The following is a 72089-nucleotide window of genomic DNA, read 5'->3' as shown; positions in this document are numbered from 1 at the left end:
ATCTCTTATTTAATTAATGCATCTATATACTTGGTAAAGGGTGGAAGGCTCGGCCTTATGCTTGGTGTTTTGTTCCACTCTTGCCGCCCTAGTTTCCGTCATATCGGTGTTATGTTCCCGGATTTTGCGTTCCTTACGCGGTTGGGTAATAATGGGAACCCCTTGATAGTTCGCCTTGAATAAAACTCTTCCAGCAATGCCCAACATTGGTTTTACCATTCGCCACCTAGACTTTTCTTTTCCCTTGGGGGTCGCGCGCCCAAGGGTCATCTTTATTTTAAACCCCCGGGCCAGTGCTCCTCTGAGTGTTGGTCCAACCTGTCAGCTGCCGGTGGCCACCAGGGGCAACTCTAGGCTGGCCTACCCGTACCTAAGACAATCTGAGTGTGCCCTGAGAAAGAGATATGTACAGTTCCTATCGGGATTTGTCGGCACATTCATGCGGTGTTGCTGGTTTAGTTTTACCTTGTCGAAATGTCTTGTAACCGGGATTCCGAGTCTGATCGGGTCTTCCCGCTAGAAGGAATATCCTTCGTTGACCGTGAGAGCTTGTCATGGGCTAAGTTGGGACCCCCTGCAGGGATTTGAACTTTCGAAAGCCGTGCCCGCAGTTATGGGCAGATGGGAATTTGTTAACGTCCGGTTGTAGAAAACCTGAAGTTGACCTTAATTAAAATACATCAACCACGTGTGTAACCGTGATGGTCTCTGAGGGAGTCCTGGATTTGGGGGTGTTCGGGTAGCCGGACTATACCTTCAGCCGGACTCCTGGACTATGAAGATACAAGATTGAAGACTTCGTCCCGTGTCCGGATGGGAATTTCCTTGGCGTGGAAGGAAAGCTTGGCGATGCGGATATTCAAGATCTCCTACCATTGTAACCGAATTTATGTAACCCTAACCCTATCCGGTGTCTATATAAACCGGAGGGTTGTAGTCCGTAGGCAATCAACTCCATATACAACAATCATACCATAGGCTAGCTTCTAGGGTTTAGCCTCCTTGATATCGTGGTAGATCTACTCTTGTACTACCCATATCATCAATATTAATCAAGCAGGAGTAGGGTATTACCTCCATCGAGAGGGCCCGAACCTGGGTAAAACAAAGTGTTCCCTGCCTCCTGTTACCATCCGGCCTAGACGCACAGTTCGGGACTCCCTACCCGAGATCCGCCGGTTTTGACACCGACATTGGTGCTTTCATTGAGAGTTCCTCTGTGTCGTCGCCTTTAGGCCCGATGGCTCCTTTGATCATCAACGACGATACGGTCCAGGGTGAGACTTTTCTCCCCGGACAGATCTTCGTCTTCGGCGGCTTCGCTCTGCGGGCCAATTCGCTCGGCCACCTGGAGCAGATCGAAAGCTACGCCCCTGGCCATCAAGTCAGGTTTGGAAGCTTAAACTACACGGCCGACATCCGCGGAGACTTGATCTTTGACGGGCTCGAGCGACGGCCAAGCGCGCCGCACTATCTCGAGGGGCATGATCTAGCTCTGCCCCCGGACAGTGTCCTGGAGGCCGCACACGCATCGGTTCCGACCCCTAACTCAGAGCCTATTGCGCCAACTAAGGATGAGCGGTTGGACGTCACCTTGGGGCCTGCGATCCCGAAAGCGATCGAGCCGAACGCTAGCCCCGCACTCTGCATGACCCGTGACTCCAAGGATCCGGACTCCTCCCCGGACTCTGAACCACCCGCGCCCCTGCCAATCAAATCCAATTGGGCGCCGATAATGGAGTTCACCGCCGCAGACATCTTTCAGCACTCGCCCTGTGGCGATGTCCTGAACTCTCTCAAGTCTCTCTCCTTATCAGAAGAGCCCTGGCCGAACTACGGTCAGCGAGGAGGGGATACGGACGATGAAGAAATTCAAAGCCCACCCACCACCCACTTGGTAGCCACTGTCGACAATTTAAACGACATGCTCAACTTCGACTCCGGAGACATCGACAGCATGGATGACGATGCAGGAGATACCGACGAACCAACGCCCATAGGGCATTGGACAGCTACCTCATCTCACGATGTGTACATGGTGGATACCCCTAAAGGAAGCGACCATGAGGAAAAAGGGGATTGGACGGGATATCGACCCCCCGAAAAGCAATCAAAGCGTCGGCGTAAACGCCGACCCAAGCCCCACCTCAACAAAAACCCAGCCATAGAGCAGGACGAGCCAGTAGACGACGAGCAGGCCTTAGAGCAACCGTCCGAACAAGGAAACACGGATAGAGAAACCGAACATCCCTCCTCCAGCGAAAACGGCGACCTCACGTCGAATAAACCTACGGAGCAGAAGAATCTCCACGAGAGGCTCGTTGCAACTGCACGAAGCCTAAAGAAGCAGAAGCGGAAGCTAAAAACAGGGGAAGACGCACTCTGGATCAGATGGAGTAAAGTAATCAATACCACAGATAAGTACAGCGACAGTCGCCGCACTAAAAGCTATCCGAAAAGAAAGCTACTGCCTGAATTCGACGAAGAGGCCCTAGAGCCCTCGCATTCAAAAAATGAAAAAGCCACACGGTCGGATAGACGACCCCATAAAGCGGCAAGCGGCGCCGCACCTAAATCGGCATGCGACCCACTTAAGGAGTCGCATCACGGCCCAGTCAGGTCCATTTATGGGCCAAGAAAGCAAGCTCTCGTAAGCAACGCTATGAAGCCTTCATCCGGCACACCCAAATACAGGGGCGCCGCACACCCCCTATGTTTCACCAATGAGGTCCTGGACTATAAATTCCCAGAGGGATTCAAACCCGTAAACATAGAGGCATATGATGGAACAATAGACCCTGGAGTCTGGATCAAGGATTATATCCTCCACATACACATGGCTAGAGGAGATGATCTCCACGCCATAAAATATCTACCCCTTAAGCTTAAAGGGCCAGCCCGGCATTGGCTTAAAAGCCTTCCCGAAAACACAATTGGAAGCTGGGAAGAGCTCGAGGATACTTTCCGAGCAAACTTTCAAGGGACCTATGTCCGCCCCCCGGATGCAGACGATCTTAGTCACATAACTCAACAACCCGGAGAATCAGCTTAGCAGTTCTGGAATAGATTCCTCACTAAAAAGAATCAGATAGTCGACTGTCCGGACGCCGAAGCCTTAGCAGCTTTCAGGCATAACGTCCGAGACGAATGGCTCGCCAGACACCTCGGCCAAGAAAAGCCAAGAACAATGGCCGCACTAACAAGCCTCATGACCCGCTATTGTACAGGGGAGGACAGCTAGTTGGCAAGGTGCAGCCCCAGCGACCCAAGTACATCCAAAACTAGGGATGGAAACGGAAAACCGCGACGCAACAAGGACCGTCGCTGGACTAAGGACAAAAGTCCAAAGAGCATGGCAGTCAATGCCGGATTCAAAGGCTCACGACAAAAACAGGAAAAATCGCCCCCCAGGATAACAGGGACGATCCATCCAACCTAAATAAAATCCTGGACAGGATATGTCAGATACACAGTACTCCCGGGAAGCCTGCTAACCATACCCACAGAGACTGTTGGGTTTTCAAACAATCCGGCAGACTAAATGCCGAACACAAGGGGCTCGACACACCAAGCGAAGACAAGGACGAACCCCAAAAGCAGAGCACCAGGAAACAAAAGAGCTTCCCACAAGAAGTAAAAACAGTGAACTTACTTCACATAACAAAACGTGCGGCGCCCGTAAAGGTACGCACCACATGGCCCATCCCCAAAGGGTCCCGCCACTGGTTGTCAAAACCGATCATCTCCGATCAGCTAGATTATTCTAGGAATATCAAGAATGTAGGATGGACTGCCTTGATACTTGATCCAATAATTGGCGGACTCCAGTTTTCAAATGTCCTTATGGACGGCGGCAGTGGACTAAACCTGATATATCAGGATACAATCCAGCACATGGGGATAAACCCAGCAAGAATCCGCCGCAGCAAAACCTCCTTTCAAGGGGTAATACCTGGTCCGGACACCCATTGTATGGGTTTTCTCCGGCTCGAAGTCATATTCGGCTCGGCCGATAACCTCCGCCGCGAAAATTTGATCTTCCATATCGTCCCGTTCTCAAGTCGCTATCAAGCACTACTGGGACGCGAAGCTTTCGCTCGCTTTAACGCAATACCGCATTATGCATCTCTTACGCTTAAGATGCCCGGTCCACGAGGCATCATCTCTTTGAAGGGGAAGCACTAAAGTGCGCCTCCCCAAGTGGAGGACTGTGCGGCCGCTTTGACAGCCCCACAGCAAAACGGCCTCACCGGCCAGAAAACTTCGAAATAGGTCATTGAAGACCACGAACGCTGATAGACGAGTTCGGTGCAAAATCATCATTGATGCAGGCCTAGAAGCCATATACCCCCGCACTAGGGGCTCCACCCATATACAATAAGAGACAATAAAGCTCAATATATCTTACTTTATACTTTGTTTATTTTAAACTTTTTTCGGCACGACCCATTTTCAACTCAGTTCCTCTCTTTTACAGATGAACATCGTGCGGCGCCCGTCCAGGATACGGCACAACGGAGACACAGGCGCAGACGTGCAGTAGGGACCCGTCCTAAAGGATTCTTTTTAGATTAAGACCCTGCGTAAACCTTTTTTACTGTCTCTTGTTGCTACACATCCCCTGGTTTTCTCTTTCTGATATAACCAAGGAGGAGGCTGGCGTCTTGGCATGTGGCCACGTCAAAATTTTTGCACGTACCTGGACACTAGGGGCTTTTTTAATAAAGAGTGTCGTTTCGCCCGCACTCATAAAGACCGAACACCTTAGGGAGTGTTCGGCGTCGTGAGTTTTGGCATTATATGCATCAGCTCCGAATCATGTCTTTGGTCAAATGTTGGGTTGCCCGGCTCCTGAGTTCGGCTACCTTACGCTCCGCTCTATCAGCTAAGGTAGCACCAGGAGAACTACTGCGATTGTGCCCCCAGTTCGGCCGGGCGAGCACCTTAGTAGAGAAAGCCGAAAACTGGCTGTCATGATGTAGCGTGAGACTGGTCAGGCACTCGATGACCTATCGGAATCTATCGGATTCCTCCGCTTTAATGAAGGGCCGCTTCCCGGTCAGGCACACACGCGCCCCGAATTTGGACGAGCGCAGTTGCCACCAAGGAGCTACCTAAAGAGTCTCATTGTCAAACACCTATGGCTAAGTGAAAGTGTTAAAGCATTATAGTCCGGTTGCCTGGCCCGCTGCGCTATCACCTCCTTTGTAGGACCAAGACGTTGGGTTAAGTGTGAAAATGCGTCTTCTGCGAGCACCCCCGCACTATGTGCGTGGGGGCTGAAGCCAATGACTGCCATCTTTCAGATTCTATATATATATATATATATATATATATATATATATCTTAAAACGGCCGCATAGGAGGTGTTCCCAATACTTGGAGGCACAAGTATAAAAAAGGCCACTACAGTTTATCAAAATATTACTCTATAATTACATATGCTATCATAACATAGCATCTTTCGAGCACTGCGTCTCTATTATATGAGCGCCTTCAAGAACTTCCTGAAAATAGTGCTCGGAGGATACTCGGCTTTTGTCCGAATCTCAGGACGCAACAAAGGTGGTCTCCATCTCTGCCCAGTATGTCTTAACACGGGCAAGAGCCATCCTAGCGCCCTCTATGCATGCTGACCTCTTCATTGCATTTATACGCGGCACCGCATCGAGGAATTGCTGCACCAAGCTGAAGTAACTCTTCGGCTCCGATCTCCCCGGCCATAGGTGACCCATGACGTACTTCATGGCGAGTCCAGACAACCTATTCAGTTCGGCCCATTGAGCCAAACGATCATCCACTGCCAGTGGACGCTCTGGATTGTGAAACTGCGACCAGAAAAGCTTTTCCACTTCGCGATCTTTCTGATCTCGAAAGTGTTCGGTCGCATCAGCAGCACTCGCTGCCAAATCCAGATAGGTATCCTCCACACTCCACATCCGGTCCAACGGAGCAAACTTCGGATCACAAAACTTCCTCCGCAGTATAAAGGGCTTTCCAGCCGCAATCTGTTCGGCCTGACGCAGCTCCTCCCTTGCAGCTCTCATCGCAGAGCGAGCATCCTTGGCATCGGCAACGGCCTTCTCTAAGTCCGTCTGTCTCGCCCGGTCTTCTTTCTCAAGAAGTTTGCAACGGTCTGCAGCGCTCTTTAACTTCTCGGCCATCTCGGCCATTTATTCTTTGCTTCGGCAGCGAGCAGCCTGTTCGGCTTTCAGCTCTTCAAGGGCCTTCTCGGCAGCCGCATCGCTTTTTCTGGCTTGCTCCTTAGCTCGGGCAAGTTCTGCCCTAAGATTCTCCACGGCGGCCGTACCATCTGCGTCAAGCATACACATTGTAAGACACTGACATGAAGCTCCTCTTACATGATGCCGCCCGAAGAATTACATACCTTGAGCCTCATCAAGCCGCTTGTTGACAAGCGCGATGTCGGCGTCTGACACGTCCAGTTGCCGCTTTAGTTCGGCCACATCATCAGTTCGGCTTGATTCCGGACACCTCGCCACCTACATTCAAAGGCGACATCTTAGACCTGGGATTATGATGCTCTGCGTGCCGTCATTTCTTGACAACGCGCAGAGTCTCAGGGGCTACTATCTATACAGGGCACATCTTACTTATGCACAACTGACAAAAGTGTACATTATCTAACGTACCTCAAAACCCGTCAGTAAGACTTTGACGGCCTTGTGCAATCCGCTTTCTGTGGATGAAATCCTTTGAATCACCGTGCCCATCAATGCACGGTGCTCCTCTGAGAAGCTCGCCCCAGCAGAATCTTTAGCTCCTCCGGCCGAGCACCAGACGGTGCCGGACTTCTCCTATGGCCTCCTTCGAAGGCCGAACGCGGAGAGCCTTGGGAGGCCACATAGCTATCTTCCGCCCCTGCCGGATTCAGAGAAACCCTCCGCGACGACACCTCAGGGTCGCCCGCCTCGCTAGGCGGTACGGCAGGGGGAGGCGTCCCGCTCTCCACCATCTCCGGAAGAAGATCCCCCGAAGACGAGCTCTGCTGAGAAGGGCTGAGGTCCGAGCTACAAGGTAAAATTTCGGTTAATCTTCTCAGATATAAATCAAGGATTTCTCTCATCCCTCAAAAGGAAAACCTCTCTCTACTTACGGCTCGCTGGAGGGCTGATCCCCTTGAGGGCGTAGTCCGGCTGAGGAACTCCCCGGCGTCGGACCCTCTGAAGAGGATTTTCTCCCCCGTTTCGAGGCCATGGTTTCCGGGTCGTCAGAGGTGGCTCTCTTCTTCCCCTTAGGAGAGGAATTGTCGGTTCCTCCCTTCGGGGCAGCCTCCTTCGAGGAGGCCATAGCTTCCTTGTCCTCCCCCTCCAAAGGCAATATCTCCAGCATCCTGACTAGCACGGGATCCGGCCTGGTTTTAGGAAGGGGAGCCGGACACCTGATCAGCTTTGCCTTCGCTATCCACTCCTGTTTAAAAGGACGGCTCTTTTAGGGGCAAGTTTATGGCAATTATACGGATAGAAGGTCCGGGCACAGGGTTGCTTACTTGAGTATCCGGGCGATTGCAGCTTAGCCCTGCGTCCTCGGTTAAATCCGGACACATCTCTTGTGATCCGAAGAACATTCTATACATCTCCGCGGGCGTTGCGCCCATAAAATTCTGGAGAGCTCGCGGTCCCTCCGGATTAAACTCCCATAGGCGAAGGGGGCGACGTTTACCGGGAAATATTCAGCGAATCAGCATGACCTGCGTCACCTTGACCAAACTGAGGTCTCCTTCCAAGAGATCCTTAATTCGGCCCTGTAACAGGGGCACGTCTTTGGGCAAACCCCAATCTAATCCTTTGTTGACCCATGACGCTAGCCGTGATGGGGGACCCGAGCGAAAGGCAGGAGGCGCCGCCCACTTGGCGCTCCTGGGAGCGGTGATATAGAACCATTCTCGTTGCCACAAGCCGAGCTCCTCTTGAAAGGAGCCCTCGGGCCATGGAGCATCAGCATTCTTACTTATGACAGCGCCTCCGCACTCTACGTGCCATCCCTCGATCATCTTCGGCTCCAATCCAAAAGTCTTGAGCCATAATCTGAAGTGAGGAGTAACACGGAGGAACGCTTCACACACAATGATGAATGAGGAAATGTGGAGGATGGACTCCGGGGCTAAGTCATGAAATTCCAGCCCGTAATAAAACAGCAGCCCCCTCACAAAGGGATCCATCGGGAAGCCTAACCCCCGAAGGAAGTGAGACATGAACACTACGCTCTCACCGGGCTGGGGACTAGGAATAGCCTGCCTTTGAGTAGGAAACCTATGCAGAATTTCGGCGGTCAAGAACTTAGCCTCTCTCAACTTTAGCACGTCCTCCTCCGTGATAGAAGAGGGCATCCATCGGCCTTGAAGGTCGGAACCAGACATTGTCGAAGGTCCGAAGCGCCTGGAATTTGGAGCTTAGGGTGTTGGAACTCGAGGCGACGGGCGAACTTGTTTGAGATTGGAAAAAGGAGTAAGGCCTTGGTCTCTTTATAAGAGGTTGAATACCAGGAGCCCTCCCCGTAACCGTTTGGGACTCGCCTTTAATCGAGAAAACACGCTAACGGGCACGATTGGGTTACCCACGTCCGTATTGATGAGAATCTCGTAAAAGGGGGGCACACGATCTCTGCTTGGACAAGACGTGCCAAGGAAACCGCCTCGCAAAACATGCTGAGGTGGAAAAGTAAAAACGATTCGAGTAAAGAACTTGGCCGTAGTGTGATGACGCACTACGGAATACGTCAGCAGATTTGATTTGTGTTAATATTATTCTCTCTATGGCAATATGTGGAAACTTATTTTGCAGAGCCGGACACTACTATTGGTGTTTACAATATTCTATGAAGGACTTGGAGGAGGAACCCGCCTTGTAATGCCGAAGACAATTTGCGTGCCGGACTCGTCGTCATTGAAGCCTGGTTCAGGGGCTACTGAGGGAGTCCTAGATTAGGGGGTGTTCGGGTAGCCAGACTATACCTTCAGCCGGACTCCTGGACTATGAAGATACAAGATTGAAGACTTTGTCCCGTGTCCGGATTGGACTTTCCTTGGCGTGGAAGGCAAGCTTGGCGATGTAGATATTCAAGATCTCCTACCATTGTAACCAACTTTATGTAACCCTAACCCTATCTGGTGTCTATATAAACCGGAGGGTTGTAGTCCGTAGGCAATCAACTCCATATACAACAATCACACCATAGGCTAGCTTCTAGGGTTTAGCCTCCTTGATCTCATGGTAGATCTACTCTTGTACTACCCATATCATCAATATTAATCAAGCAGGAGTAGGGTATTACCTCCATCGAGAGGGCCCAAACCTGGGTAAAACAAAGTGTTCCCTGCCTCCTGTTACCATCCGGCCTAGACGCACAGTTCGGGACCCCCTACCCGAGATCCGCCGGTTTTGACACCGACAGTCTCTTTCCGGCGGAGTCCGGGAAGTGAACACGGTGTTGGAGTTATGTTTGACGTAGGTTGTTCTAGGATCACTTCTTGATCATAGTTGTTCGATCGTGCTTTGCCTTCTCTTCTCGCTCTCTTTTGCGTATGTTAGCCACCATATATGCTAGTCGCTTGCTGCAGCTCCACCTCATACCTTTTACCTTACCCATAAGCTTAAATAGTCTTGATCGCGAGGGTGCGAGATTGCTGAGTGCCCGTGGCACATAGATACTTTCAAAACTAGTTTGCAGGTGCCGATGTTACCGAGCAGATAGCGCAACCAAGCTCAGGAGGAGCTCGATGAAGATCTTGTCCTTTGTGTTGTTTCGTTCTAATTGATTAGTAGTGGAGCCCAGTTGGGGTCGATCGGGGACCTTGTCGCTTTTGGGGTTCTTCTTTTATTTTGGTTCCGTAGTCGGACCTTGATTGTATTTGGATGTTGTAATGCTTTATTCATGTAATTGTGTGAAGTGGCGATTGTAAGCCAACTATGTATCCTTTCCCTTATGTATTACATGGGTTGTGTGAAGATTACCTCACTTGGGACATTGCTTTCAATGCGGTTATGCCTCTAAGTCGTGCTTCGACACGTGGGAGATATAGCCGCATCGAGGGCGTTACAAGTTGGTAATCAGAGCCTTCCCCGACCTTAGGAGCCCCCATTGCTTGATCGTTTTTAGCAGCCGAATTTGAGTCTAGCAAAAAATGTTTTGAGTCATTTAGGAATTATATATCGGAGAGTTTAGGAATTCTTTTTACTCCCCAGTCCCTTCGTCGCTCTGGTGAGGCATCCTGACGTAGAGTTTTGACTCTTCTCTTCTCAAATTTCACTAAAAAATTTTAGGATCACGCGAGTATCTTGGAATCGTTTCGATGGATTTGTGACGAGAACATTGTTCTTGGTGCCTCCTGTCATTTAGGGGTTGTGGCAGTGTCCCGGGGAGTTGAGCTCCGAGGTGTTGTCGTCACAATTTTATCGTTGCAGTTCTGGAATACCTGAGTTTAGTTTCGCCGACATCGAAAATCTCTTTTATGCAGTTGTTGGTGAGATAACCTCGATGCCACCCAGTACTGGGGCGGGAGTTCGGGAGTATTGCCATAACTTGTATAACGGATGCTTTTCGAAGGTTGAGGTAGATGATTTCCGAAGGTTTCTTGGTTAGGTGTTGAAGGATGGATACAGCTGGATGTAGGATTTGCTAGTTTTGGGTGATATATTATGCTTCCCCTGTATCCCCAACACCTGATTGCATAACCAGAAAGTTTCGGGAGTTTATAAGTGGAAATTCAAGTAGCTCTTAGGATATCTTTCCGACAGATGTATGATATGAAATTGGGGTTCGACGTCTAGTGGTCCGCCTATTCATGGTTGGTTTTACAGTGGTCTCGTTGTGTCTTAAAGAGTCCTTGGCTTTGCCGACTCGGGGACGCTTTGTATGTCATGTGCACTGCCTTGTACATGATGGTGCTGTACGATCGAGCCCGTGTAGGCCCCACCACGAAAACTTCGGGCGAAATCTCTATCATATGTTTGTTCCGGCTTATTCTGCAAGCCAATCCTTTGTTTTGTTTTGAGTTGTGGTATTCGAGTTGCTTCGAAGGCAAATGTTGATTCCATACCTTCCCCAAATGGTGTTCTCATACTCCGATGTGAATACTAATCCTTCTTGATCATTGAGTCTGTCATGTCAATCCTTTTCAACCGGTGTGTCTCTCTTCAAGTGGATCCGATCACTTCAACATTCGCAAGATCAATTATCAGTTCTTTTCAACGGTGTTTGTTTCATCCGTCCCCAAGTTGCCTTTGTTTTCCCGCCCACCCACCCTTTTTCCTCAAGGACTCAGATGTCTTAATCAAGTATCCTTTTATTCATGTGAAGTCTCTCCATTCTTTTCCGTCAATATTCTTACCCGGTGGTTCTCAAGAAGATGTTCTACTAGTTCGTCATTCTTCATTCTTTTCTTCTCTGGTGGAACTAATTCAAGCTTTTTTGATCATATCTTTCCCCTCGTTTCAAATACCCTCTAATGCCGGTGCTCCTCATATTCATTCACTTCTCGTTATTCATTTGTTCCAGACTGCTGAAGATATCTCGAAGATTTGTGTTTTCACTTTGCATCCGTTCAAGCTATTTCGAGGTCCTACCTTATTCAAGCCATTTAATTCAACCGGTGCTTTCGCTCTTTTAAATTGTTCAACGGTGTTTCTTTTGAGTGGGCCCTAACCCATAGGTCTTTTTCCAGGATCTTACCTGACTCTTCTATTTTTCCCGGAGCGATCCTAAATTCTTTTTAAGTTTGACGTAAGTATGAATTATCATCAGTCAAATGCCTTTCTCCAAGATCTTTAAAAATCTTTTCATCATTGGCTCAACCTTTTCCATTCTTCATTCCGGAGTGCCTCAACAATTCTTGGTAGTGTTTCTCATCGTCATTCCCAGATATTGAAGACCGAAGAAGAGTTTCTCCTCAATCTTATCCGTTCTCTCAAAGATTCACGATGCTAGCCTTATGCCATCCTCTCATAATTGTTTTCGATTGTGGAAATTTTTTTCACCTATCCGGAGCAATTCAAGATTCTGTTCAGTTTGATTATCCGGAGGCCATCAATCCAGATTTATTCATTCCAGCTTTCAGCTCTCATACTCTAAATCATACCGGTGTCAAAATCAAGGATTCTCTAATCAGCTCGCGATCTCTTCGTTCTCATGTATCTAAATTCTCTCAAGCATCTACGTTTAAATTGCTAATTCTTCCCGATGTTTCTTCATGTTTTAATCGTTCTTTTTCAATTCTTACGGTGGTACGTTCGAGAGTTCTCTTCTTTGGCGATCATATCAATTCATTCGTTGTTTCAACCCGACCGGTGATTCGTTGAAGACATTCTCAAGTTTATGTTATCTCTCTCTTAATCCTTTCTACGAGAATAAGTAATATGTCAAATCCGTTGATTGTCATCAATTTAATTGGTGAAGGATAAGCATAATGTAATTCTTATTCTTGTTTCATCCAAGTGATTAATTCCTTATTCCGGAGCCTCATCAAAATTCTTGGTTTCAATTGTTTTCATCTTTTCTTTTCCGGAGTTCCAAGCTCTCTCAATTTATTTCATCGCGAAGATCCATCTAAACCATTACAAGGTTTCACCTTGTGTTTCCAACTTCTCTCTCTTTTCGTTTGATCATTCCTTTGTTTACCGGAGTTCTTCATGAAGGTTCTACATGGTGGTTCATCAAGGGTTTAATTCCTTCTCGAAGTGGTCATCGAGATTCTTTTTAGAGGAGTTCAAGCTTTCTTCATCTTGCTATCTGGAGTGCAATTCCTTCTACTGTATCATTTGAGGTGGTGTTATGTCATTCTTGATAATTTGAGTTCATGTCTCATGATTCACATGTTGTTAAGAAGGAGTTATTTAAAATCCATCAATCTCTTCATTGGAGTTATCTTGGGTTATATTTCACCTAAAACTTTCCCTAAGGGTTGTTGCTAATTATGGTGCTTATAATTGACCCAAGTTCTTCATTATCCTCTCGGTGAAATAAGCTTCTCATATCCTTGTTCTTATCAATCCATTTCTTTTCTCGTGAGTGGCAGGTTGTCACCTCATAATTTGAGATGTATTCCATTAGACCATATCAAGCTTATTCTTTTTGTTGTTGGCTTTTCCAACAACTCCGTGCGAACCTTCTCCTTAAAATGCTTTTCAAGCTCATCGGAGGTAGAAGATGTTGTTTTCTTCTCCGTTCTTATGTTCCGACGATCCAACTTCTATTCTTTCATTCCGGAGGCATTGTGATGTTGCTCTTTTCAACCTTTCTTCTTATTTTTGTCAGGACCTTATTCTTTTCATGCCTATCCACTTAACCGGAGTGTTGTGTCACTTTTGCTCAAGCTCTTTCATTTTTCAAGTCATTCATCTCCTTTCAACCGAAATGCTACCCGAATCGGTTGTTTCTTATTCCTCTTTCTTTACGGAGTGCTTTCAACTTTATTCATCTCTGTTGCTTTCTTTCTTTCATTTGTTCAACCTTTCAAGGTTCGTGGTTTCACTCGTTTGTCAATGAAGCAACTTAGTTTTACCTCTCCTCTTTTCTCTTCCGTTGTTCCTCCGGTGCCATTCTAGATCTCGGGACAAGATCCTCTCGTAGTGGTGGAGTGTTGTAACACCCCGTGACCAATGTGCCAGGTGTCATCTAGTTATTCGTTGTTGTTGCCTTGTCATTGCTTGCGTGTCATGCATTGCATATCATGTCATCATGTGCATTTCATTTGCATACATGTTCGTCTCATGCATCCACGCATTTTCCCCGTTGTCCGTTTTGCATTCCGGCGCTCCTATCTCCTCTGGTGGTCCTTTCTACCTTCCTTTCATGTGTGGGGGTTAAACATTTCCGGATAGGACCGAGACTTGCCAAGTGGCCTTGGTTTACTACCGGTAGACCGCCTGTCAAGTTTCGTATCATTTGGACTTCGTTTGATACTCCAACGGTTAACCGAGGGACCAAAAAGGCCTCGTGTGTGTTGCAGCCCATCGCCCCTCCATTTTGGCCCAAAACCCACCTAAACCCCTTCTATCATCTAGAGCGTTCGATCACGATCGTGTGGCCGAAAACCGCACCTCATTTGGACTCTCCTAGCTCCTCCTATGCCTATATATAGACCCCCTCCGAAATTCCCGGATCTCCTCCACCCCTAACCCTAATTTTTCCTCCGCGCCGCGCCGGACATGTCCGACTCCGGCCGGACACATCGCCGCCGCCAACCGCGTGACGCCACATGTCCCGCGCCTCCTTCCACCGCCGCCGGCCCGGGCGAGCCCGGATCGGGCCCCCGAGCCCATCCGCCCGACGCCGCCGCCTGGGAACCCCGCCGCCTCGCGCCCTCGCCGCGCGCCGCCTTGCCGCCGGCGACGCTCCGCCGCGCCGCCGTTGTCTTCCTCCCCGCCGGCCGCCGCGCTACCCCGCCGCCGCAGCAGCTCCGGCGAGCCGCGCTGCCTCCACCCGCGCCGGCGACCGCGCCCGCGCCCCCCTTCCTCGCCGCCTCGTCGCGCCGGCTCCAGATCCAGCGACCCCGTCCTCCTCTCCGGCGAGATCAAGCTTCTCCGGCGAAGATCCAGGCGAACCTCGAACGGCGTGGCCGAAACCCTAGATCCGTTTCGGGAGGTATAATTTTGACTAAGTCCCCGAGATTTCCAGTTTCAAATGCCCATGTTCATGATGTCGTAACTTTGCATCCGTAGCTCCGCTTTGCGCGTTTAGCATATCAAAATGTTCGCCTCAGAGAGCACATCATTTCATCTCATTGCATCATTTTCATTTGAGCTCATCCTGATGCCCGAAATGCTGTTCGAAGAGAGCTATTTGAGATAATTGTCAGATCTGCTGCACCAAATAACTATTTGTCATTTTTCCATGATTAATGTGTGCATGATATGCTCATGAGCTCTACATGTGTTTTGTTATATGCTTTGCCATCTTTACAGAGGTGCCATCCATGTGTTTTTGTGATTTGTGTGGTGACTAGCACAAGCTTGCAAAGTAGTGCATTCGTTAATGCTGATTTCAGGGACTTAGAATTTCACTAAGTCCTTGATCTGTTCTTATCAATATGCCATATGTTCATGTTGTTTCCTAGTGATCCGCGCCTCTTTTGAGGATGATCAGTAAGGATGATTTGTTAATCTTGTAGTGCTCTATCCATCCATGGCTTTGTTTGCAATTATGGAGCACCCTAGCTTGAGTCAATCGAGCTCTACCTTTGCTATTTCGTGAATCTGGGCAGATTGTCTACTTGTTAGCAATTTTGCCGAGGATGTTGTAGTTGATCCGTGCATGCCATGTTGTTGTTCTTGCCATGTATAGCTTGTATAATGTGTATTCTTGATGGGTGTATGCTTAGATTGTCATGACATTCTCTGTAGTGAGTGCATCGAGCTCGTGAACATGCCTACTTGATATCTGATTTGCATGCTCCAGTTTTTCACTAAGTCTGAGATCTGATTATGTTTTTTCCATGTTCACATGCTTGCAATTGTATTTTCTGATCCCTTTTGGCTCAAGGTCACTAAGGGACTTTTGTTAAGCTCTTTGAGTAGCTCCATGCCATGCCTTACTTTGCCATGTTAAGTTCCTATAGCATATAGTTTTCATGCTCCAAAGTGTGCTACCTGATCTGAAATTCCAGACAAGTGTTAATTTCACTAAGCCTGAAATCTGTTTACCAATTGCACTTTTGCCATGCTTGTTTGAACCTGTTAATGAATGAATTGGCCGTAGCTCAGTGTTCATCTTTTGTCAAGCATCATGGGTAGATCCCTGCCATGTATTTTGTTGTCATGTTTGAGTGCTGTAGCATAATTATCTTGATGCATTTGGATGGCTACTTGTTGTTTATCGCAGACCGGTGCCATATTTGTTTCGCTTGCCATTTCCAAACCGTGCATCCGATTCCGACGATGTTTATATCGATTTCAACCGAAATCCCCTCACCATTCCAGTGGCACTCTTGTATTTCCAAGTTGAAGCCAGGTTCATTCATTCCTTTGCAAATCATGCATATGCATCGCATACCGCATCCCGCATATCATACCATGTTCATTTGTTGGTTGTTTACTATGTTGTGTGCTTCTTTCCAGTGTTTGCTTCTTCGGGTTGGTTCCGATAATGTCGTGTTTGTGAGGACCCATTCGTCTACGTCCGTTTATCTTCTTCATGGACTCGCTCTTCTTCCTTGCGGGATTTCAGGCAAGATGACCATACCCTCGAAATCACTTCTATCTTTGCTTGTTAGATGCTCGCTCTTTTGCTATGCCTATGCTGCGATACCCACCACTTGCTTATCATGCCTCCTATATTGTTGAACCAAGCCTCTAACCCACCTGGTCCTAGCAAACCGTTGATTGGCTATGTTACCGCTTTGCTCAGCCCCTCTTATAGCGTTGTTAGTTGCAGGTGAAGGTTGAAGTTTGTTCCTTGTTGGAACATGGAGATGTTGTTCCTTGTTGGAACATGTTTACTTGTTGGGATATCACAATATCTCTTATTTAATTAATGCATCTATATACTTGGTAAAGGGTGGAAGGCTCGGCCTTATGCTTGGTGTTTTGTTCCACTCTTGCCGCCCTAGTTTCCGTCATATCGGTGTTATGTTCCCGGATTTTGCGTTCCTTACGCGGTTGGGTAATAATGGGAACCCCTTGACAGTTCGCCTTGAATAAAACTCTTCCAGCAATGCCCAACATTGGTTTTACCATTCGCCACCTAGCCTTTTCTTTTCCCTTGGGGGTCGCGCGCCCAAGGGTCATCTTTATTTTAAACCCCCGGGCCAGTGCTCCTCTGAGTGTTGGTCCAACCTGTCAGCTGCCGGTGGCCACCAGGGGCAACTCTAGGCTGGCCTACCCGTACCTAAGACAATCTGAGTGTGCCCTGAGAAAGAGATATGTACAGCTCCTATCGGGATTTGCCGGCACATTCAGGCGGTGTTGCTGGTTTAGTTTTACCTTGTCGAAATGTCTTGTAACCGGGATTCCGAGTCTGATCGGGTCTTCCCGCTAGAAGGAATATCCTTCGTTGACCGTGAGAGCTTGTCATGGGCTAAGTTGGGACCCCCTGCAGGGATTTGAACTTTCTAAAGCCGTGCCCGCGGTTATGGGCAGATGGGAATTTGTTAACGTCCGGTTGTAGAAAACCTGAAGTTGACCTTAATTAAAATACATCAACCGCGTGTGTAACCGTGATGGTCTCTTTCCGGCAGAGTCCGGGAAGTGAACACGGTGTTGGAGTTATGTTTGACGTAGGTTGTTCTAGGATCACTTCTTGATCATAGTTGTTCGATCGTGCTTTGCCTTCTCTTCTCGCTCTCTTTTGCGTATGTTAGCCACCATATATGCTAGTCGCTTGCTGCGGCTCCACCTCATACCTTTTACCTTACCCATAAGCTTAAATAGTCTTGATCGCGAGGGTGCGAGATTGCTGAGTCCCCGTGGCTCACAGATACTTCCAAAACCAGTTTGTAGGTGCCGATGTTACCGAGCAGATGACGCAACCAAGCTCAGGAGGAGCTCGATGAAGATGTTGTCCTTTGTGTTGTTTCGTTCTAGTTGATCAGTAGTGGAGCCCAGTTGGGATCGATCGGGGACCTTGTCGCTTTTGGGGTTCTTCTTTTATTTTGGTTCCGTAGTCGGACCTTGATTGTATTTGGATGTTGTAATGCTTTATTCATGTAATTGTGTGAAGTGGCGATTGTAAGCCAACTATGTATCCTTTCCCTTATGTATTACATGGGTTGTGTGAAGATTACCTCACTTGCGACATTGCTTTCAATGCGGTTATGCCTCTATGTCGTGCTTCGACACGTGGGAGATATAGCCGCATCGAGGGCGTTACAATAGACCCCATCGTTTAATCCTTAGTAGCAACGATACATACGTGTCGTTTCCCTTTCGGTCACTGGGATCAAGCACTGCAAGATCGAACCCACTACAAAGCACCTCTTCCCATTGCAAGATAAATAGATCATGTTAGGCAAACAAAACCCAAATATCGGAGAAGAAATACGAGGCTATAAGCAATCATGCATATAAGATATCAAATAAACTGAAGTAACTTTCATGGATATAAAAGGATAGATCTGATCATAAGCTCAAAGTTCATCGATCCCAACAAACACACCACAAAAAGAGTTACATCATATGGATCTCCAAGAGACCATTGTATTGAGAATCAAGAGAGAGAGAGAGAGATGAAGCCATCTAGCTAGTAACTACGGACCCGAAGGTCTACAAAGAACTACTCACGCATCATCGGAGAGGCACCAATGGAGGTGGTGAACCCCATCCGAGATGGTGTCTAGATTGGATCAGGTGGTTCTAGACTCTGCGGCGGCTGGATGAATATTTCGTCGACTCCCCTAGGGTTCTGGGATTTTTGGGGGTATTTATAGAGCAAAGAGGTGGTCCGAGCCCCCTGGCGTGCCCTGGTGGGTTGTGCCCCTCTCAGGGCACCCCCAGGCGCAGCCAAGGCCCGTTGTGTTCCTTTTGGCCCATAAAAATTCTCCGTAATCTTTCATGGCATTTGGACTCCATCTAATATTGATTTTCTGTGATGTAAAAAACACGGAAAAATAGGAACTGGCACTTGGCACTATGTCAATAGGTTAGTACCAAAAAATGATATAAAATGACTATAAAATGATTATAAAACATCCAAGATTGATAATATAACAGCATGGAACAATCAAAAATTATAGATACATTGGAGACGTGTCATTGGGTCTCACTCTTCCTCTTGAAGAAATATTCCCAACTGTATCTTGAATAATCATCCACAATCACCAAGCAGTACTTTCTACCCCCAAGACAATCAAAGGATGGAGGCACAAAGATATCCAAGTGAAGGAGCTCCAAGGGCCTCTTCGAGTAGATGATAGTCGTGGGAGGGTGAGCCTTCTCATGTAGCTTTCCTTCGATACAAGCACTGCAAGCATGATCTTTGGCAAAACTAACATTTTTTAGTCCACGGACATGGCCCCCCTCGAGAAAACTTTGCAAAGATCTCATATTGACGTGGGCTAAATGGCGATGCCAAAGCCATCCCATGTCAACTTTATCCATTAGGCATGTCGCGGTCTTAGTGGGTCGCTCCGAAAAGTTAATCACATAAAGACCATTCTCGACGTGCCCAATGATACGTCTCCAACGTATCTATAATTTTTGATTGTTCCATGCTGTTATATTATCAATCTTGGGTGTTTTATAATCATTTTCTAGTCATTTTATATCATTTTCTGGCACTAACCTATTGACATAGTGCCAAGTGCCAGTTGCTGTTTTTTTGCATGTTTTTTACATCGCAGAAAATCAATACCAAACGGAGTCCAAATGCCACAAAACTTTACGAAGATTTTTTATGGAACAGAAGAGACCTAATGGTCCAAGGCTGCGCCTGGGGGTGCTCCGAGGAGAACACAACCCACCAGGGCGCGCTAGGAGGCCCAGACGCACCCTGGTGGGTTGTGCCCACCTCGGGTGCCCCCCGGACCGCCTCTTTGCTCTATAAATACCCCAATATTCCCAAAACCCTAGGGGAGTCGACGAAATATTGATCTAGCCGCCGCAGAGTCCAGAACCACTGGATCCAATCTAGACACCATCTTGGATGGGGTTCACCACCTCCATTGGTGCCTCTCCGATGATGCATGAGTAGTTCTTTGTTGACCTTCGGGTCCGTAGTTAGTAGCTAGATGGATTCCTCTCTCTCTCGCTGAATTCTCAATACAATGGTCCCTTGGAGATCCATATGATGTAACTATTTTTGCGGTGTGTTTGTTGGGATCTAATGAACTTTGAGTTTATGATCAATTATATCTTTTTATATCCATGAAAGTATTTGAGTTTCTTTGATCTATTTTATGCATTATTGCTTATAGCCTCGTATTTCTTCTCCGATATTTGGGTTTTGTTTGGCCAACTTGATCTATTTATCTTGCAATGGGAAGAGGTGCTCTGTAGTGGGTTCAATCTTACGGTGCTTGATCCCAGTGACAGAAGGGGAACCGACACGTATGTATCGTTGCTAGTAAGGATAAAACGATGGGGTCTATCTCTACATAGATAGATCTTGTCTACGTCATGTCATCGTTCTTATTGCATTACTCCGTTTCTCCATGAACTTAATACACTAGATGCATGCTGGATAGCGGTCGATGTGTGGAGTAATAGTAGTAGATGCATGCATGAGTCGGTCTACTAATCTTGGACGTGATGCCTATATAATGATCATTGCCTGGATATCGTCATGATTATTTGAAGTTCTATAGATTGCCCAATAGTAATTTGTTCACCCACCGTTTGCTATTTTTCTCGAGAGAAGCCACTAGTTGTCGGATTGCGGGTTCCGGTAAAACCCTTGAGGTTCGAACACTGGGGTGCGCACAAAGATCTCTCCCCCTCTCTAGCTCGCACACTCCACGATCTCACAGCCTAGCTCGACGAACCCAAAGAACGAGAGACACAAGATTTATACTGGTTCGGGCCACCATTGTGGTGTAATACCCTACTCCAGTGTGGTGTGGTGGATTGCCTCTTGGGCTGAGGATGAACAGTTACAAGGGAGGAACAGCCTCCTGAGGAGAGGTGTTCTTATGCTTGGAGAACTTGTGTGGCTGGGGATGATCTGGATGAGCTCTGGTCTCTAGATGAGCCGATCAGATCCTCCCCCCTGCTATGGTGGTGGCTAGTCCTATTTATAGAGGCCCTGGTCCTCTTCCCAAATATTAGGCGGGAAGGCATCCCACAACGGCCAATTCGAAGGGGGACAACTAGTACAAGCTATCCTGACAAAAGTAGTCTTCGCCTGCCAAAGGCTCTGGTGGTGACGCCGTCTTGGGCTCCATGGTGACCTCCTTCCTGCTGTCATGCTGGTCTTGGTCTTGTTGCACCGATATGGAAACCTTTGCCTGATGCCTCAGAACTCCTTGCCTGCGCTTGCCACTTTAGCACCAAAGAGGAAACGAGGACACTGCGCGCGTTGGCGCCCACCTAGCGCCCGCCTGGCACCGGTCGTCATGGCTTGCGTCATAGGAACCTCGTGAGGTGTCCCTTGCCTTGATCTCTCCGCCCCTCGCGAGCCAGCCTGGTGAGGCCACCCCTGAGGAGGTCTTGCATCGTCCGCCTCGCGAGGCTTGGCCCCTCGCGAGGGTCTTGAGTGCTTGCTGGTGAAGATGGGTCGTGCAGGGCCGCTGGTGGAGCCACGCCACGGGCCGCAGGCAGGCAAGTCTGGGGACCCCCGTTCCCAGAACGTCAAAAGTTGCCCCCGGGCCCAAGGCACACTCGGGCTTGGCTTTGAGGCGAAGCCAAAGGGAAAGTGTAGTGTGCCGCGGGCCCCAACAGCCTGCGGCCACGGTTGGCGCGTGGCGACTAATTGGACGTGGGCGTCTCCGCTTCCCCGCGCTGCCTTGGCAACTGCCCGACTTGACGAGTCCCTGCCGCATGCAGAAAAAATCATTATTACCGTAGATCGTGGAAGCCGGCAGTTGGCCTCCCCTTGGCTATAAATGCGAAGTGGGGGGCAGAGGCCCCGTAATCCATCCCTTCCTTTGCTTTTCCCGCTCCTTCTTATTCCTCATTCCACTGCTTGCTGGCGCGGTCATGGCGCCGATACGGAGGTTCTCGGCCGCGGAGAAGGGCAAGGCTCCCCTCAACGAGCGCGAGCTACTCCCGACGAAGAAGAGGCGGTCCCATCATCGTGAGATAGTCGTGAGGCCGGTAGTGTTGCGGCCGTGGTACGAGCGGCCGCCTCCTGGGTATCCGTTGCATTTGTATGCCCAAGCCAAGGGCTCTGGAGGGAGGGGCGCCGAGCACCGTCGCCCGCGCCAGGGCCATGGTCGCCGCGCCACAGTGGCGCACGCCGTCGCCCCAGAGGTCCATGCCGTGGACTCCTCGCGCGAGTTCATGATGTGGGCATCGATGCCTCCAAGAACTTGGATTCTCTTCTCGCCGTTCTTCACCGCCGAGATGCTGCCGAGGGGCCCTCTAGAGCTTTGGCTGTAGCACGCCGACTGCGACGCCCCGGCGACTAGAGCGGAGGTTGAAGTCGTCTCCTCCGAGAGGATCTTCATGACTCGAGGCTGGGGCGAGGTCGCTCGAGTTTGCCGTGTGGAAGGCGCCCTCGCCATCCACTTCGAGTATGACGGTGCCTCCACGTTGTTCTTCAAGGTCTTCGATGAGGAAGGCCACCGCTTGGAGTGCTGCCCTGAAGGGGGTTGCCAGGACGATGCAGCGGGTGACGCCGGGCCTGCTGCTGGCCTTGCCCGCAGCTCCTCCAGTGACAGCGGCGACTCCTGGTGGTCCAGCGATTCTCTTGAGCCCGCTGAGACTCCGGAGACAAGCGACGACAGCTACGTGCCCCCGAGCTCCGGCGGGCCCGGAGCAAGGCTGCTGCGTCCGGCCGCCGCCGTCGTTGATCTGCATGGGGTTGGCGCCGGCCTCTCGTGGCCCACTGTTGATGATGGCGTCGGAGACATTCGGCGCATGTAGATAGAGCTCCTAGGAATTCCTTTCCTTTTGTTCCCTGCGAGGAATCGAGACGGACCCCGCGGGGGCGTGTAAAGCGTCTATAATGTCTTTTGTTCATATTGTCCTTATTATGAAAATTTGTGAACGCATGTCCTGCTGAGGCTAGGTCTCCCCTTTCCAACCCCGCGGCAACTTGGTGCTCTATGCCGACAAGTCCCGGTCCCCAGCCAGGCTGCAACCGTTGTTGGTATGCTAGGTCGCGATGCCGTGGTCAAGGCCAGGAGGTGAGCGGCCCGAGGTCCTGTAAGAGCTCCTGAGGCGCGATGCTCAAGAGGTCCCCTTTAGCGCGCAAGCAGCTACCTGAGAATGGGAAAGGGAGGCGACATTGCTATAGTAGGGCAGCGAAAGGTGAGGATATTATGCTGTAGCGCTGGGTCAGTCCAGGTACAAGACTTATCTTGGTATTCCGGGGCTGGTTCCTCGTGTTGCGCCAGACTTGTGCATCGGCCACTATCGGGTAGCTAGGTTAGGCTCGTGCGAGCCTCCCCCTCTTCTCTATGCTCTCCTGAGTGCTCTGTGTCCTCAGGTCCCGGCCCTCGAGCGAGCTCAGCCGCCGCTGGTATGCCAGGTCGCGATGCCGTGGTCAAGGCCAGGGGGTGAGGGCTAGAGAGCCAGTAAGAGCTCTTGAGTCGCGATGCTCAGGAGCCCCCCTTTTAACGCGCAAGTGAATCGCATGGGAGAAGAGAGAGAGAGTCCGCGGTACCGCCCGTTGTAGTCCTCAGGAAGTCCCTGTAAGTTAGCCTGAGGAAGGGCACAGATCGCCATGGTGATTGCTAGTTCGCCACTGGTACATGGGAGGGGATTCCCTACTGCGGAGAGCCCCCGGGGCGTGTACAGCCGCCCTGACACGTGGCTTGCACGGCAGGGCTAGACGAGGTGTGTCTAGGCGCTCGTGAGCCAGCGCAGAACTCACGAGGCCCTACCTCAAGGCGGGTTGCGCCTGGTCTTGGTTCTTGTTGGTTGTGGTGTTCTACGAGACTGTTAGACAACCTGTGCCGAATGACTTTCCTGAGGTTATCGCACGAGAAGGCCAAGCACCAACGACCCCAGGAGGTGACGTGAATGGGGCCGACCCTCCAGATAGAGCTTAGCCGTTGGATTTATCGACGCTGCAGGAACGGGCCCAAGCACAGACACCGTCCCTAGCCTTCTTATGTGAAAGATGCTGAAGAAAGATGATCGGCGCGCGGCTCCCATGGTGGGTGACAATCAAGCAGGTGATAACCATAGATAGATTATGCATGAGAAGCAAACTGGCTTAGGTAAATGCGAGAACGATACATGCCACTGGGTCGGACCCAAGCGTCCTGGGGATGATGCAGCCCGAGGGGCGCCCCCAGCAAGGTGAACTAAAGATGCAAGCGGATACATGCCACAGGGACTGACCCACACGGCTTTGGAATGATGCAGCCCAGGGGGTGCTCCCAGCTGAATGTACTTGGAAAAATGTCACCTGGTTTGGTTGTCAAAGGAGTGTTGGGGTAGTGATACATCTCCAACATATCTATCATTTTTGATTGTCCCATGCTATTATATTATCTGTTTTGGATGTTTAATGGACTTATTTATACACTTTTATATTATTTTTGGGATTGACCTACTAACCCAAGGCCCAGTGCAAATTGTTGTTTTTTTGGCTATTTCAGTGTTTCGCAGAAAAGGAATATCAAACGGAATCCAAACGGAATGAAACCTTCAGGAGAGTTATTTTTGGAACAAACGTGATCCAGGGGACTTGGAGTGGACGTCAAGAAATCAACGAGGAGGCCACGAGGCAGGGAGGCGCGCCTGCCCCCTGGGCGCGCCCCCACCCTCGTGGGCCCCTCATAGCTCCACCGACCTACTTCTTCCTCCTATATATATCCATATACCCCAAAAACATCCAGGAGCACCATGAAACCCTATTTCCACCGCGCAACCGTATGTACCCAAGAGATCCCATCTTGGGGCCTTTTCTGGAGCTCCGCCGGAGGGGAATCAATGACGGAGGGCTTCTACATTAACACCATAGCCTCTTCGATGATGTGTGAGTAGTTTACCTCAGACCTTCGGGTCCATAGTTATTATCTAGATGGCTTCTTATCTCTCTTTGGATCCCAATACAAAGTTCTCCTCGATCTTCTTGGACATACTTCTCAAAGCGACGATGTTTTTAAATCTTATAATCATTTGTCGAAGCTTTGATCTATATGTTTTCATCAATTACCAAAAAGGGGGAGATTGAAAGTGCAACTATCCCCGAGTGGTTTTGGTAATTCCTAACAACATATCGCTCATTGAGCTAATGCTACTTGAAGATAAATATTTCAGGAAAAGCTCAATGATTGGCATGTCATGGATTAGAAAGTGGATCCCTCAAAATGCAAAGGACAAAGGATTGGCTCAAGCTCAAAGCTTAGGACTCTACATTTTTTATTTTAAGTGATCCAAGATCACATTGAGTCCATAGGAAAAGCCAATACTATCAAGAGGGGTGTGGTGTTGCTTAATGAGTTTCTTGATCAAAGTGCTTAGTTATATGCTCCAAAAACCCTCAACTACTTTCTCACATCCACATATGTCCCAAACCAAAAGTCAAACTCGGCCCCACCGAAACTGTCTATCCGAAGCCACCGAGTTCAGTTGACATAGCCACTGCCAGAAACCCTAGTCTTTTCGGTCTTACCGATAGGGATCTCGGTCTCACTGAGATGGGATTGCAAACTCTCTGTTTCCCTTCGTAACATTTCGGTCAAACCGAGATGAGCGATTGCTACCTCTTGAGCACTGCGTTGGTTTTCCCTTGAAGAGGAAAGGGTGATGCAACAGAGCAACGTAAGTATTTCCCTCAGTTTTTGAGAACCAAGGTATCAATCCAGTAGGAGGCCACGCACGAGTCCCTCGCACCTACACAAACAAATAAACTCCTCGCAACCAACGTGATAAAGGGGTTGTCAACCCCTTCACGGTCACCTACGAGAGTGAGATCTGATAGATATGATAAGATAATATTTTTGGTATTTTTATGATAAAAAGAAATAAAGATGCAAGTAAAATAAATGGCGAAGGAAATAACTAAGTATTGGAAGATTAATATGATGGAAAATAGACCCGGGGGCCATAGGTTTCACTAGAGGCTTCTCTCGAGAGCATAAGTATTACAGTGGGTGAACAAATTACTGTTGAACAATTGACAGAGTTGAGCATAGTTATGAGAATATCTAGGTATGATCATGTATATAGGCATCACGTCCGAGACAAGTAGACCGACTCCTGCCTGCATCTACTACTATTACTCCACAAATCGACCGCTATCCAGCATGCATCTAGAGTATTAAGTTCAAGAGAACAGAGTAACGCTTTAAGCAAGATGACATGATGTAGAGGGATAAACTCATGCAATATGATATAAACCCCATCTTGTTATCCTCGATGGCAACAATACAATACGTGCCTTGCTGCCCTTACTGTCACTGGGAAAGGACACCACAAGATTGAACCCAAAGCTAAGCACTTCTCCCATTGCAAGAAAGATCAATCTAGTAGGCCAAACCAAACTGATAATTCGAAGAGACTTGCAAAGATAACCAATCATACATAAAAGAATTCAGAGAAGATTAAAATATTGTTCATATATAAACTTGATCATAAACCCACAATTCATCGATCTCAACAAACACACCGCAAAAGAAGATTACATCGAATAGATCTCCACAAGAGAGGGGGAGAACTTTGTATTGAGATCTAAAAAGAGAGAAGAAGCCATCTAGCTAATAACTATGGACCCGTAGGTCTGAAGTAAACTACTCACACTTCATCGGAGGGGCTATGGTGTTGATGTAGAAGCCCTTCGTGATTGATACCCCCTCTGGCGGAGCTCCAGAAAAGGCCCCAAGATGGGATCTCGTGGATACAGAAAGTTACGCCAGTGGAATTAGGGTTTTGGCTCCGTATCTGGTAGTTTGGGGGTATGTAGGTATATATAGGAGGAAGGAGTACGTTGGTGGAGCAACGTGGGCCCCACGAGGGTGGAGGGCGCACCTTGGGGGGGTGGTAGGCGCGCCCCCTACCTCGTGCCTTCCTGGTTGATTGCTTGACGTAGGGTCCAAGTCCTCTGGATCATGTTTGTTCCGAAAATCACGTTCCCAAAGGTTTCATTCCGTTTGGACTCTATTTGATATTCTTTTTCTGCGAAACCATAAAATAGGCAAAAAAACATCAATTCTAGCTGGGCCTCCGGTTAATAGGTTAGTCCCAAAAATAATATAAAAGTGTATAATAAAGACTAATAATGTGCAAAACAGGACATAATATAGCATGGAACAATCAAAAATTATAGATACGTTGGAGACGTATCAGCGATCGGTCCCACCGGGATTGCAATGCAAACTCTCTGTTTCCCTTTCGTAACGTTTTGGTTCTACCGAGAGAGCGAATCGGTCCCACCGAGTTTGCCTCACCAACTCTCTAGTTAGTCTATTACCAAAATCGGTCTCACCGAGTTTGTGTAATCAGTCTCACCGAGATTACGTTATGCCCTAACCCTAATGATATCGGTCCCACCGAGTTGGCATGTTGGTCCCACCGAAAACCCTAACGGTCACATTATGAACTAAATCGGTCTGACCGAGTTGTATGATTCGGTCCCACCGAGTTTGGTGATATGTGTGTAACGGCTAGATTTTGTGTGGAGGCTATATATAACCCTCCACCCAATCTTCATTCGTCGAGAGAGCCATCAAAACATGCCTACACTTCCAATATACATTTTCTGAGAGAGAACCACCTACACTTGTGTTGAGGTCAAGATACTTCATTCCAACCACATAAATCTTGATCTCTAGCCTTCCCCAAGTTGCTTTCCACTCAAATCATCTTTCCACCAAATCCTATCCTATGAGAGAGAGTTGAGTGTTGGGGAAACTATCATTTGAAGCACAAGAGCAAGGAGTTCATCATCAACACACCATTTGTTACCTCTTGGAGAGTGGTATCTCCTAGATTGGTTAGGTATCACTTGGGAGCCTCCGTCAAGATTGTGGAGTTGAACCAAGGAGTTTGTACGGGCAAGGAGATCGCCTACTTCATGAAGATCTACCCTAGTGAGGCAAGTCCTTCGTGGGCGATGGCCATGGTGGGATAGACAAGGTTGCTTCTTCGTGGACCCTTCATGGGTGGAGCCCTCTGTGGACTCGCGCAACCGTTACCCTTCGTGGGTTGAAGTCTCCATCAACGTGGATGTACGATAGCACCACCTATCAGAACCATGCCAAAAATCTCCGTGTCTACATTGCGTTTGCTCCCTCCAAACTCCTCCCTTTACCTTCATATGCAATTGTTTTACATTCCGCTGCTATACTCTTAGAATTGCATGTGTAGGTTGTTTGCTTGACTTGTGCTAAATTGCTAAAATCTGCCAAGAATTAAAATTGGGAAAGGCTAGGTTTTTATTTGGTCAAGTAGTCTAATCACCCCCCTCTAGACTTACTTTCGATCCTACAAGTGGTATCAGAGCTTTGGTCTCCATTAGCTTTGATTTCCATAGCTTTTGGTGGTCATAGCCTTGGTTTCACAACCTAGGAGAGTATGGCGTCTAGCGAGGGAAATTACCACTGTAGAGGTCCTTACTTTGATGGTACTAATTTTGCTAGTTGGAAGCATAAGATGAAAATGCATATTCTTGGACATAACCCCGCTGTTTGGGCTATTGTGTGTATTGGCTTGCAAGGTGAATTCTTTGATGGGAGAGAACCGAACCGTGAAGCTACCGCGGAAGAGTTAAAGATGTTGCAATACAATGCTCAAGCTTGTGATATTCTCTTCAATAGATTGTGCCCCGAAGAATTCAACAAAATCAGCCGTCTTGAGAATGCAAAGGAAATCTGGGATACTTTTATTGATATGCACGAGGGTACCGACTCCGTCAAGGAATCCAAATTGGATGTGCTTCAAAGTCAACTTGACAAGTTCAAAATGAAGGATGGTGAAGGTGTCGCTGAAATGTACTCTAGGCTTGCTCTCATTACAAATGAGATTGCCGGCTTAAGAAGTGAAGAGATGACCGATAGATTCATCATCAAGAAGATCCTAAGAGCCTTCGATGGAAAATATGATACCGTGTGCACATTGATCCAAATGATGCCTAACTACAAAGATCTCAAGCCAACGGAAGTCATTGGAAGAATTGTCGCTCATGAGATGTCACTCAAGGATAAGGAAGAGCTCCACAACAAGTCAATTGGTGCCTACAAAGCTTCATGTGATGCCCCCACATCATCAAATGAGAAGGAAACCTTCAATGAAGAATTGAGCCTAATGGTGAAGAACTTCAACAAGTTCTACAAGAATAGAAGCAAGGAAAGAAGTTCTAAGTCAAGGTCCTACAATGACAAAAGATCTTCTAGTCATGAGCGTAACTGCTACAATTGTGGAAGACCTAGACACTATTCAAATGAGTGTACGGCTCCTTACAAAAGAAGAGAAGATTCTCCCAAAAGAAGAAGTAGGAGAGAAGAATCACCGCCAAGAGAGAGAAGGAGTAGAGATGATCGTTATGAACGAAGATCCTCTCGGAGAAGCAAGGATTCAGAGAGGAAGGACAAATCATCAAAGAGCTACACAAAAAGAAGACATCAAGCTCATGTTGGTGAATGGGTATCCGGCTCTGACTCCAACAGTCACTCCGAAAGAAGCTATCACTCCGACTTCGAATATACTCAAGATGAAGGTGTTGCCAGTCTAGCACTTGTTTCAACCAACTCCTACGACATATTTGAGTCACCAAATGAAGGAAGTGGAAGATGCTTCATGGCTAAAGGCCCAAAGGTATCACACCCCGAGTATGTTGATTTCAATAGTGATGAAGATGACTTGCTAGGTGATGATGATTTACTTGTTGACAATTCTAGTGATGAAAACTATGATGAACTTGCTATTAATCATGCTAATCAAGAAAAAACGAATGATGATGATAAGAAGGAGATTGAGTGTCTAACTAAATATCTAAACACTCTTAAGTTAGCTCATGAAACTACCTTGGAAAATCATCGAGAGCTTTTAAAGACTCATGAGAAGCTACGCTTTGAAAAGCTCAACCTTGAGCAAGAGCATGAGTTCTTAAAGGCCATCAATGATGATCTTCGCAACAAAAGTTCTTCTTACATTGCCAAGTGTTTACTTTTGTCTACTTACATGCCACAAGTTAAATCTAGCAACAAGAGTAAGAAAGATTCTTCTTCTAGTAGTAACAATAATCATGCTAAAATCAATGATGTTGCTTCTAGTAGTTCTCTTGATTCCACTAATGATTCTCTTAGCCAAGTTACACTTGAGCAAGAAAATAGCTTATTGAAGGGAATTATAGAGAAAGGTGTTTACAAGAGCCTTGCCGGAAGTAAGCAATTTGAGGAAATTTTACGCAAGCAAGGAAGACACCGGAAGAATCAAGGTGTTGGTTTTGAATGAAAGTTCAATGCCAATGGAGTTGAGTGGGAAGAAGATCAATACCCCAAGATGAAGTTTGTTCCTCAACAAGAGAAGTATGATCCTACTTCTTTCCAAGGAACACAAGCTCAAGATGATCTTCCACCACAAGACCACAAGCTAAAAGGCAAGGACAAGCTTCAAGAGGAGATTGATGCATTTGAAGAAGCTCCCAAAGCCTTGGTCAAGTGGGTTCCCAAGACCACATCAAGTTCTACTTCATCAAGTACGACTACAACTCCAAGGATTCCCATCAAGATGGTGTGGATCCCGAAGAAGAAGAACTAGAGAGTTCTTGAGGGTGACTCCGCCAACATACTTCACTCATATCATTTTGGCGAGGACAAGTACAAACAAATTCCATATCTTGCACTAGTTCAAGGAGTCACAAACCCTCTTGTTGGTAAGACAAGGGACAAGGTAAACTAATGCTTTCATGGACATCATCCTATGTGAACATTACTCTATGTCTATGGATATCCTTGTTTGTTCTTTGTGGGACTAACCCGTGTAGGTATTGAAAGTGCAACTCACTCCAAAGGATTGCTGCAAAGGATCTACATCAACATTGAGCATCTACATCTTCAACACCTACATGAAGTCATCATCGACAAAACCCAAGGTTAGTTCATCCCTCTCAGGGGGGATATCACATCTAGGGGGAGCTTTACTACAATCAATTGAGCTAAAGCAACTCTAATGGTGTGAACACAACAATGCTTTATGTAAAAGTGGCAACCCCACTTGCGCTTAACGATGAGTATGACCTACGATCAAAAGTTCTCATTTGACTCCTAAGTCAATATACTCATATATAGATGACCTAGTCATCGGCAAATTGCTTGATAGATGCTAGAGTGTTTGTGCATGCTTTGTCACATATTTCTTTTGCCATCTTATTGTGTGAGCATGTTGGATGCATATTTTACTCATTCAAGGACATCCATTTGTTGCTTTGATTGTTTGGCTTTTTCTCTTCTGCCAAATGGATGGACAAGAATGCCTAAGAACTCCCTCTAGCTATCTATGCTTTCCTCATCTCAAACTCTATTCATGCTACATCACAAAGTTTGATCAAGTCAGATTCGAACCACTCTATGTGAGGAGCACTCGGAGTCCCCGATTCGTCATAGACTTAAACTTCCAAAACCTCTTTGCACATTTCGGTATGACCGAGTCATCCATTTCGGTCACACCGAGACCACTAAGTTGATCTAGGTTTTCAATCTCGGTGCAACTGATTAAAACATTTTGGTCACACCGAGTTGCAGTAACCGCTTGCACTTCTGCATCTCGGTGCCACCGAGTCGTTCCACTCGGTCACACCGACAGGGTCAGGTTATATATACTAACGGGTCAAATTTTGGAATTTTTTCCGAAACCCCTCACCCGCGCGTAACCTGCTCTGCCTCTTCGGGTCTCCGGATCGTCCTCTCGCCGCCAGCGACCTCCCGCCGCTGGTCTCCGCCGCCGTCAACGACAATCTGCTCCACCGTTGCTGCCGTAGCGAACACTCGCCACTCTAGGGTAAGTGTTCGACCCCTTGTGTTGTCTTCTTCACTCCGATTCCTAGCACAAGGACAATGCCATGTTTCTTGCCACGATTGAGATTGATTCATCTAGCTAAAACTCCCTTAGGTATATATTGATTCGAAAATTTTAGGGTTAGCTCCTCGCAGAACTCATCTCGGACCGACCGAACTGTAGAAATCGGTCTCACCGATTCGGCCTTGGCTATTACACATGCCCTTTTCGGTCTGACTGAAACATGCAAATCGGTGTGACCGAGTTCAAGATTCTGCGAAACCCTAGCAATCTCGGTGCCACCGAACGGTGACTCGGCACTACCGAGTCCACCAGTTTAGGTTGCAAGTGTTGCTTCGGTATCACCGAGTTGGTCAATTCAGTAGCTCCGAGATCACTTCTGTAGAGAACTAAAACTAAGCTTTTTGACTCAATTATTTTGCAAAACCCCCGTACTCTGTGATGCTCACAGGGTCTGCTGACAGTTTGCCTGCAATATGTCTGATCAAAGTGACAGCCAGAACAAATCTGAAGAATAGGTCTAGATGAGTGAGGGCAGTAGTCCCTCTAGCTCTTCTGATGATGGAAGCAGGAGCACTCCAAGCAACTTACCTAAGGCAGCAACCAGATCCAGGAAAAAGAAAACCTCAGAATCTGAGGATTATGTGGCCATTGAGGATGAGGCCACTTCAAGGAAAAAGGTGCTGAAAAAGGAGTATGGCTCAGCTGCTACAGTTAAGCCAAGGATGCATAAGAAGGCACCAGCAAAGAGAGTTCCTATGTCTAAGGCCAGAGCATCCACTGCTGAAACCTCCAAGCCAACTGAAGAGGTAGTTGGAGAAGGGAAGAAAAGGAAGGAAAGGGTCAAGAAGACCGCTGCCAGAGTGGTTGGCAGATCATCCATAATGAGAGGTTCAGATGAAGAGGAAGAGGATGCTGCACCGGCTCCTAAGGCTCAGAAGCTTATGGGAGATGCAATCAAGTCAGGGCTGCTCCATCTAAGCCCAAACCTGCTCCCAAAGTTGCTGCTCAGAAACCTCCAAAACCCAAGAGGAACACCAGGAGTATACCAGCTGAGGAAAAGAACAAGGCCCCAGTGCCTGAAGCTGCTGAAGAAGAGGATGATGAATCCCATGTTTTGCGGAAGTTGAAGCCCAAAATTCCTGACCATAATGGTGCTCATCCAGTCGAGGACATGCACATCAGGAAATATGCAGGATTGATATTATGGAGACAGTCTGACCCATATGCTGTCAGGAGGAGAACTGTTTTGGATTACAGGTTTCACACAAAGGAACAACAAGATTTCTATGAAACCATTCTGCTTGACAAGAAGCCCATAGTGTGTGACATGAAATGGGTGGACTGGGAGTTCATCCGGGAAAATGAAGATCACTTCACTGGAGTGTATGACAGCTTTAAGGCATGTGGAGTTGATGAATTCATTGGACAAAAGCTCACCAAGTGGAATGATGAGTTGATCATGCAGTTCTACTCCACTGCCCACTTCTATCCAGATGGGAGGATAGTTTGGATGTTTGAGGGTACCAGGTACCAGTCCATAGTTGATGAATGGGCTAAGCTGATCAATGCCCCTACAGAGCATGAAGATGACTTGGATGTATATGCCAAGAAGAAGAAAGACCACAACTCCATGGCAAACATGTACAAGGAGATCCCCGACAAGGCTTTGGAAACTCACAAGCTTGGATCTGTGCATTCTTGTTGTCTGGTCTGCCTACGATCAACTGGATCTTGAGGCACACTCTGCTACCCAAGTCAGGAGATCACAAGATGATTAGAGGGCATTCTATCAATCTGCTCCAACTGTTTGATGTCCCTTAGCAGTTCATGGTTATGAGCTTAATGGTAAAAACAATCAAGAGGACTGCTACTGACCAGAAGAGAAGTTGTGGGTATGCTCCACACATTCAGGAGCTCATCAACTCTAAGATGGGAACAGGAACTTATTTGCTAGACAAGGAGCATCTACCCATATATCCTGATTTTGAAGACAATACCGTTGTGATGACCGGGGAAGATCCATCATCTGTGCAAGCACATGAGAAGAGAGAGAAGGCAAGGGCAGAGAAAGCTGCAAGGATGCCAACTACTGAAGAGGCATCTCAAGTATTCCTGAAGAGCAAGCAAGATCATCTTGGATATCTGATTCAAGCTACACTGAGGATTGAGAAGGGCTTGGCCACCCTGACTCAGAATCAGGAGAGTCTGGAGAGGATTGTGGAAACAAAATTCTATGATCTTGATCTGAAGGTGACTGAGATTCAGACTGCAGTTGAGCAGATTTAGGAGGAAGCAGAGGAGAGGAGAGGAAAAGCAACCACTGATGCTTTCAAGCATGTGCCACGAGGTCCAAGGTCTGCTGCAGTGCCAGTGTCAGATGCTAGAGCTTCAGTGTCAGCACCAGCAGCTACAGCTCCAGTGCCACCTCCAGCACCCACTCTAGCAGCTCCAACTACTTCATCGAAAGCCTTCGTCCTTGGAATTCTATCCACACCTCCTCCCGAAGACCAAGCCTGAGAGACGTATAACACTATGCATTTTCAAACTTTTTGGTAACTTGTTGCCAAAGGGGGAGAAAAATGTATAGATCATAGGCTTCGAGAGAGAGTGTCTTGTTTTTTATCTCTCTTGCTATTTTGGTTGAACTACTTTTATTGTGTGCTTGTGTGAGATACCTTATGTCCTTGTGAGATACTTATATGATCATGTGGTTGATCATATGCTACATTAATGTTTGGTTGAATGATGCTATCCTTTATATTCCATATATGATCATTCACTTGCTTGGTGATAAGTGCATGCTTTTACTTTCTATCATTTTGAGCGCTCCACCAAGATGTATGTGACATGGAAGAGTAACCCATGATCCTAATCGATTGTGCATTTGCATTCAAAAGCAAATTTTAAATAATGCACAAATTTAGGGGGAGCTCTTGCTTATCACATACTTCTCAAAGCGACGATGTTTTTAAATCTTATAATCATTTGTCAAAGCTTTGATCTATATGTTTTCATCAATTACCAAAAAGGGGGAGATTGAAAGTGCAACTATCCCCGAGTGGTTTTGGTAATTCCTAACAACATATCGCTCATTGAGCTAATGCTACTTGAAGATAAATATTTCAGGAAAAGCTCAATGATTGGCATGTCATGGATTAGAAAGTGGATCCCTCAAAATGCAAAGGACAAAGGATTGGCTCAAGCTCAAAGCTCAGGACTCTACATTTTTTATTTTAAGTGATCCAAGATCACATTGAGTCCATAGGAAAAGCCAATACTATCAAGAGGGGGTGAGGTGTTGCTTGATGAGTTTCTTGCTCAGAGTGCTTAGTGATATGCTCCAAAAACCCTCAACTACTTTCTCACATCCACATATGTCCCAAACCAAAAGTCAAACTCGGCCCCACCAAAACTGTCTATCTGGAGCCACCGAGTTCAGTTGACATAGCCACTGCCAGAAACCCTAGTCTTTTCGGTCTTACCGATAGGGATCTCGGTCTCACCGAGATGGGATTGCAAACTCTCTGTTTCCCTTCGTAAACTTTCGGTTAAACCGAGACGAGTGATCGGTCCCACCAAGATTGCAATGCAAACTCTCTGTTTCCCTTTCGTAACGTTTCGGTTCTACCGAGAGAGTGAATCGGTCCCACCGAGTTTGCCTAACCAACTCTCTGGTTAGTCTATTACCAAAATCGCTCTCACCGAGTTTGTGTAATCAGTCTCACCGAGATTACGTTATGCCCTAACCCTAATGATATCGGTCCCACCGAGTTGGCATGTCGGTCCCACCAAAAACCCTAACGGTCACATTATGAACTAAATCGGTCTGACCAAGTTGTATGATTCGGTCCTACCGAGTTTGGTGATATGTGTGTAACGGTTAGATTTTGTGTGGAGGCTATATATACCCCTCCACCCACTCTTCATTCATGGAGAGTGCCATGAGAACATGCCTACACTTCCAACATACATTTTCTGAGAGAGAACCACCTACACTTGTGTTGAGGTCAAGATACTTCATTCCAACCACATAAATCTTGATCTCTAGCCTTCCCCAAGTTGCTTTCCACTCAAATCATCTTTCCACCAAATCCTATCCTATGAGAGAGAGTTGAGTGTTGGGGAGACTATCATTTGAAGCACAAGAGCAAGGAGTTCATCATCAACACACCATTTGTTACCTCTTGGAGAGTGGTGTCCCGTAGATTGGTTAGGTGTCTCTTGGGATCCTCCGTCAAGATTGTGGAGTTGAACCAAGGAGTTTGTACGGGAAAGGAGATCGCCTACTTCGTGAAGATCTACCCTAGTGAGGCAAGTCCTTCGTGGGCGATGGCCATGGTGGGATAGACAAGGTTGCTTCTTCGTGGACCCTTCGTGCGTGGAGCCCTCCGTGGACTCACGCAACCATTACCCTTCGTGGGTTGAAGTCTCCATCAACGTGGATGTATGATAGCACCACCTATCGGAACCCCGCCAAAAATCGCCGTGTCTACATTGCGTTTGCTCCCTCCAAACTCCTCCCTTTACCTTCATATGCAATTGTTTTACATTCCGCTGCTATACTCTTAGAATTGCATGTGTAGGTTGTTTGCTTGACTTGTGCTAAATTGCTAAAATTTGCCAAGAGTTAAAATTGGGAAAAGGCTAGATTTTTATTTGGTCAAGTAGTCTAATCACCCCCCTCTAGACTTACTTTTGATCCTACACCACCGTAATACTTATGCTATCTTGAGAGAAGCCACTAGTGAAACCTATGGCCCCCGGGTCTATCTTTTATCATATAAGTTTCCAATCTATTTTATTTCACAATCTTTACATTCAATCTATATCATAAAAATACTGAAAATATTTATCTTATAATTATTATCTCTATCAGATCTCACTCTCGTAAGTGACCGTGAAGGGATTGACAACCCCTTTATCGCGTTGGTTGCATGGTTCTTATTTGTTTGTGTAGGTACGAGGGACCTGCGTGTAGTCTCCTACTGGATTGATACCTTGGTTCTCAAAAACTGAGGAAATACTTACGCTACTTTACTGCATCACCCTTTCCTCTTCAAAGGAAAAACAACGCAGTGCTCAAGAGGTAGCAAGAAGGATTTCTGGCGCCGTTGCCGGGGAGGTTGCACCAAGTCAAGTCAAGATTTGATCTCCCGTCAACAAGCCATTTCTAGCGCCGTTGTCGAGGAGATCTACTCACAAGTCAAGACATACCAAGTACCCATCACAAACTCTTATCCCTCGCATTACATTATTTGTCATTTGCCTCTCGTTTTCCTCTCCCCCACTTCTAAAACGTTTTTCAAAAAAACCTTTGCCTTTTCTTCGCCTTCTTCCCGTTTGTCTTTTTGTTTGTGTTGCCATGTGCCTTCTATTTGGTTGCATCTTTGCTTGCTAAAAATCTATTCATATGGATCCACTTAAAGTGTTCTACTTGGATCATATTCGATCCTTATGCGCTCGTGCTGAAACCCCAACTAGCCTAGTTGATGGGAAATCTTTAGATGAGCATGCTCATTTTGTGCGTCACTGTTTGTCTGAAAAAGGGAGACTCTTATGGGATCAAATAAACAGACTGTTGTGTTATGCTTGGAATCTTTGTGAAATTTGTGATTTTACTTGTTTCTCTAAGAACCCTAAAAAACACCTCCCCTACCTATGTGAGTTTAACGGTAATAAAATCTTATCTTCTTATGCAAAGGGTGTTTATAGTTACTACGATATCGAACAAATTGAAGAATTTGTTGCTTTTAAGGGTGCTTATGAAGTTTATTCTTTGTTTGAAAAGTATGATATTACTCTCTATGAATCTGAAAATTTTGACATACTTAAATATTGCTATGAAAACTATTCTCATAATGTCTATGTCAAAGAATTTATTGAAAGAATGACCGTTGCTTCGGAAGAAAATAATGATATGCATGAATCTATAGATAATTATGATTCCATTGATTTGATTGAAATATCCCTTGATAAACGTGATGCTTGCTATTCTTGTGGCCATGATGCCAATATTTATGAAGATGAATTTGCTATAGTTCCTTACGTTAAACATGAGATCGTTGCTATTGCACCCATACTTGATAGTTCCTTCGATGAAAAGCATGATTGCAATGATTTTATTATAAATTCCATTTATTTAAATTGTGCTAATAATATGCAAAACCCTAAGCTTGGGGAAGCTCGTTTTGCTATGTCCACTACTTGTTGCAATGATCATGATTGGGGTGATTCTTCTTATGATCTTGAAAATTTATTTAAGCCCCATGATGAATATGGGATTGATTATAATGTTTGCAATAATATTGAAAGTGTGTTTGGAAGAGTGTAAACTTTAGATCCCACATATTTGGAGAATGTTCAATCTTATGAAGTTTTTGATAAAAGTGGGTTTCGAGAGGTCATGACTTTAGTTAATGTTAATCCCACTAAGAGTGTCAACTTTGCATACATGTGGATCATGTTAAGAATATGTTTTGTGATAGCTATATTGTTGAATTTTATTATGATCCTACATGTAATTATTATGAGAGAGGAAAATATGGTGGTAGAAATGTTCATGTTACTAAATTACCTCTCGTTATGTTGAGATTGCTATTGTTTCTTTCCGCTTCCTTGCATATGCTAGTTTTTGCTTGACTTGATAATTTGTTTGCTTATAAGATGCCTATTCATAGGAAGTATGTTAGACTTATATGTGTTTGTCACGTTTTTTATGATGCTCTCCTTGTGCTTCAATTCTTGTCTTTCATGTGAGCATCGCTGAAATCTTATGCCTAGCTATAACGCTTTAAACGATAGCGCTTGTTGGGAGGCAACCCAATTTTATTTATGTTTCTTGATTTTTGGTTCTGTTTAGTAATAAATAATTCATATATCCTATGTTTAGATGTGGTTTTATGCTTTTAATTAGTGTTTGTGCCAAGTAGAACCTTTGGGAAGACTTGGGGGGGAGTTTTAGCGATCCTGCTGTAAAAACAGAAACTTTAGCGCTCACAAGATTTGCTGCCATTTTTTACTGGAGAGTGCAATTAGGTTGATTCTTTTTGAAGATGATTAATAGATAAATTACTCACGTCCAGCATTTATTTTAGAATTTTTGGGGTTACAGAAGTATTCGAAACCTACAGATTACTACAGACTGTTCTGTTTTTGACAGATTCTGTTTTCCGTGTGTTGTTTGCTTATTTTGATGAACCTATGCCTAGTATCGGAGGGTATGAACCATAGAGAAGTTTGAATACAGTAGGTTTAACACCAATATAAATAAATAATGAGTTCATTAAAGTACCTTAAGTGGTGGTTTGTCTTCTTATACTAACGGAGCTCATGAGATTTTCTGTTTAAGTTTTGGGTAAAGATTTGATGGATTATGGAATAAGTAGTGGTAAGAGCCTAAGCTTGGGGATGCCCAAGGCAACCCAAGGTAAAATTCAAGGACAACCAAAATCCTAAGCTTGGGGATGCCCCGGAAGGTATCCCCTCTTTCGTCTTCTTCTATCGGTAACTTTACTTGAGGCTATATTTTTATTCACCATATGATATGTGTTTTGCTTGGAGCGTCTTGTATGATTTGAGTCTTTGTTTATAGTTTACCACAATCATACTTTCTGTACACACCTTTTGGGAGAGACACACTTGCATTGGAATTTATTAGAATACTCTATGTGCTTCACTTATATCTTTTGAGCTAGATAATTTTGCTCTAGTACTTCACTTGTATTTTTTAGAGCACGGTGGTAGTTTTATTTTATAGAAATTATTGATCTGATGTCTACTACACAACCTTCTTCTTGTAGATGTTGTTGGGCCTCCAAGTGCAGAGGTTTGTAGGACAGTAGCAAATTTCCCTCAAGTGGATGGCCTAAGGTTTATCAATTCGTAGGAGGCGTAGGATGAAGATGGTCTCTCTCAAGCAACCCTGCAACCAAATAACAAAGAGTCTCTTGTGTCCCCAACACACCCAATACAATGGTAAATTGTATAGGTGCACTAGTTCAGCGAAGAGATGGTGATACAAGTGCAATATGGATAGTAGATAAAGGTTTTTTTAATCTGAAATTATAAAAACAGCAAGGTAACTAATGATAAAAGTGAGCATAAACGGTATTGCAATGCTAGGAAACAAGGGCTAGGGTTCATACTTTCACTAGTGCAAGTTCTCTCAACAATAATAACATAATTGGATCATATAACTATCCCTCAACATGCAACAAAGAGTCACTCCAAAGTCACTAATAGCGGAGAACAAACAAAGAGATTATGGTAGGGTACGAAACCACCTCAAAGTTATTCTTTCCAATCAATCCGTTGGGCTATTCCTATAAGTGTCACAAACAGCCCTAGAGTTCGTACTAGAATAACACCTTAAGACACAAATCAACCAAAACCCTAATGTCACCTAGATACTCCAATGTCACCTCAAGTATCCGTGGGTATGATTATACGATATGCATCACACAATCTCAGATTCATCTATTCAAACCAACACAATGTACTTCAAAGAGTGCCCCAAAGATTCTACCGGAGAATCAAGACGAAAACGTGTGCCAACCCCTATGCATAGGTTCATGGGCGGAACCCGCAAGTTGATCACCAAAACATACATCAAGTGAATCACGTGATATCCCATGGTCACCACAGATACGCACGGCAAGACATACATCAAGTGTTCTCAAATCTTTAAAGACTCAATTCGATAAGATAACTTCAAAGGGGAAACTCAATCCATTACAAGAGAGTAGACGGGGAGGAGAAACATAAGATCCAACTATAATAGCAAAGCTCGCGATACATCAAGATCGTACCACCTCAAGAACACGAGAGAGAGAGAGATCAAACACACAGCTACTGGTACATACCCTCAGCCCCGAGGGAGAACTACTCCCTCCTCATCATGGAGAGCACCGGGATGATGAAGATGGCCACCGGAGAGAGATTCCCCCTCCGGCAGGGTGCCGAAACGGGTCTAGATTGGTTTTCGGTGGCTACGGAGGCTTCTGGCGGCGGAACTCCCGATCTATTGTGTTCCCCGATAGTTTTAGGGTATATGGATATATATAGGCGGAAGAAATACATCAGGGGAGCCACGAGGGGCCCACGAGGGTGGAGGGCGCGCCCAGGGGGTGGGCGCGTCCCCTGCCTCGTGGCTTCCTCGTTGATCCCCTGACGTGCACTCCAAGTCTCCTGTATTGCTTCCTTTCCAAAAATAACTTTTCCGAAGGTTTCATTCCGTTTGGACTTCGTTTGATATTCCTTTTCTTTGAAACCCTAAAACAAGGAAAAACAGAAACTGGCACTGGGCTCTAGGTTAATAGGTTAGTCCCAAAAATCATATAAAATGGCATATAAATGCATATAAAACATCCAAGGTTGATAATGTAATAGCATGGAACAATAAAAAATTATAGATATGTTGGAGACGTATCAGCATGCCCAAGCTTAATTCCTGCTTGTCCTCGAGTAGGTAAATGATAAAAATAGAATTTTTGATGTGGAATGCTACCTAACATATTTCTCTAAGTAATTCTTCTTTATTGTGGCAAGAATATTCAGATCCATAAGATTCAAGACAAAAGTTTAATATTGACATAAAAATAATAATACTTCAAGCATACTAATAAAGTAATCATGTCTTCTCAAAATAACATGGCCAAAGAAAGCTATCCCTACAAAATCATATAGTCTGGCTATGCTCCATCTTCACCACACAAAATATTTAAATCATGCTCAACCCCGATGACAAGCCAAACAATTGTTTCATACTTTTGGTGTTCTCAAACTTTTTCAATCTTCACGCAATATGTGAGCGCGAGCCATGGATATAGCACTATGGTGGAATAGAATGGTGGTTGTGGAGGAGACAAAAAAGAGAAGATAGTCTCACATCAACTAGGCATATCAACGGGCTATGGAGATGCCCATCAATAGATATCAATGTGAGTGAGTAGGGATTGCCATGCAACGGATGCACTAGAGCTATAAATGTATGAAAGCTCACAAAAGAAACTAGTGGGTGTGCATCCAACTCGCTTGCTCACGAAGACCTAGGGCATTTTGAGGAATCCCATCATTGGAATATACAAGCCAAGTTCTATAATGAAAGATTCCCACTAGTATATGAAAGTGACAACATAGGAGAGTCTCTATCATGAAGATCATGGTGCTACTTTGAAGCACAAGTGTGGTAAAAGGATAGTAGCATTGTCCCTTCTCTCTTTTTCTCTCATTTTTTTATTTGGGCCTTTCTCTTTTTTATGGCCTCTTTTATTTTATTTTATTTTTTTTCGTCCGGAGTCTCATCCCGACTTGTGGGGGAATCATAGTCTCCATCATCCTTTCCTCACTGGGACAATGCTCTAATAATGATGATCATCACACTTTTATTTTCTTACAACTCAAGAATTACAACTCGATACTTAGAACAAGATAGGACTCTATATGAATGCCTCCGGCGGTGTACCGGGATGTGCAATGACTCATGAGTGACATGTATGGAAGAATTATGAACGGTGGCTTTGCCACAAATACAATGTCAACTACATGATCATGTATAGCAATATGACAATGATGGAGCATGTCATAATAACAGAATGGTGGAAAGTTGCATGGCAATATATCTCGGAATGGCTATGGAAACGCCATAATAGGTAGGTATGGTGGCTGTTTTGTGGAAGGTATATGGTGGGTTTAAGGTACCGGTGAAAGTTGCATGGTACTAGAGAGGCTAGCAATGGTGGAAGGGTGAGAGTGTGTATAATCCATGGACTCAACATTAGTCATAAAGAATTCACATACTTATTGCAAAAATCTATTAGTTATCGAAACAAAGTACTACGTGCATGCTCCTAGGGGGATAGATTGGTAGGAAAAGACCATCGCTCGTCCCCGACCGCCACCCATAAGGAGGACAATCAATAAACAAATCATGCTCCGACTTCGTCACATAACGGTTCACCATACGTGCATGCTACGGGAATCACAAACTTCAACACAAGTATTTCTCAAATTCACAACTACTCAACTAGCATGACTCTAATATCACCATCTTCATATCTCAAAACAATCATAAGGAATCAAACTTCTCATAATATTCAATGCACTTTATATGAAAGTTTTTATTATATCCCTCTTGGATGCCCATCATATTAGGACTAAATTCATAACCAAAGCAAATTACCATGCTGTTTAGAGACTCTCAAAATGATATAAGTGAAGCATGAGAGTTCATCTATTTCTTCAAAATAAAACCACCACCGTGCTCTAAAAAGATATAAGTGAAGCACTAGAGCAAATGGCAAACTACTCCAAAAGATATAAGTGAAGATCAATGAGTAGTCGAATAATTATGAAATTATATGAAGACTCTCTAACATTTAAGAATTTCAGATCTTGGTATTTTATTCAAGCAGCAAGCAAAACTAAATAAAATAAAATGACGCTCCAAGCAAAACACATATCATGTGGTAAATAAAAATATAGCTCCAAGTAAAGTTACCGATGAATGAAGACGAAAGAGGGGATGCCATCCAGGGCATCCCCAAGCTTAGGCTTTTGGTTGTCCTTGAATATTACCTTGGGGTTCCTTGGGAATCCCCAAGCTTAGGCTCTTGCCACTCCTTATTCCGTAGTCCATCGAATCTTCACCCAAAACTTGAAAACTTCACAACACAAAACTTAAATAGAAAATCTCATGAGCTCCATTAGTGAAAGAAAACAAAACACCACTTCAAGTTACTGTAATGAACTCATTCTTGATTTATATTGGTGTTCAACCTACTGTATTCCAACTTCTCTATGGTTTATAAACTCTTCTACTAGCCATAGATTCATCAAAATAAGTAAACAACACATGAAAAACAGAATCTGTCAAAAACAGAACAGTTTGTAGTAATCTGTAACTAACGCAAACTTTTGGAACCCCAAAAATTCTAAAATAAATTTCTGGACGTGAGGAATTTATCTATTAATCATCTGCAAGAAGAATTAACTAAATAGCACTCTCCAAATAAAAATGGCACCAATTCTCGTGAGCGCTAAAGTTTCTGTTTTTTACAGCAAGATCAACAAGACTCGACAGGCTTGTGTGGAGTTGAATGACAACACGCAGAGGTCTTTTGGCGAAACTGGGGGCTCTTTGTCTAAAGGAAGGGAAAAGTCAACAGGCCAATCCCAGTTTCAGAATTGGAAGAAGCAGTAGGAGGTTCACCATCAGAAAGGCATGGGACAACAAACTCTCTTAAAGCTTTCTTCGAATAAGTCTTTCGCTTGACTTGGCTCAACGGCTTTAGTTCAGTAAATGCTTTCGTATGAAGCTTGAGTCAAGTCTAGTCTCATGCAGTGAAGATCGTCAAGCAATCATTGCTTGTCTCTCCGAAACCTATTGATAAGGAACGCGTTCAAGTGTATGGAATAATCAAACCGTTCACGTATTTGTTAACATAGCGTTGGACGATTGATTCCTCTCTTTCTCCATGGCCTGCTTCCCATAACTGGCCTTACTAAAACTTACGAAATGCTAATTTGACCTAAATTTCCGGTTAACTGCTGACTTTCTTTGCTAGCTCACCCGAAACTCTGTCTTCAGGAGGAAAGCTTGCTTGAGTACCTTACTTGAAAACAAACCGCTTGAGCTGTAACCGAAACAGAAAGGTTTGATGAGCCGCTGCTTGCTCTCTAACTGCTCTTACCGCTTCTTCTTCTTGACCTCTGCTCACTGCTGCCAATGCTGTGACTGCCGCCCCTATCTCTAAAGCTGCGGATTACAGCTCCTGATTCAAGCAGTTTTTTTTTTCTGAAGTATGAGTCTTGTTTGTGACATTCAATTCCAGAATGAACATTCAAAGGAAAAGTAGTATGGGACGCTGCTTGCTATTACTGACTGCGGTTGCCGACCGAAGAATTGAAGATCTTCAATCTATGTTTGAGTGCTCTTGCGAAAGAAAATAATTTCGAATGAAAAAATGACTTCAAAAATAGGATAGGATCGCGGATTCCATATATTTTTATAGAAAGAAAGATATTGTACTCCGCATCTTTACACCGAATCCTTAAAAGCCATTTAATGCCTTCTTGCCTGCCTTCAGTTCATGCCTTCAGGCTGGCCTGCTCTTGCCTATGAATGAGATGCCTACTTCCCATTAAGTCAAAATACCTCATAGACATACATATTTTTAAGAATACTTAGTTAGTTAAAGAGAAAGATGGCTTTTGACAATTTTTTTAGTCCCCTCGTTCCCGAGCAAGAAAACGGATGCGCTAACGCGCAACGGCTTTCACGCTAGTTGCTCAATCCGTTGCTTGTTCGGAAGAATCCGCAAATGAATATTCTTTATTTCCTCTCGGACAGGCCCTCTTTTTTCATTCGAATGTACATCTTTTTCGGTAATGATCATCTACAACTGAAAGACTGACGTCTTCCTCTACTCGATCCTTAGTTATACAATCTCCCTCCACCTCAATTTTTATGATCCTCATAGCCTTTTTATTCGCGTCCTCCCCCTAGATCTATTCCTGTCGCGTCCACGTCCTCTGCCTCCATTAACTAGAGCTGCACCATCTTGTTCATTATTGAGAATAGGCCTCTTCTCACACCGTACCAGTTCTTTTTGCAGTTGAATCTTCCCGTTCTGGCTTATTGAGTGTATAGATTCTTTTTGAAATGCAATCTATTCCCACGTCACTCTTCTCATAACATATCCTGTTCTCCTCACTTTGATTCTGGATTCACCGGTTGATTTAAGACGGGGTTCTATGCTTTCTAGCCCCATTTGACAAAAGTGAGCTTCCTCTATCTCTTTTGTAGGAATCAGATAGCAATGCTCATTCGCAAGGTTGTCAGAATCGCGATTCTGTTATACGATTCTACGACTTTACGATCCAAACTAACCCCTATGATTCTACGATTTTAGTTCTTAGAATCTATGTTTCTACGATCCTGATAGTGGAGATTCTACGATTTGCGATCCTACCATTAAAGCTCTGATCCGATTCAAAATCGCGATTCTGACAACCTTGCTCATTCGTGAATAGCATTTCATGCTTCCGCTACTTCGTCGGAGAGATCCATGGAAACTCAAAAAAGAAAAGCGGACGACATTGTTCATACGATAGCCGGAAAAGTAAGTTCTCCCGCCGGCTATTCAAAAAAGAAAGACTTACTTATTCATAAACTTCCTTTTATCGACCATAATAGCTCTTATACGCTTGTACAGAGGAGTATAAAACAATGTATATATATAGGTGTTTAGTATCCTACAAAAACATTAACATCCAAAGCACCGTAAGCTTGCTTTCTCTCCCGCTGACAGACAAAGAAAAGGTTTTTTTAGACTTTTCTATGGTAGGCCTACGCTAGTGGAATATCTTTTTTGTTTGTATTCTAGCTTAGCTCTCTCTATTCTTTGCTTAAGCTATCGTGTCGTGTAGATGGATGGCATCTCCCTATTCCCACATCCCCGGATATGATTAATGCATGGAAGCTAAGGAATTGGGTCATTCCTTAGCCCAAGATGCAAGCATTTGGACTCCATCCGAATATGGCAGTTGAACTCTTATAATAGGCTTGGCTCAGGAAAATGGGCTTATCTTGGGCAAAAAAACGCAAATAAAGAAGAGCTTCTTGTTTCCAAGCGGAACTCGAATGGGCTGCTAGCAGATTTGTTGGGGATGGCAAGTTAACACCATGGGTAGGCTTGCCTTTCACTCGCTCTGGCACATTTTGGCGGAACGTCAACGTTATATATAGTGGAATTCTAGAGGTAAGTTAATGTTTTCAAAAATCCAAATGGAAAAGGATTTGCAAAAATATGCAGATTAGAAGCTAGTATCTCCAGTTTTATGAGAGAAAGAAGAGGAAGAATCGGCAAACATCCTAAAAAATGGTACTTTTGTCTCAATCCGATCAAAAACAAACATATTCTATTGTGTGTTGACCACCGGGAAACGAATGGATTAAGATGAAGACGGACGGTTCAATTAGCGAGCATGGGAAGGCTTGTGGAGGTTTAGCAATAAAAAGGGGATATATGCGTTCTCTCAAGCAGTTAAGAACAAGACCATACTCGACGTCGAGCTCTTTTGCATCTGAACATGTATTCAAATAGCAGCTGAAAAGGAGTGTTAGAGGATTTGGATTGATTCGGATTCCCTAACGTAAGACATGGTCTACTCTCAAGATCCCAAAGTCCGCAGCTAAGGAAAGCCCCTTCTTCATAAGATCAAGAAAGTACGAGCGTCTTTCGAAGATTGGAAAATCTCCCATACTTGGAGAGAAGCAAACCAACCAGTCGATTTGCAATTGACTATGCTTAGTAGTTGACATCTTTGGTCTTCACATTTTCCCTTCCATTTTGTAAAGTTAGTAGAAGAGGATACATCCAGTAAATTGACGAATGTCAATCTTCATTTTTGTAGATTAATACACTGGTAGGGGTCGATCAGGCAAATCCCAAAGCTGACCCCCGAACAGCTGCCAGACTGCTCTACTGATCTTCTCTCTCTTCAGAAAAACGGAACCTTCTCAAAGACTCCCTTTGCACTGAGAACACAATTCAGAACCCTCCTTCTCACAAGAAGGCAAACCTTGTACGTTGATCGAATCTTCTTTCGCATCCAGAAGAGAGGCTGTGGGCTATCCGAGAGAGTGGTTCAGGTGACTACCGGAGTCATTGATTAAGCAGGTTAGATGGGCTTAGTAGGGCTCGAACCTACAATATCACCGTTATGAGCGGTACGTTTTAACAAATTAAACTATAAGCCCAATCGGATCTCTACATGCCGGGAAGAGCGGACAGAAAGAGGAGACCTTTGCTCTATCTCCTTCTTCCTCTTCCCGGGGCCCCGGAGGGGTTCTTTGGCAAGCCCTATTAAAGAAGCTAAGTGACTTTCGTCATTCAAGTAGTGAGTTTGAGAGTGACCGTTAGGGCGACCACTTGTACTTCTAGGCCTTGGCGACCTATATGTTACGCAACACAGCTTCACTCGATTCAGTAAATCAATAGTTCAAACCAGCCCACTAATAGCTTAGATAGTTGCCCTTCCACTTTGGTATAGTTGACCCTACGTATTGACTCAAGGTTCATAGGAAGGGGGAACCCAGACGTAGTGGGATGTAGCCTTCAGTTGTTTTGGTACTTTTTCACTACGTCTTATTATTTGTTTTGTAACCGGCTTTTCACCGGCAGGTCAGTAGGCCTTTTAGAAGGCGAACAAACGAAAGTTCTCCGCGGGCGCTAGCGCTATCTTGTTCGCTTTTGTCAACTGAAGTCGCGTGTAGCGCCAACTAACTGATAGCTGATAGAGCACGGAGCCCCTTCTCTAAGCGAGCAGAGCCATTTCTTTCTACTGTCGCAAAAGAAAAAGAAAAGTACTAAAGGCGAAGGGCATTCTGTTGTACAGCTACTTTGGTATAGTTACAAAGGTAACCGGTAGGTGACTATTGAATCGACAGTAGTTACGAAAGGGGGAAATAGCTCAGTTGGTTAGAGTGCTGGTCTGTCACGCCAGAAGTCGCGGGTTCGAACCCCGTTTTCCCCGCCCGATCTTCCTCTTCCTGCCTGACTCATTTTGAAAACACTGGAAGCTGTTGATCCCAGCGTAGCATTCAAGACAATTGTTCCTTCTTCGGTCTCCCTCCACCCCCTTCGTTTGTTGTGGGTCTCACCACAGGCACTTACTTAATGAATGAGTGAAGATCTTCCTTCCCCCCTTGTGTCTTACCAAGGACTGAGTTCCCACTTGTGGCGGAAAAAAAGTATACCATCCCACCCGGCCCGGGGGGTTAAGGTTCCTCTTGGAGACTGCCAGTCTACAAGAAGCTGGCAGAGCTTTAGCCATTGGACCACATCCATCCATCCTCCTACCTAAAGACGCCTTTTCTTGTTCGTTCTTCGAATTACGCTAGTGGAAGCTAATTCCTTCCGGCTAATGAAGATACTACCCCAGTCTTCCCATTCATTCCCAGTGGATCCTTCTTATCCCTTTTCATTGAACGAACCAAGTTCACCTATACGAGAGTGAGGAATAGAAATCCTACAATCAACTTCCCACTTTTGATGTCCCATTTGACGATTCTGCTGTGTCTTTAGAAAAAAAGGAGAAGGACAGGGGTCGCTAGTCAGAAAAGCTATAACTATCAATTCAAATTCTGAATGAATCAAATCTCCCCAAGTAGGATTCGAACCTACGACCAATCAGTTAATAGGCGACCGCTCTACCACTGAGCTACTGAGGAAGAACGGACTTAAGGAAGCTGACTCTCGTTCTTTGGCCCAACCAACCGCAGACCGAAAATCCTAAAAGTGCGTCACTTTTTCTCTTTCACATACACCGGGAGAAAGGATGACGATAGCAATCCCCTTTGCCTCCCCGGCCGGGGTAGGACAAGGGGGCGGCGGTCAACCATCAACTCTCAATATGCATATTGATCAATCGATCTCCGTGTCCTACCAGTTCGCTAAGTAGACTCACTCTATCGAGGGGAAACTAAGGTTGGTTCCTGCCAATTCCCTTGCTGATCAGCCTTAGAATTGGCAAGTATGAGAGAGGACTCTCTCTGTCTCTCCGAGTTTCAACTACTAAGTGAAGTTAAGTAGCACTTCAGCTATTCTAAATGTGAATAGATTCCGATCAAGCAAGCAGGAGAAGGTGGTCCTTTCATCTCTCTGTCTGCTCCATGCTCTATAAAGGATCATGAGCAGGTTTAATGCTAGAAAAAACGAGATCTGCCTAATCATTTCGGTAGATGAAGTAGTGGGAGGTCACAAAGGAAGTAAGGGGGCATGTTAAGTTGATAATTTCAAACATTGTAGCATCCTTTTGACGGTTGGGCTTTGAGTTGAGAACTTTTAAGAACTCTTAATATGAAAATACACATTCTAAAATGACGCATCGAGCGAGACCATTCTGTTTCATTGTGAATGAAAGACGTTTTCGACCAACAACATCTACTCATATCCAGCTTCGTGTCATTTTTGAACACTGCATCAGCAAGCAGCAAGCGGGGGAGAGTCAAGTCAAGTACAACACAGGACTGACGGGGTGGGGCGCGCCAAAGCAACCCGGGACCCCAGAGGGGTCACTACAAAAGCGCTGGCGCCTTCTTTTGAAGGTGAAAAACTATGCTAGCTAAGAAAAAGAAAAGGGCTGCGCTAATGGCGAGGAGCAAGAAAAGGGCAGCTAGCTCGAAATCCGATAAATCGAATACCTCCTGGCTTCAGTTATGAGAGAGAACTCCAAGGCAGGATAAAGACTGAGTTGGATTCAGCCGCGTGGGGAATGAAACAACATTCATGGAATGAGTTGAGGCAAAACCTCCAGCTCTTTTTGAGAGTCAGGGGCTTTAAAAGCGCTTTAAAAAGGGCTGTCTGCATTACTGGATTCACTATATCAAATTGTAGTAAAAACAAGGGGCCACGTAGACTATTCTGAGGTGGTATGCTAAATCCATGATCAACTGATGTAGCTAGTGTGACTAAAGCAGCAGCTATTGTCTTAACTGGTTCTAAACTCTCCCACCTGATAAAGGAATTGAAAGACTACCCCGGGCCACGTAGACTATTCCCTTCCGCGGACATTCTTTTCTAGAAGGAAAGTAGCAAAGACGAACGCAAATACACATGAAAATTGCGTCGACTACCTCATCACTGTCCAAAATGGGGGATACCGCTATTCATACATGGATGGACGAGGGACTCCGCTGACAACATCAGTAGATGACTTTTCTCGCGGAATGCTATTAACGTTGGAAAAAAACACAGCTCTCAAACTCATCCTCCGGGTGATAGGTAGAAGCATTAGTACCTAACGGAGCGGTATCTAACCAAAAAGGGAGGTGATGTTCTTTTTAGAAACAGGATGGAGCATGGCTTCCTTTCTTCTTAGATACATTTCATTCATTCCATTTCTCTATAGTTTACACCAGAACATCTTGCTAATCCTGACAGATCTCGAAAAGGGTGGGGGCACTAGAACCAAATCTACATACACATCGAAACTTCCTATCTCAGCCAAGCTAGCACCTTCATCCCACCAATGCATTGTACGACTCTCCACCCCCTTTTCCTCCCTCATGAAATCTGAATTTCCCGCAATGAAATTCGATTTTGTTCATGTCGGCGGTTGGCAAAACGGCCCTGAGATCCGGGACTGGTAAAACATGGGTGCCCAATTTGCTTTTCTGTGCTCCGCCTTAGTGCCCTTATGAAGGCGGCGGGGTGTCCTTAGCCATTGAACCAAACTCTAGGGAACGCTCAATTGCCTGACGTCTCAACTGCAATGGTGAACTCAGTGACATACACTGAAATGGATTGCATCTATTGTTCCAAACAAGGCTGATATTAGCATAAAAGCCCTTCCATGCAATTTCTTGCTTCGCTCTACAAACGAAAGTGCCGGATAGTCAATGGTAACCAGAAGATCTATGGTTTTCGAGAGAAGGTAATTGGAAAAACGATTCATTCCTTTGCTTTCTTTCAGATATCTATTCAATAAGATGATCTGACCTTACCTGAAAACTAGATTCATGAAGAAGCCCAAAAAAGTGCCGGGCTTAGTGCAGCCCAGTTCCTAGCCAGTGTGGGGTTCTGCCATGGATATTTGGTCCACTCCAGAATTCTATTCATTTTTCAAACGTAACTCGATTGACTCAATTCACAAATGGCAAGGAAGTCAAAAGTGACGCTTACAGGTCGTACGACAATTGCTTCTCTTCTGGGACTACATACATCTTTTCTTTAACAACTACCATACAAGCTATTCGCTTAATACATGCTAGTAGGTAGGCTGGTGGTGGAGTATTTATTTGCGTATTTTTTTGGTCTGTCTGTATTTTGGTTTTGGGATGGTGCGAATCCATCTATCCACCATTCTTTTATCTTTCAGTAGTGTCAACCTCAGTTCTGGTTCTTTATCTTGGAATACACTCCGTTGTCCTGGAAGCAATGCTTGAAAGAAAGCGTAAGGAAGCGTCAAATCAGTATGATGTATTGGCAAAGCCAGTAAGAAGGGAATCGAAAGTAGATAGGGACTCCCACTGTAGATGTGGTTTTATACCATGATGAATTGGTACCTTATATCATAGCAAATTTACTTTTCTTTCAAAAGGATATATCAACCTGTAGTGAAACCCGGCCACCGAGCTTGCTTTTACCGCTCTTACAGCTCTCTCTCTTCTTTTTTATGGGTAGTTTGGCCAGAAAGAGAAAGAGGAATGTACCCATTTCTATTTATCCATTCTCATAGAAAGTACCAAAAATGTTTTTGAATGTATGGAGCAGGCGTATGAGTTGATATCTTCAAGAGTCAAATCCTTTTCTTGCCCACCCAGCCATAAAAGAAAAAAATCGTTACGAGCGGTCTTAAACCCTCACCTCAATCTCAAAAATGGAATTGAAAAGCTCCAATTTAAATAATGGTACCGGGGAAATACCCAGGGAAGAATCATTCTTTGAATCATCCAGATCTATTAGCGAATTCAATAAAAAACGGACTGATCCTTGGAATACACCATCATCTTTCGAAGTGTGCAGTCAATATTATGTTATATTCAAAGAAACAAGTCAAAGAGTAAAGGCTTCGCCCTTCAATACCACAATTCCAATCGAAATTCCTACGAGATTGACGTTCGAAGAAAAAGACATGGTTTGATAGAAACTTTAAGTGGGTATCAAATAAACTGGAATGAATGGTATCAATTTCTTCTTTTCTATACTGAATCTGCTTCGGTATCTCTTTCTTCCTTCCCTTCTGTAAACCAAGCAGTGACTAGCCTCTGGCACTCACTTTCCAAAGCACCAATTGACTTGCTTTCAGAACAACCCTGATCAGTTATACCTGAAATACCACCCGTACGTAGTACGCCATTCCCAATGCGAAGCGCCTTTATTTTCGTATTGAACTCCGCTAGGAAGAAAAAGTTAGACCGTAGCCTTGTCGAACAACCTCGTTTCTCGCTTTTGTCGATTGACTCGTGGGACTCTATTGAATTCCAGCATGGGTGTGGTAGATTACTGACGTGAAGCCGAACCTCTATGAGTGCTCTACATGGGCGGATCAAAGCTCCAAATCATAATGTCGCGGCATACATAATCATAAAATAGGATTCATGAGAGCGTTTTCTTTAGCTGCTCCTTAAGAAAGCTATCGACTTAACCGCTTGTGTTAAACATATAGATTGTCTTATTCTCTTTTTTTCTCAAATGACCTATTTCACATAACCGATGTTGATTACAGATTTTGCCTTGCGTCACATTATCGTGGTGATCAATTCCTTTCGTGGATCGATTGAAATAACCGATTTTGGTGTATTAATTCAAGATAGGTAATTTTCCTCAAGGCCATAAAGATCGGTCATCTAGCGTGGACTTCTGACTCTAAGTGGAAAGTCTTTCTCATCTACCTCTTCCATCCAAAACCGTTTTTCCGCATTTTTTCTGCCAAGTTACTTAAATCTATATCGGAGCTATAGGATCGGTAGACCCGTAAGCGAAGATGGTTCGCTCCCACATAAAGAGACGGATATTCGATGTGTTTAGCATAGTGACACTTTTTTTGGTGCCGAAACAACCCCAATCCCTTTGGTCATTTCTCTTTTCGTGCCGGCCTGTATTCAGAGTTTCTTGGATTTGCGGTGCCTGAATGCCTTTCTCCTTCTTTTTGGTCACGTCGGATGCCCGCCTTTGGCGCTTAGAAGTGGATTCTCCTTCAAAGAGGGATTTTCCCCTAAGAAAGGGACATGGTTGTACTGGATTTCTAGTCCTATAGTGGAAGAGCAGATAGGATCACACCTACACGTAAGTTCGTTCGTTGGGTTAGTGGCCACCCGCACTCCAACCTATCTATATGGCAACAAAGCGAATGACAAGGCCAAAGTAGCTGACTCTTATCGCTAACTTGACTCGGTCTAAGGGCGAGCTTGAATACAACTCACAGAATGACTCCTCCAGGGGCCTTCAGGCACTCAAACAGATAGTGAGACAGACACCATCTATAGAACTTGAATGACAATACACCCATATATTCTAGCTAACAATCAGAAACTGTATCCAAATGGAGGGGACACTCTTCCTTCAGAAAGATGCCTTCAAAAGAAAAGCTCTTCCCCTCAACGACACAGCACATTTTCTCAAATGTTCCACGTTTCTCACCATATCCTCATAGGGCTGAAGCACAAGAAAGAGGATTACTTGGTTACCTTGCTTCCCTCTCCTAGGACAGTAGAAGGATCTGTGGCCGAAGGTGCCACAAACGAAGCGGGTCGCCTCTTTTCTGCAGATCTCCGCAAGATGACCCTTCTCCCCGCAATGATAGCACATAACGTTTTTCCCATGCTTGCGCGGTGAGGAGGACGAGGCCTTGAGAAGCTTTTCCACCATTTTTCCCCTTTGGCATTTGGATCCATGTTTTCTGTAACGATCTCCGTGATAGTAAAGGTTTTTTTGGTAGCCTTTGCTTTTGACGGTGATGAAAGAAAGAGAACCCCTCCTATCTTTTGATCATGGTCAAAATCCTATCCAAGTCCCCTTTTTCAGATCTTTCTCCTGGTTTTGATCATCACCGTTCACCTACTTGTTACGGAGATCCCGACCAATGCACAATCCAGATTTTTTAGCTTTTTTTCTCCCATCCCATCTTGGACGGGCCCAGAAGCTTTTCTCATGTTTGAATGGAGGTCTTCCGCAAATGAATTTCCATATAGGAATTCTATAATGTGCCTACATATATTGATTGAAAGCTTGTTTCAATTGAACGAGGATGTGAACGAGAAGGCAACAAAAGGGAGCTTGGAGCAAGAGGAGTCATTTAGTAGTTCACGAAAAAAGGCATAGTAGAGAAAGTCTGAGGAGCAGCAAAATTTGGTCACGTAGATCTTCTATTTCGCCGGAATTCGTTGATTGCTCCGTACTCATTTACAATGGAAAAACTCTTGTTCGTTGTAAGATCACTGAAGGAAAGGTTGGTCATAAATTTGGAGAGTTTGCTTTTACACGGAGACGAAGACCCCGTCGAACAAATAGAGGAAAGGGGAAAAGTAAAGTCTAAGCGACATATGGATCAATAAGGAAATCCAATTTCGGTAATCCGAATCCCATATAGGTCTTTTCTTCATACTCGACCAGCCCTAGGTTGGGGATAATGAATTTTTCGAATCTTCTTGGGAGATGCTTCGCTCCGAGTCTGACTGGGACGGAATGGGGGACCCAGGCCCTTCAATGCCTCCCTCTGGATCCACTAACACGGAAGAGCTATTCAAAGCTTTTTTGGCTGACTGTGAGGATGCCTCTGCATCCCGGGAGCAGACCGCTCCCCCGGAAGCTGTGGTCAGTCAAGAGTGGCATCCGAATCCCGCTCCAATGCCTAGAGTGGCAGCGGAAGCTGAACAGAACCCTCCTTCTTTTGATTGGGAGGGACGACCTAAATCCTGTGGTCAGTTCGGACAGGGGCATTACAAACGAGCTATGCTCTATGATTTCGCTTTGTTTACACGGGTGAGTGACCTACACCTTCCAATCTATGGTTTCACCCGTGAGGTAGAACTTTCTCTAAAGCTTCTCCGCTTCGTAATACACTTGCGCCTTCCTTTATAACCATGCACTCCCACTACTTCTTTAGGACATGGCTGACTTGCTTATCACAAGTCGTCTCCCGAAAAGGCAAATATCGAGACTGAGATGCTGCTTGGAGTCTTCATTCTCTAGGGCAGAGCTCACTACCACTCATTATCGGAGGGAGACGTAATAATACTGAGCTATTCTTCGATTTCCTTGCTTGCGAGATCAAAAACAGGGTATCGAACAAAGAAATCTACTCACGGTACCTCTTACCTCAAAACTTCTATTGGATCTGGGATCAGAAGAATTCCAATTTGAATGTGCTCATATCCAACTACCCGAAGGGACGATATCAGGAAAAGCAAAAGGTGCATGGGTGGTTTCAAGTTGTTTTGGTTGCGCAACTTTCGATCACTGTGTCAGCCGAGCTCTAACGCTTCTATAAAGTGAGAAATCATGGTACCTTCACGTCTACCTTTCCCAAGGGCTAGTTCAATTCCAGAGAAATGCAAGCAATCGTACGGGACTCCCGCCGCCTGCTAGGCTCACTATACCAAGTTAAGTTCCTCCAAAGTATTTTCATCATCGGTATCAGCAGAGTCACAAGATAAGGGATAAAGATAGTAGCCCATAACTCCTTTATCAATTTCCTTCTGAAACTTATCAGGGTCTAACAATGTTGGAGAAGTAGTATTGCTGCTGTCAGAAAGAATAATGATTTCTTGCCCATTGTGACAAATACTCATTGTTCTGGCCTTCCAATCTAAATTGATTGGACTGTGACGATATAGCCAATCATAACCCAGTATAACATCATTGCTTTCCAATTTCAGTAGCTTGAAGGTGTCTTGAAATGTGTGCCCTTTAATAAGTAGTATCTGCAGTGTAAGCTCCAGTAGTTAATTGACCTCCTCCAGCCACTTTGACAGTAAACAAATGTTTCTGACTCTCATATCAGTGAAACCCACACCACCATAATCTTTAGGGGTGCATAGGTGTTCCCATCTGACCATGTGAAATTTCTTCTTCTTACTCCCAGTAGAAGTGATTTATTATTGTATCAACTTTTTTCTGTATTTTGATAGGCAAAGTGTAGCAACCCAGAAGGTACATAGGGACATTTGATAAACATGCATTGATCAATATATCTCTTCCTCCATAAGAGAAATGTTTGCATTGCCAAGAGTCCAACTTCTTTTCTACCTTTTAATGAAAAAAATCATTAGAAGAGATCTTGTCATTGCTGATTGGTAATCCCAGATATTATATTTTATTGGAAATTTGCCTATCTCACAGTTATATCAGGTACCCTCTGCTCCTCCTCTACACTCAACCCTACTGTGAAAATATCACTCTTCAAGTAATTGACTTTCATGCCAGACATTTCCTCTAAACAGTAGAGAAGGAATTAGAATCCAGTAATAGACTCCATGTCATTATGCAAAAAAAGCAAAGTATCAGAAGCATATTGCAAATGACTAATCCCCCCTGGTATCAGATGTGGTACCAAACCTCTAATCACACCTGCTTCCTTAGCTCTATCCAGAATTGCAGATAGTGCATCACCTACTAGGTGAAAAAGCAAAGGAGAAAGAGGATCTCCTTGCCTCAAACCTCTGAAAGTAGAGAAATATTCTCGCCAATCTCCATTCATATTCACACACACTTTGCCTCCTTCCACTCCTTGTCTAATCCAATCTATCCACCTGTCAGGGAAGTTTTTCCTATGCATTACCTCTGCCAAGAAAGGCCACTGAACTCTATCATAAGCTTTTTCAAAGTCCAACTGAAGCAAAATTCCTTCAGAGTGAGAGGTTTTCAACTCATGCAAAACTTCATGAAGAATTACACATCCATCCAAAATGTACCTCCCAGGAATAAATCCAGTCTGAAGAGAGCTGATTACTTGTCGAGCCAGAGGAGTAAATCTAAGTGTCAGAGCTTTGGTAATAGCTTTAAACATAACATTTAGAACACATATGGGTCTATACTATAGGATACTATTAGCATCCTTAATCTTTGGCAGTAGAGAAATGACACCGTAGTTTAGTCTGGACAAGTTCAACCTGCCATGATACAGCTCCTGAAGCATTTATATTAGTATATCTCTCAACTGGGGCCAAAAAGCTCTAAAAAGCTAACAGAGAAGCCATCTGGACCTGGAGCAGTATTTGGTTTCATGCTTTTCACCACCTTGTCTATCTCTTCACTCATGAAGTTAATACAAGTGAGGACTGATTTCTATCATTCATATAATTCAGAAGAGGAAGGCCGGTTGAGTGCTTTCCGCGTAAGACTATTGAGTTTCCAGCTGATTGCCCATATTTTCTAGGATAGGATTTGTCCACTTGATTGAATTCATGTCATTGAAGCAATGAACTTGCTAGCCAGCGTGCCAAAAAGGTTGCTGACTTTGGGTACACAGAGTAGTGGCAAGAAAAGGGCTTGCGCCTCAGTCGTTTCGCTTGATTCGGACCTTGTGGTTGTAGTCACAGGGTACAAAGATAACCCCACAACCATTTGTTGTATTCTTTAAGTCAATCGCTCGTAGTATGTGCTAGAATGAGATGAGATCCAGCTCAAAGGTGAAGACCTCATTCTTTGAACCCTCCCGGGCAGTTCCTGTTCTAGCTTCTCTATCTCTAGCAAGTGATACGAACAACACAACATCTTCTCCGGTCGTAGGTCGGTAGGGCTTGCCCTGGCTAAGAAATGGAATAAAAAATTCCCGGTTTCTTGACTGTTTCTGAGATTATTTACCTTTATTTACATGAAGATGCACGGTCTCTTACACTTTTCCTAGCTTAAGTTGGTGGATTGGTAAACAAACGGCTCTGCAGCTCCGTTCGCTTCGGCACCACTCCCTTGCTTCTTATCGAGGTCGGTGCCAACAAACAAGTCCCATTCGAGTAATGGAATCTACATAAGAATGTAATCACTGTTAAGTATTCCACTCACTAATGCCCAGGAAAATGGGCCTCTGAAGAAAGCAAAGACGTGGCCCAGACTGAAAAAGGAACTTGATCACCCGGAGAAGATTTCTTTTCTTTGCTGATTCCTCTCAATGAAATTTGCCATGTTGCACTAAGTTACTTACGGATGTATGCATGCAGTCCGGGAACACTTTGGGGTGAACACCCATCCGAACAAGTAGGGTCAATAGTTCAGCATTTAGGCCGTAACATTTAGCAAAAAACGAATCTGAAACCCAACAAGTGCTCTCCGAACCAAGCTAGATAGTCTCCTATCACTAGGCTCACCAACCAACCTGGACTTTGATTCTTTCTTATTATTCTAACCGGATATAAAAACCATAAGGATTGTTTCCAGCCGAGAGTTCCCATATGACATAAGCGCTCTTGGGTGGGGTGGGCCCTCATTCGCCAGGTCTTTGAGTGCCCGTCGTACCACGTGGTTGGTACACTAGGCTGATAGATACTTTACTTTAAGGATCTGGCACCTTCGCTAGACGGAGAGTAAGCGACTTCTATTAGCACCGGACCGTCGAGTCGAATTTCTCGTGTCATGTGCAACGTCCATCAATGGTGGTTCATTAATGTCCATAGATTTAGACTCCTTCCCCCTTCCCTTATACGCAAAAGATCGAGAGGGGGCCGAACCCAAACCGAGAACGTAAACAGAATTCGACTCACTCTCGTATGGCTCGCCCTCGAGCCCTGGGCGAGTCGACCGGGTCTTTCCCTCTTGTTCTGTTTCCGCCACGATAAAGACGCACGGAAGAACTATGGTATGCCCAGCGCGTGGAGGATCCGTTGAGAGTGTCCCTTGTCTCGGTAGGGAACAGTACCTATTGTCTTGAAAAAAAGGTCAGTGCTACGGTCCCCTATTGCTTGATCCAATATTGACCGGTGCGGATCACGTTCTACTACCTCCGGTCCGTGGTTCGACCTCCCGTAGTGGTCCTTGCTTTTCTATTTGAAAGCTCCGCAGGGTCAATTTTGCGTACTTGCTCAGCGTGCCCCCCTTCCGTCGAGTGCCCCGCCCGGTTCACAGGGTTGTTGGCCTACCAAGCAAGCACTTGCCCGCTGCTCCTGCCGCCTGCCAATTGGGCTCCGCGCTCATTATCCTGACTGTTCTCTCTGCTGGGCCCTTTCCTATTGCTCTAACCATAAGCTATGGCAATTCCAGCTCGCACCCACTCTGGCCCGCCCAGCGGGGCCTGAGTGAGCTCAATGGTCAGCCCCTGACGTTAGGGGTCTTTCGCTTTTGCCAGATCTATAGAGATATTACGAGTCCTCCGTCCCAGATTCCCTCGCCGCGGCCATCTGGTTCACCGGTACTACCAAAAAGTCTCATGCTTGCGTTACTGTGACTGATATATAAGTATGATCTTAGACTACGAAGACCCAGTCGTGCTTCTGGTTTCCATTCTCATCATCATATTGAAGGAAACTCCTCGTGCTCTGCCATAAGAACTTGGAGTCCGTATCATGGTGAAGGTAAGGTAACGCTGTGATTCTTGCTCAAAAAACTGACCGAACACGTTCGAGTTATTGGCTCGTCCGACCCGGCAGCATTCATGAGTCGCTCGTTCAACTGTCCCTCGGAGACATGGTCGAGAAGTGCCATGCATGGTCGCCCCCCCCCCCCGTCCTTTCTTTCTCTCGGTCCCACCAGGGTGGGACCCTCTGGGGTAACAAAGAAATGGATAAAAAGGGGACTTCTGCTACGGGCTATGCCACCCATTACTTATGAGGGAAGTCGCATCCGTCCCATTGCAAGCACCTACAATGTCATGATCACATTGGTTTACCCTTTTTTGGTAGTTCAACGGACGGTCGCCCCTCCAACAAGAAAAGGTAGAAATATGGAAACTTCTCTGCCATTTAGATCAGAGAATTTATAGAGGAAATCGGGTTTTAAATTTCCAGAAACCACACGATTATATAGCCAAAGGGAATACGCCGCGCCTAAAATCATCCCAAGCGCGGCTAATGTGGCTACTAAGCTATTTCTTTGGAAAGCTCCTACTAAGATTAGAAATTCCCCGATAAAGCTGCTAGTGCCGGGTAAACTCATATTGGCTAAAGTGAAAAAGAAGAAAATGGTAGAGAAATTCGGCATGGTGCTCACTAAACCTCCATAATATCTAACAAGTCGAATCTTATGTCGGTCATATAGAACACCAACACATAGAAAAAGGGCTGAAGAAACTAGTCCATGACTTAACATAAGTAAAATGCTACCTCCAATTCCCTGTATGTTCGATAGAGCCTAATATTCCCCCAGAGTACGCCGCTTACCCCCCGAACCGTACAAGATAGTTACCACCTATCATACGGCTTTCTAACTCCACTTCTTTTTCTGGTCGTTCCGCTCTGTCGGATCGATGGTAGTCTCAGAGATCTGGTAACCTCCGACATTTTTGACAACACGCTTCCTGCTTCCGGTTTGAGTTGCGCATCTTTCTCCTCGGGGCATACTATAGTATCACATCGTAGACCCCCACCCCAACTCTATCTTCCTTATCAGTGAACCAGAACATAGTGCATAGGTACTCTTCGATGCTGCGAGGACGAGACGAGGTGACATACAACGATCATGCACTGAAGTTCTGCCCTTCGACTCGGCATATGGAACCTCTCAGCTGCTCCCGCGGGATAGGTAGGCCCATCCCCCCTTTCCCGAGAGGCGGCCGGGCTGTGTTTCCCCTGCGGCCACCCAATGGCAGCAGAAAACGAAAAAGGGTGGGCTCCGCGCCGTTCGCGTTTTATTGTAAAAAGAGAGCTTTTCATTCTCTTATAGAAGCCCGCACCCACGCGGGTAAAGCCCAGCGAAGCTGCAGGGAGCACTGAGCAATGGGGGGATGAGGGCGACTCCGCCCACGGGTTGGACCACACCACAGGCAAAAGTCCTTCCACGGAAAGAGAAGGGTGACCGGAACAAGAAAAGGGAGCTAGTCATTGGAGGGAAGACAAGGCTCGTTCCGTGCGACTCCACAGAAGAGTACGCGCGCTAGAAAAGGAAGCCAGCTTAAAAATGCTAGCTAGCTACTTTTGTAGCCTTATTTAGTTTGGTTGCCTACGCTTGCTCTCCGGCGCGCTACGGCAACACCCCCTGCTTGCTTCTTTCTATTCGACACGGAGCTCGCAGCCTCCCCGCCCTTGCTTAGCGTTCCACTTGTGATCCTGGAGGATTTGGAGAAATGCGCCCGACCATGAAGAATGGATTTTGTATTTTCTTTCATGTGAACGGCCCTATCTTGTAAAGAATGGTTTTTCGTGCTATAGACCACGTTGAGAAAGACCAACCAACAACACAAATAAAGACCGTTCCATTTGGGTACCTCGAAAGGGAGGTGCTCCTTATGATGCTACGGACGGCTGTCCGAAGTGCATGCAATGACGGGCTCGGATAGGATAGGATTGTGTGCGTCGGGCCCTTTGGGTGTCCATATTTTGGCCGACCTTAGCGTATATACTATGTTATGCGGCCGTAATATTTTGATACCTTCCACCGCTGTTACGCCAGAAATCCAAGGTTCCACACGAGCTCCTATTCTGCGGCGTGGTGGCAGGACCACTAGGGGATTGGCTCCGGGTGTAGGTAGGGTCAAATCCGCAGGGGTCATGCAAATACATAGGCCCCTTTCCCTTCTGCCGAGTTGTTTAGAAGGCGCTTTCCATTCTACGGTCCCTCGGAGCGAAGGGTTAGGCAGGTAGTACGGGCCCTCTGACTTCCAGCTATGTGCTGTGTGCGACTCCCGCGAAGCGAATGAAGGGAAGCTCTTCGAGCTTTCTCCGCCAGCGGCTTATGTAGTGGTCGGCATTCCTACGTGCTCCGACTGATCCCCACTGGAGATTATATGAGGGGTCTTGGAAACTGTCATGACGCTTTGGTGATGAAGGTCACCGGGGTGACTATGGAAGGATTCCGTGGTAGTCTCTGACTCCCTCCAACTCAATCAATATCAAGAACATGTCGTGAGCATGGGGGTTTGGCCGACTACTAAACTATTGGCTAGGGCTTTTCTAGTTATAGCTTCTATAGTGAGTGGCCCTTCCACTTTGATCTAGTTTTAGTTTGTATTGTACTAAATTGAACACATATCAAAGAAAGGCGATCAATCAATAAGTAGTTGCCCTTCTCCGGCCTGGGAAAAGCAGCGAACTCGTTAAACAAGGGGCTTTTTTATTCATGGTCGCTACTGTTGTATTGTATATTGTCGGGGGAAGCTACTGCTTCTACGACAGCTCCGCTTCCTCGTCTTGCTTCTACTTTGCTTGTTTGCGCGAAGGCTTAGAGTCCTTTTCTCTAGGTCCAAATTCGTCAAAGCGAAAGATCTGATCCAACGGAAATCCCGCATATTGAGCGCAGCTGATATGTGGCTACTAGGCGCGATCATCCGGCATGCCATAAAAAATACTTCTTTTTTTATGGCCCGTCATATAAAGATAGAATAGATATGGATAGAGAGACATTCTATTGATTCGCGAAATGGCTCGTCGATCCAAATGAATCATTCTTCTGGTCTCTCTCTGCCCCCCCGCCCCAAAACTGACCCACGACACAGCGCCCATTCGTTTCGCGCGCGGGAAGGCAACGAAGTTCAGTTCAAAAGACCGCAGTGGAGTGGAGTAGCCACGACACGAAGTTCCTTACCTTAGCTGGATCTCGCTGGTGCCACCTAAACGGTAGGTATAGGCGGCGGATGTCTGACGTTTGGAGTTGTCGTTCGTGCACCTGTCCCCAATAGAAGAATGAGTGATCCCTTCCCGTGCGGATCATGGCCTTACCACTAGGTTCCCGATGGCCAGCGGGGGATTCGGTATAGCAGCTCACGTTCGTTTGCACTTCGCGTTTCCGCTGGACTGGACACATGTTAGTTGTAGGAAGTATGGTTACGAAAGTGACTTCGGTTCGCCAGTTCAGGCTCAACTCCTCGCTTTACGTTAGCGGACTTACAGGTCGGGCCGGGGCTCCACGCTCTTTCTTTCTGTGTGGGACGATGCCAGGGAATGTGTCGAGGCGGCGAACAACAACAAGACAACTAACTACATTTGCTTTTTCCCTCCATGAGATGAGCCAGTGCATTGGACCGATGGATAATAGAACTGAGCTGGCCAAACGCTTGGGCGCTCTACATACGATGTAGAAAAATTAGATACATATCGATTTCTTTTTGATGGATCCAGAATAGATAGATATCTTGTATCATCAATAGATAGAAAGAGGTCAACCCTTATTATTGATAGAAAACCTTTCGATCTATCAGAACAGATCAGGCCATCTATCAATCGATTTGAATCATATCGCTTTTCGTTCATTTCAGCCACGCCATAATAGCCGCCACAATAAGAAAGAAGCAAGCGAAACAGCTAGAAGCGCTCGCTTCGCCGCGCCCAACAATTCTTATTCACGAGAAAGCCAACCGAAAGATTCGATTCGGACTTCGTAGAGCTGGTGCTGCTGCTGTCTGCGTAGGGCCGTCCCCCACTCCCGTCCCGAGGCGCTAAGGGGTTTTGTTTTAGGAACAGATGGCGGTGTTTTGCTGACGCCTCGAATCAATGCTTTTGTTGCGACATGCTAAGTTTTCTCCCCTATTGCTAGTAGGTTGATGGGTCGCATGCCCGACACACATGTTTTGGCCTTGCTTGTGTGTCCATAACTCAAAATAGGTGACCTAACGGCCGCCGCCCGACTAAACATACCAATAGTCACCAAATTCATATGGGCTACTGAGGAGTAGGCAATGATCTTCTTAAGATCGATCTGTCTTAAAGTGGTCAAGGAAGTATATATTATAGCAATCGCGCTTAGAGTATAAATGAAAGGAGCGAAACAAAGTGTCGCTTCGGGAAACATGGGTATTGAAAATCTTAAAAACCCGTAGGTTCCCAATTTTAAAAGAATTCTAGCCAAGATGACGGATCCAGCCGTAGGTGCCTCTACATGGGCTTCGGGTAACCAAATATGAACTGGTACCATAGGCACTTTGACGGCAAAAGAGGAGAAAAAAGCAATCCATAGAAGGATTTGGCGCCGCTCACTAAATTCAGTGGTTAATAAAATTTGTAAATCGGTGGTTCCTGTTTGGAGAAGAATCAACAGAATAGCTAATAGCATAAAAACGGATCCCAGTAAAGTATATAGGAAAAACTGATATGTTGCCTTGATCTTTCTTTGTCTCGAACCCCATACCCCTATAATGATGGTAGAGTCAGGGGTGGCCCCAAAGCGAAATTGACCGGTGGTAGTTGGTCGAAGCTCCAGTGGGTAGCCACTCCCTTCTCAGGGAACCATACGTGAGACTTCCGCATCATACGGCTCCGTCCCGAGCTTCCGTCGTTGGCCCTTGTAATTAGACCACTATGCTTGTCTTTTCCGCCTTGACTCTCGAATCTTTTGCTTCTCGGGTGGTGGCGAACAATGCTGCTTGCGTAGCGGGAGATGCCCGCCCGTCGTTTAGGCCTGCTTCCTGCCCGAAAGAAGGCTAGCCGGACTAGTGGTAGGGAACCCGACCGTCAAAAACCCTACCCTATTCTCAAACCCCCTACCGAGCTCTACCCTGCCCGCATTTATTTGGAAGGGGGCCAAAGAAATGTCTCCACCTGCTGCCAACAGTCTTTCTTCGGAATTCTACTGAACGGGTCGATCCTCCCCTCCGTTTGTTTTAGCAACTTATCCTAAGGTCTCTTCGCCAAGAACTCTCCGGCAACGATAGAGGAACTAACCTGCCTGCAGTGGCGGGGCGGCTTTTTTTTAAATAAGACCTGGATGATTATCCCTACCCTCGGTAGCTTACGAGTTTACGTCCATCCCTGGTCAGGTACAGTTTCCTTTATTTTTATCCCTTGTAGCCGTTACCCGAATTCGCGCAAGTGTGTCCACCCCCCCTGACTTGACGAGGAATTCATTCTCGCGAACAAACACACCCCTACACACACCTAGGAGCACCCCTTCCTGCATATCCATACAAGACCTGAGTAGGCGGGTCGAGGTACCCACTACTCGGAGTACCCTCCCACCAAAAAAGATGTGTGGTTCGGTGGTTCGACCAGAAATGCTATGCTTACGCACAAGACTACCCCTCTTCTCGAAAGCTTCGCAGGGACCTTTACTACTTTACGACGATGGGGGACCGCCCGTAGGGGGTTTACTGCACAAGGCCCCTGCAGAGGAAAAGCTTGATCCCAGCGAATAGAAGATGCTTAGCTCCGCACAACATAGGGATTGGCACGCTTTCAGAAAGAACATGGAATAGTAGAGTATCCAGCATGCAGGACACGGCGATCATTAGAAATTCACGAATTAGAAATGCTGTAATATACTCTTTCCCAAAACTTCTCATACCAGACCAACCCACTGAAATGCAAATAGGGATCAGAAATGTGGTTAATATCACGAAGAATAATGAAAGACCGTCTATACCCATATACAAATGGATGTTTTCATAAGGAAGCCATCGAAGGCTTTCCACAAATTGAGATTTGGCCGTAGAAGGATCGAATTGTATCCGAGGAACAGGGGGATACAAAAAAGTAATAAGAGAAACGCACAGACCAATCAATCGTATCGGTCTTGTTGAAGAATTTGGAATGAAAAGAGGAGTAATGCTTCCTAGCACGGGACAGAGAATAGGACCACTTAGATCGAAATAGCATTCACAGAAATGTGCTAACATAGAGTAGAATTGAACATTGAAAAGATTAGTTGACAACAGTCAATCAAAAGATGGGGCGCCAAATTACTAAACAATAGGGGTCTTTCTGTGCAAGTCAGCTGAACACCGTAATTGATGAGTGAGTAGGTGGGTTAGGTGCACCCCTCGCCCAGTGGGAAGTCATGAGGCTAGCCCCCCCTGAATGAAGAAGTAGTGGGGCCCCCTGCCCACCCACGTATGCGCCTTTATTTAGATTATAACTAAATATTATACTGAACTTTATCCGGGAATCTTTCTAAAGAATCCATCTGGCAAAATGCACTTTGTCGATTTCAATCTAAGGTGCACCTTGCCTTTTTCAGGTAGCTTTGTTACGCCTATTCAGCTAGGTGGGGCATTGGTCATAGCCGAAGTCGAAGGGAAAAAATAAGGTAATGAGATGATGGTGCCATCAAGAAGTTTTCGACGAACGTAGTAGCGGCCAAAAATGAAACTCTTGCATGAAAGACCGGATTTGACACAAGATGAATGGCGTTGGGGTTTTTCAAATGAAACCCGCAATCAAAAAGTCACCAACGGAGCCACACAATCTATCTAGTAGTGTGCCATGGCACGGTACTCCGCTACGGCAGTGGAAGGAGCAACTGTCTATTGCTTTTATCTCATCCAAGATAGTGTCTCGTCTCCCCATAAAATAGATAAGCCTGTAGTTGAGCACCTATCTGAAGGCCCAATCGGCACCAGTAGTTGCACGCAACTCTAAAGAAGACGATGACGGAAAAAAGGACGGCTCGAGAAAAGGTACCTCGAATATATCTAAGAATCCGATGAACTGCTGCAAAGTGAACTGACCGGGGGGCAGCCATGAAAGGCTGACTTTCTTAGGAAAAGCCATCTGGGCAAGAGATCGTCAGATAAACCAAACTGCCGACCTACTGTCTGTACTGCATCGGATCAGATAATGGTGAGCCATCAGTCGGACGGAGTTTAACGTAAAGCTCCAAGGGAGTGTCAGCGGTCTTCTCATCATCGAGTTGAGCTCGAGTGATCAAGTCATGACGTTATTTGATCTGAGATATCAAATATCCACGAGGAGAATGTGCGACCTCCAAGCCAAGAAAAGGCTTAGGGCGCGTCAGCGCCTTCATAGCAAATAATTGATGAAGACGACACTTGATCAGCGATATGGTAACGGAGTAATCACCAGTTAGTTTGGTATCATCAACATACAACAACAGAATAGCACGTCCTCGAGGATAAACTGATACGAACATGGCCGAATCATGATCACTCCGAGCAAACCCTGCCTGGATAACATAACCAATGTGCTGAACTTCAAAAACCGACGCTATCGGGGCTTGTTGAGACCATAGATCGCTTTGCGTAAAGGACAGACAAGAGAAGAAGTCAGAAGGGCGGGTTCTCTTTCATCCGTCTTTTCTAGGTGCGCATATCCATCTACTAAAAGTAGGGGTGGTTGCCATAGATAGATTGGGTCATTCATAACCTGAGCAATAACCGATGCTACTATAGCAATAACGGAAATAACCGATGCTACAGCAGAAACTACAGCTATACGTGGCGGCCCCACACGCAGCTTTGTTTAACAAGCATCACCCTTCCTTTCTTTTCAAATGCTTCCTCAGTCAATCAGCAGCTTATTCGATTCCTATTCTTATTAAACATCTGATATAGATGGTGGGAACAATGAAGCAGATTCTTCATCTGTAGGTTGCAATCCGTATGATTTCTTTTCTCGATCTCCTGCTTGTGTTTCACCTCGCACCTAAGCACGTTCCTAGGGACAGAGACATCTGCGCTCTAAGGCAATCATAGTACTACCAGCATGGTTACATCGTTCTATGGGCAAGCTTCAACTTCAAAGTCACCTGATTTGGCACCAGCCAAAGGAGTAGGAACAGCAGCTGGGGAAGCACCATTACCATCCATGGGATGCTTTGTGAACAGCCCCCTCTGTTCAATACTGATACCTATCAGATTCCATAGCTGATGAATCTTTCTTTTTCCACTCTTTCCCCATCACGCAAGACGCTTTTCTGGCACAAACCTAGTAGTTATTTGTCCTGCTAATCTTGGGTGAACTGATGACACTGATGCTCCAAGACCAGGAGTTTTCACAGCCAAAGCTATTGAAGCTGCTCCCTCCCATGAATCACAGCTTTCTGGACGCACTGCTTGAACACCATGGAGCAAGATAGAGAAAAAACTCCTATCCCAGTTGATTGAGCTGAACCCACCCACCGCCGGGCAGGTGCATCATCCTCTTCTTTCTAGTTTCCGACAGGGCTACCCGCACTAGCCTCTGACCTCTACTCCAAAACCTGAACTTCACAGATCCGAAGCCTAAACCTTCACTACTTCCATCACTTCACAGAGCAGGTCTTGTTTTCAAACTTGCTTTCGGGTTAAGTGCAGAAAATCAATTCAATATTCCTGTCATTGAGGATCTATTAGATGAGCTACATGGTGCACAACTGTTTTCCAAACTTGATTTGAGATCAGGTTATCATCAGATAAGAATGAGAAGAGAAGACATTCATAAATTTTAGGACATATTTTTGTCATTATGAATACTTAGTGATGCCATTTGGACTCACTAATGCACCTGCTACCTTCCAATCTTTAATGAATCATGTTTTTGCTCCGGAAATACCTTTTGGTATTCTTTGATGATATTCTGATATATAGCAAGACCAAACAAGCTCATCTCAAGCATCTAAAGTTAGTCCTGGACATTCTAAGGTCATAAAAACTATATGCTAAGATTAGCAAATGCAGTTTTCCTGTCCCTCAAGTGGAGTATTTAGGGCATGTTATCTAAGGATAGGGTCTATCTACAGACCCCCACAAAATAGTTGCCATCAAAGAATGGCCAGCACCTAAGACTATCACTCAGTTGAGGAGTTTTCTTGGTATGGCTGCAGAAAAAGAAGATTTGTCAAGAATTATGGGATCAATTCTAGGACACTTCATGACTGTCTAAAAAAAGATTCATTCCAGTAGTCAGATGCTCAAATTGAGGCCTTCACAACATTGAAGAATTGTCTGGTCACTGCCATTACCTACTTCTGCTTGGACTGACATCTCCCTGGATTTCTTTGAGGGTCTTCCCAAATCATTGGGCAAAGAAGTCATATTGTTGGTGGTGGACAGGTTCACTAAATATTCTCATTTCATTCCCCTTGCTCACCCTTATACGGTACAATCAGTCTCTCATGCTTTCATGGATAATGTTTTTAAGTGGAATGGATTGCCAAAGTCAATAGTCTCTGATAGAAACTGGATATTCACAAGTAACATGTGGCAGGCCTTCTTCAAAGCACTGCAAGTGAAATTGAGGTTTAGCTCTGCCTATCACCCACAATCAGATGGCCAGACAGAACGTGTGAATCAGTGTGTCGAAAATTACTTGCGTTGCATGGTTTTTCAGAAACCAAGGAAGTGGGCTAGTTTGGATCAAGCAAATGCCACTTGGGAGGATGCCGACTTCATCAAAGGTCTCTTTCCGGAGTTCTGTACAGCTCCTATTCGTGGTTGGTGCCCTAATTCCAACACTTAACAGTGCTTTGGGGGAGGTATTGTCATATCTGAAGATTACTGTACCTAACTCTCGATTGAATTCAGAGTGCTGCCTTTACTTCATCTGCTGTGAACGGAGCCAAGAGGCTTGCGTTCATTTCTTCAGTTACTCGCTTGTTTACTTTCCCCAGTAGCCCAGGGTCAGGAGCTAGGACTTCTGAGGTGAACAGTCCCTCAAAGTAACAATGTATCAGAGATGCTAACTGGTCATTACCTTCGATCCTGTTGCCGTTTGAGTCATTCAGAAACTTTATTATGTTCTTCTTTTTTCTCCGTTGCAAAATGATGTGATGAAAGAAGCTCGTATTTCGGTCTCCATGGCGGAGCCAATTAGCCCTTCCTCTTTGCAGCCATTAATCCGAGTGCAAACTCTCTCAATTAAGTGTTGGAAGCAGTCGCTCCTGTCCACTCCTACCAGGGAGGGGAGCCCCAAGTATTTGTCAGTGAGCGATTCGGTGACAATATTCAGCGGGTTGCATACCTCTTGTCTGTCCCCCCTATCTGTCTAAGGGTCCTTGGTAAAACTCTCTTCATTGAAGGCAGTACGTGGGTATCCATCTTATCTATGGTCTGCGGGTCATCCACATGACCAAAACAAAGGGTACGAAAGCAGTGAAACCGATATATCTGTTGAAGGCGATCCCACCGGTCCTATTTATTAAGTTGCAATGGCGAGTATCTTTGGACCCCAAAGAGTTGTATAAGTTGGAAAATGGAGATTTGCCTGTGGCATTGGCCGTTGGGCAGCTAGCTATTGCATTTGAAGGCTCCACAGAAAGAACCCATAGGTACTATTACGACAGGTGGCTTCGAATCCAGTTTGTTAGTCGTTTGCATCTCGGTTAACAAAAATAAGCTTGAATCCCTCCATTAGTAGATCAATCAGCTAAAGTTGTTAAAACAATGCCCCGGTAAAAAGGTAGCATAAGGTCGTTCTTTCTTACTCGAAGTTGCACTCAGGTGCTGCCGTTTTAGAGCTAGGCGATATTCTCTGTGTAAACCAGTATCGTATTTGTTCGATATGGACCATTCTATAAGTATAGTCATTTCAGTCTTCCTCAAAGGATCTCCGATCTATTGTGCAACCTTCCCTTCGAAACCCACCCCACACGAATACTTCTACCCCTTATCACAGCTCCAATGCCCACAGGCATCTGTCTCTAGCACAAATCTTTTACTAAAATCAGGGAGAACCAACACAGGGGCCTCAATTAAAGCTTGCTTGAGAACATCAAAGGATTGCTTTGGCTTGTCCACACAAATGGTACTCCTTTCTTTAACAAGTTTGTGAGAGGTCTCCTAATTATGTATATACAAGATGAGTCACATCTTGACCGGAGCCATGCGGAGCACAAAAAGTGAAGAGAAAGGATTTGTTCACCACTTTAAGCCAAAAGATAGAAATGAAAGCTGTTCCCATAGAACGAGATTAGATCCCGCAAGTGAGCTATTTATACCGAAGCTTACAAGAAGCAAAGTTGAAACGGGAGCTTTCCCACCACGGCATCCAACTCTTCTCTTCCGTAAGCAAAGGGGCTTTCAACGAGATAGGGAGCTGTACAATTTCACCCGTGGGTGGGGCTGGCTCACAATACAACAATTATTGCTACTGATTCCAGATAGAATGTTGATACCGGTGGAAAAGCACTTCTTTCTATGTATAGGGCAGTGAACTAAAAAAGTGTCCTTTCTTGATACATAACATTGTATAAGTCAACCCAAGTCACTTCTTCATCTCCGGGAATCCGGTAAGGTACTTTTGGAACACCAATGGGCATATTACATTAATATTACTATATTATAGTAAGAAAACTACACTTCAATATATAAACATAAGAATTGAGAGAAAGAAAGAACCTGAGAAGAGCTTAGTTGGAACTCTTTACCGGGATCATAGGGGCTATGATCCCCTCTCTCTGTCTCAGTCCCAGCCAACGGCATAGCAACACCTACCCTTCCTTCTGATGCAGCCTTCCTGGATCCATAATTTGGCTTCCTCGTTTATTGATTGCTTGCAATCGCCACAACACCATTGAGTGAGCGTCATAGAATCCTCAAGGCGTGAAGTAGAAGTTCTTCGAACCTTGATTGTGTGTGTTCATGCCCACTCTAATAGAGCATTTGGCCCTGTGAGCTTTGACTACGAAAGCTACCTATGTCAATCAGTATAGCCACTAGAGGGATTGGAACAGGTATATTCCTTCTCAGACAGTACTTTAAGACAAACACGGTTCACAAGGTGGATTTTCTATCTATTAGTTGACTATGGAGCTTCCTCATCCCGACCTATCTATATGTGAAAAGCTCTCCGCCAGAATCTTCGTAGTAGTAAGTCGTGGGTTACAAGCTGTCCCTTCCTCAAACCACCCCGCAATAGATATAGGGTTTACCAACCTCAGGCATGGACATAGACACCAGATCATTTTGATCGAGGGCCCATTTTTGGAAGAAATAGGATAGAGACCAGACGTAGTCCAATCAGAAGGTCGTGCTTTAGAGAAAGACTTGTGTTCTATAGGAACAACTGCCTATGTTCACCCGGCTGCCCTGCCTGTCGCAGAACCGCTGTGAAGCATCCATTCTATTCAATTAGAAATAGCATCTATAACTAGTAGTAGACGGTTGCTTCGAGGTCTCACAGGTCCTGCTTAAGCGAAAATGTAGTTGTGGAAGTAGTCTTGCCCACTTTGCCTTACGCTCATAGAGATCTATAAGTATCCCTCTTGTCTAAGCAGGTAAGTACGCTCAGCCCAGTACTAAACTTTAGCATTAAAGCCAGAGTCCTTTTCATGAATG

At 45.4% G+C, this 72089-nt stretch overlaps 1 protein-coding gene and 2 non-coding genes across 3 annotated transcripts; 2 read left to right on the top strand and 1 right to left on the bottom strand.

The window, feature by feature from the left end:
* Positions 1-28076: 28076 nt before the first annotated feature.
* On the top strand, positions 28077-29954 carry LOC147991167 (uncharacterized). The gene has a single exon (XM_087538555.1). It carries the CDS (start codon positions 28077-28079, stop codon positions 29952-29954), a length of 1878 nt encoding a protein of 625 aa, XP_087394681.1.
* Positions 29955-47982: 18028 nt separating this feature from the next.
* Positions 47983-48056, top strand: TRNAD-GUC (transfer RNA aspartic acid (anticodon GUC)). The gene has a single exon. It is a non-coding gene; the product is annotated as a tRNA-Asp (tRNA).
* A 625-nt stretch (positions 48057-48681) lies between these two features.
* Positions 48682-48753, bottom strand: TRNAN-AUU (transfer RNA asparagine (anticodon AUU)). The gene has a single exon. It is a non-coding gene; the product is annotated as a tRNA-Asn (tRNA).
* Between the last annotated feature and the right edge of the window lie 23336 nt (positions 48754-72089).

Source organism: Triticum urartu, chromosome 1A (assembly GCF_056163025.1).
Source record: "Triticum urartu cultivar PI428250 chromosome 1A, HENAU_Tu73, whole genome shotgun sequence".
Taxonomy (NCBI): Eukaryota; Viridiplantae; Streptophyta; class Magnoliopsida; order Poales; family Poaceae; genus Triticum; species Triticum urartu.
The sequence above is the reverse complement of the archived record's forward strand: the minus strand, read 5'-3'. Positions and strand labels throughout refer to the sequence as shown.

Bases quoted from the DNA above. Each gene is read 5' to 3' on its own strand.
- LOC147991167 (XM_087538555.1), top strand. From the start codon at position 28,077: ATGGCGTCTAGCGAGGGAAATTACCACTGTAGAGGTCCTTACTTTGAT.